The sequence below is a fragment of the Pituophis catenifer genome, unplaced genomic scaffold (assembly GCF_029215685.1).
Source record: "Pituophis catenifer annectens isolate HBS135680 unplaced genomic scaffold, rPitCat1.0.hap2 SCAF_4, whole genome shotgun sequence".
Lineage (NCBI taxonomy): Eukaryota > Metazoa > Chordata > Lepidosauria > Squamata > Colubridae > Pituophis > Pituophis catenifer.
The window spans coordinates 19,525,175-19,597,263 of record NW_027256884.1 but is presented as its reverse complement, the minus strand read 5'-3'; the positions used below and the strand labels follow the sequence as shown (position 1 = coordinate 19,597,263).

General features: G+C 39.8%; 1 protein-coding gene across 3 annotated transcripts; it reads right to left on the bottom strand.

Annotated features, from left to right (window-relative positions):
• Positions 1-36,060: 36,060 nt before the first annotated feature.
• On the bottom strand, positions 36,061-48,657 carry DHPS (deoxyhypusine synthase). 3 transcript variants are annotated; one of them, XM_070942873.1, is made up of 10 exons: positions 48,473-48,657; positions 46,430-46,660; positions 44,240-44,404; positions 43,266-43,387; positions 42,946-43,042; positions 41,916-42,002; positions 40,528-40,633; positions 38,392-38,495; positions 36,980-37,105; positions 36,061-36,808 (listed from the first exon to the last, which is right to left on the bottom strand). In XM_070942873.1, the coding sequence occupies exons 2-10, from the start codon at positions 46,631-46,633 to the stop codon at positions 36,713-36,715; spliced, it is 1,107 nt and encodes a 368-aa protein (XP_070798974.1). In that variant the 5' UTR covers positions 46,634-46,660; positions 48,473-48,657; the 3' UTR covers positions 36,061-36,712. The 3 variants fall into 3 exon arrangements, with proteins under 3 accessions (XP_070798974.1, XP_070798975.1, XP_070798976.1); XM_070942874.1 differs by lacking the exons at positions 36,061-36,808; positions 36,980-37,105 and adding an exon at positions 37,122-37,441; XM_070942875.1 differs by lacking the exons at positions 36,061-36,808; positions 36,980-37,105; positions 38,392-38,495 and adding an exon at positions 40,038-40,135.
• Between the last annotated feature and the right edge of the window lie 23,432 nt (positions 48,658-72,089).

Below are 72,089 nucleotides of genomic sequence, written 5' to 3'. Positions count from 1 at the left end.
GGAGGCCCTCTCTGTGGGAGCGCACCAGTCAGTGGGAGGTCGTTGGTGGGAATGGAGATTTTGCAGTATCCTTCCCCTGCCTCGCCCACCAAGCCACGCCCATCAAGCCATACCATGACCACCAAGCCATGCCCACAGAACCGGTAGTAAAATAATTTGAATTCCACCACTGAATTATAACTTAGAAGGCAGCTCTGGTGTATCTATTATTTTAAGTTGAACAACAACAACAACAAAACTAATAAGAAAAAAGCAATTTTATTTTTTAGAAAAGCTTGTCCAATATTATTGACTTTATACTTTTTATATTCCTAACAGCATTTTAAGAAATCTCCAGGTTCTAACAATGCCATGCGGCCCAGTAACACATCACTAATGAAACTAGGCAAGGAATCTCAGTAGTAAAACTGACTTGAAAACATTTGTTCTAAGGCTTAACCCATCTTTGTCCAAACAGGAAAATCAATGATAAAGAAATTCTATTGTTTTACTTTGACTGTTTGATTAAGAAATATACACCTTTCCTAGTTATCACTGAACAAACAAAGGATTTATATATTCTTGTTAGCTAAACTAACATATTTCTCTGGTTTACAGCAATGGTGTGTTTCAGACAAATGGTTTTATGGTATCTAAGTCTAGGAAGCTTTTAAAATATTAAATTGTATTTACAAATTATTTATTTCCAATTAAACAGGGGAAATAATACATGATGACAATGATAACAATTCAATTGTGTCCAACTCTTGTAAATTCTATGGATTAACTCTTTTCAAACATGTACACGAGAAGTAGATTTCAGCAGGTTCTGACCAGTTCTGGAGAACCGGTACTGGAAATTTTGAGTAGCTCAGAGAACCGGTAAATACCACCTCTGACTGGCCCCACCCCCATCTATTCTCTGCTTCCCGAGTCCCAGCTGGATTTTGCAGTAACCTTCCCCTCAAGTGGGGTGGGAATGGAGATTTTACAGTATCCTTCCCAAGCCATGCCACATATCCTTCCCAAGACATGCCACACCCACCAAGCCATGCCCACAGAACCAGTAGTAAAAAAAATTGAATCCCACCACTGGTGTACAGCTTCTTTCAATTATTTTATGCTCTAGCTTGGGTTGGTGGTATCTAGACACTATGTTTTTGGGTGGCTTTGTTTATTTTACTCTGACTATTCTGAGTACAACTGCCTTTTCCAGTGAACCAGTAAGTAAGTAAGAAGGAATTCTATGTTTTTGCCTTCTGATTTTATACTCTCCAGTACTTGCTTGTTTGTCACCCTTGCTGTCAAAGAAATGTGCAGGGGCCTTCTCCAACACCACAATATAAATACATTAATTTTCCTCCTATTATAATGATATAGTCTGTCAAGCATTCTCTGCATATAACTTAAGATTCTCAATCACATTAACACATTCAGCAGTCGACCTTCAACTCCATATTCAGTAAAAACTTTCCATAATTAAAGCTTATTTGTTTGGTCATGTACTTTTCTCTGACTTGGTAAATGTTAACAAATGTACAATAAATGTTCATACATGCATTCAATAAATTACTGCATGGTCTGCTGAAGAGCAAATCTCAGATGTCTCACCTCTGCTGTGGATAAAGCCACATTGTATTTTCCAAAAGTTGCTTATGTCATAGTTCACATTTTCCCACACACACTTAACAAATTTTATATATGCCCTTGTGTCGTTTCCTTTTCCTTTTAAATTTGTTGCATTTTTCCAGGTACCAGACATCCCATTTTCAGAGGTTGTTAAACATGTTGCACAAGCAAACTGCATCCCTATTTTAGCATTTTATATCTGCACCAGTGGTGAGTTTCAAATTTTTTTACTACCGGTTCCGTGGGCATGGCTTGGTGGGCGTGGCAAGGGAAAGATATTGTAAAATCTCCATTCCCACCACATTCCAGGGGAAGGTTACTGCAAAATCCCCATTTCCTCCCAATCAGCTGGGTCTTGGGAGGCAGAGAATAGATGGGAGTGGGGCCAGTCAGAATAATTACTACCGGTTCTCCGAACTACTCAAAATTTCCGCTACCGGTTCCCCAGAACTGGTCAGAACCTGCTGAAACCCACCTCTAAAGGTGTACATTATATTCCAACTGTCCTGGGATGTTTTTAGGCAAAAGCTATGGCACAACTATTATACTATATACAACTATTAGCCTAACATCAAGCAAGAGGGGACTGTCCAAATTCTTAAGATGAGTCAGGCAAGCCCCTAGATATGTATCTGACACAGCTTTAAGGCTAGAATTAGGAATTAGAAGGATAGAAGCCAGGATCTGGATTGTTATTTTTAATTATTGGCTAAAACTACTCTTTAACTCAACAGGCTTGACATCCCTCATTAACAGAGGTAACTTCCAATCTACCTGGAGGAAATCCATTAGAGGAAAAACTGGCAGCCTACCACTTCTCTAATGAGGTGATACAAAGAACGGGATATGACAGAGCAAAAAAAGATCACTGAAGGATAGGCTCCTTAATACAGGATAACATTAGTTTAACTACATAAGTGTTGAAAATTGCCTTTTTACCAAAAAGGCAGATGATTATTCTCCATCTGTAATAAACCTCAGACATTACAGAGCATTTCCTCTGGCCAGATTCAATGCATATCCTTCAGCGGTTATTGAAGGTCATTATCAAAAAAATTCCTTTCCACAAATGCCCTGTGATTCTCATACCATAGATGTTCCAGCATATTCTCCTATACTGTAATTACTGTTTGAACCTTTGTGAGGTATTAACCAGACCCTCACAAAGGATTTTCCAGTGACAGACAACTAATAATATATCTCTTATCTTTTAGCACAGTGATGGCGAACCTTTTATTCACCGAGTGCCAAACAGGTATCTGCTTTGCTTATGCACAGCTCCCCCCGTGCACTGCATGCGCAACTACACCATCTGCACATGCGCACGGCTTTTGCGCCCCTCTGTGTGCTGCACGCACAATTGCATCATCTGTGCATGTGCACAGCTTTTGTACACACAATGCATACAGATGAACACCATCTGTGCATGTGTGTGATGCGCGTAGGTACTCGCACACACTTGCACAAATGTGTTCTGCCCCAGCTCCAGATTCCTGAGGATATTGACACACACCAACCAACTTAATAAATTATCAAATTTATTAAGTAGCAAGAATAAACCAAAGTCCAGCAAAGGTTGGCAACCAGCCCAGAAAACAAGATACGATAAGACTTTTCCAAAAATGCTCTGATGATAATTACAAGTTGTTTCCAGCAAGAAACTTACTAATGGTGTGTGACTTAAATAGGCTAAGGGAGTGGCCAATTATCCTTAAGCCTTACTCTCGAGGAGACCTCTTCCTCCTGAGTAGCCACTCCTGCCTTTTGGCAGCCCTGCATGCTCGAGCATTGAGAAGAGGCTCCTCCACTTCGCTCTCTCCACTTGAAGGAGCCTCTGGAGGTTCTGAAGACCCTGGCTGAGTCTCTGCCTCTGGCACCACATCCTCTTCAGCCTCCTCGCTGTCCGACGCGAGCACCGGCTACACCGGCTGCTGGCGCGACACCACACCAGCCTCCTCCTCCTCGGGATCAGCCACTATCCGCGCAGGCCGCTGGTGGGCCACAAAAAAATGTGCACACATGCAAAGGAAAGCTCCGAAGACCAGCTAGGGTGTACACGCATGCGCAGCTGCAGGTGAATTGGGCAACAGCTCGCATGCCCGGAAAGATGGCTATGCGTGCCACCTCAGGCACATGTGCCATAGGTTCGTCATCACAGTTTTAGCAGACCATAAAAGTCCAATCGCATACGATGTTGGCAAATTCTGCCTTGCAGCTCTAAGAGCGAGACGACAAATCCTGACTAATAAAATTGCCTTTCTTTGATACTTTTCAGACTTCTTTCCCTCCCCTTCCTTTCTTCTTCCTTAATTTATATACAATAGTCCTCAACTTATGAGCAGTCACTTAAAAGCCAGTCAAAGTTACGATGACCCCCCTCCACACACACACACACACAAACACACACACCAAAAAAAAGCTCCTTATTACCTGGTTTCAAAATTATGTCTGCTGCAGAGCCCCTGTAGTCACATCCACAAATTTTAGGAAGATTTGCTCTTACACTCACCCCCCCCCCCCAACTCCCCCATCCCACACTGATGGGTGTATGAGATAACTAGGCCTCAGGGATTGGTCAAATGTGTCATCAGTCTTGATTCCTTACATGCCCTCAACAGATTAAGTCCATCCCACTTTGAACTGTGTTAACTCTTATCTACCACCAATTTGCTTTGACCGTTAGTAGTTCAGATTCTTGTAGAGAACTTGCAATAAACCTATATCAGTGATGGCGAACCTTTTTGACACCGAGTGCCAAAAAAGGTGCATATGCATTTGGGCCGCAACCTGGAAGAGGAGCTGCCCAGGGGGCATGCGTGCGTCAGAAAATGAACTTCCGGCAAACTAGTCTTCCGGGTTTCTGGCGCACATGCGCATGCAATGATCAGCTGGCTGGCACATATGCTCAAGCAGGAAAACAGAAGACTGGCTCTTCATTTCTGGCACTGCTGCACACAAAAAGGCCAGCTGATCATCGTGTACATATGCATGCCAGAATCCCAGAAAAGGAATGGGCGATGCTGTGCTTGCCAGGCGACATGGCCCTGCGTGCCACTTCAGGCACATGTGCCATAGGTTTGCCATCATGGACCTATATATTCATTTTCACTGCCTGGACTCCTGATTTCCTGCATTTGATGATGGGACTCCATAGGCTTTTGGTCTGCTTTCCCAGCCCACCAGATCCCTGCAGATCTTGAGCATGTTTCTGACCACACCTGGTCTCACATTCTCCTCCTCACCCCTTGCTACTGATCATTCACTTACCTTTTGTAGACCTTTAGAGTTCCAGAGCTTCTGTTGGGAAAGGAAGCATCCACCTCTTGGCTTTCCAGGCCATGTGGCTACATGTTAGAGGTAGGTGCCATTTTTCAGAGTTGCCACAATGAATTGTATCTGCTCTGAGAATGGCACGTGCTTTTGAGACCATGTCATGTGGCCTACAGGGATGTCAAGAGTGGAATGGCCAGCTCCTCTTCCCCAATGCAAACTTTAACCCTGAGTACTAGGAAAGGTGAAGGGGGAATAATAGGAAATGGATAGGAGGATGTGGATGGCACTTACCTTCTGAAGATCTCTGGAACTCCTGAGATTCACAGAAAGTAAGTGAATGATCGGTAACAGGGGAATGGGGAGTAAAGGGGTGGGACCTGGTGGGGCAGGCAAGCAGACCCTAGGCTTGCAGAAACTCTGAGCGGCGAGAAACAAAGCTGGTGAGATTAGACCTGCACTAGGCCTTCCAAGGCCATGGCAACACCTGAGACGCCCCATGCTACATTGAACAACTGCATCAGGGACATCAGAGGTGGAGGGGTTTAATGACTGTTATGACCTGCAGCCATAATGGGCAATCACCATTGCAGTTGTAAGTTGAGGACTACCTTTATTTTAATTGCCAAATTTAATGTATAATTTATGTACTTTATAAGCAGGTACATGTGTACACTACACAACTCACATGCATACATACCTATGCACATATACATACATATAGTGATTTTGAACTGGTCATTCTCACTTAGCCCACAACAACAATCCTGAGCAACAAACCAGACAGTCAATTCCTATCACAACCAATGGTAGAGCTGGGAAAGAAAGTAGATCCCACACTTGCAAGGAAAACACTAGGAAGGAAAAAAAAAGTGTACACAAATTCTTCAAAGGCCTATGTATTTGTTTATGTTTAATTATTTTCACTCTTCTTTACCTATCTGTTTCCAAAACATTTTTAAAAAAATTTCCATCTAATGCTCTCTGAATCTCCTCTCCTTCTTTTAATCCTAATCGTTCTTTGCTTTCTTTGACTACATTCTTAAGTACCTTTGTTCTCTATCTATATCATACAAGATACTGCTCTGATCCTCATTTTTGCACAAATTATTCACTTCAGCGCATCTGCCTCCTCTACAGCTTCTTTCACTTCATCAGTCCACCAAGTATTCTTTGCCTTACGTGCTATTAGCATTAATTCAATGACACTTAACATAATAGTATTCAATCTGTTTCAAGCAGTTTCCACCTCTTCTTTCCTTTTATCCTTTTCCCATGCATTATGTTGTGAGACTAATCTTATTTTTATACAAAAGTCATATTTTTTCTCTTTCTGCAATCATTCTACTTTCATTCTTGTTTCTTTTATGTCTCCCCGTTTTTTCCATGTGTGTTTTTCCAAAGTTCACTGCCAAGCCCCTCACTTCAATCACACTTTCAGAAGCTCTAATCATTAATTCTTCAATCTTTCTTTATGATCAATCAAATAAGCCTCATCTTTAGATTTAGATTTATTCCTTTGCCATTGGGTGCATGAATAGGAAGTCCTGAATTAACATTCGGAACAAACAGACATGTTTTTCTGAGCAGAGGCTCATCAAATTGTCACCATTTTCATTCATTCTTGGGCCTCTGAATGGCCCAATCAACTTTTTCCCATCTATCAATTCATGTATCCCTTCTCATGGTTCCCTCAGCTGAATTCCAATCCTCACGACTTAAAAAAGGATCCCTCATTGGACAACATTATGGTTTGTTCATATGTTGCTTTTTTCCCCCTTATTTTTAAATCATGGGTTGACCATTCAACCAATCACTCTCTGAGTGACATCAAATAACATATCTGTATTTGTGCCACTGTTAAATAAGACATGAATTTTGAGCAAGGGAGTTAATTGAGGGGATTCATGAGGGAGCTTCCAAGTTTTGTAAGAAAATGACACAAGAAAGGAAATGAGAAGTCAGATGTGGGAGCTTCTGGAAACAAAGTCTGCTGGGAAAGTTTTTCTCTACCAGGTAGCCTCAGAAATTTAAGCCATGAATATTTTCAGTTACATTTCTATTTACATGCATTAAACCAGGGGCTGTCTAGTTTCAGACCTTTGCATTTTCTAGGTCAATCGGGCTACTGGTCAATCAACTCATTCAAAAAAAAAAAAAAAAAAAGGAGGAAAGGGTTTCCATCAACATGAAAAAAACAAACCAGAAGGTTGAAACAATAGGAACTGGATAATCTTATTCCTGCTGGAAAGCAGCAGAATAATTGGAGACATACTTTGCTGTTGCAAGATCACATAGACTAACTACAAACAACGGCATGACAATGTAACAACATTGCTGGGTTGGAATATCTACATTTGCCTGGAAGCAAGAACTGGCGGGATAACAAAATAGACAAATGCATATAAAATGAAAAGGCTAGTGCTCTGGGATGGTAGAATTCAAACACCTGCCACACAATACCCCAATTATTGATAAGAAAAACAGAAAAGTCTGGATTTTGATTATTGTAATACCTAGAGAAACCAGAAGAGAAGAAAAAGAACTAGAGAAAAATCACAAAATACAAAGCCCTGCAAATAGAAATCGAATGACTGTGGCAAAAGAAAGCAAAGATAGTACCAATAGAAACACATACACTCTTAGGTGCAATCCCAAAACATCTGAAGCAGCACTTGAACATTTTACTTCGAACAGCTTACCTTCTGCAACAACAACAACAACAACAATTGCAGAAAAGAAAAAAGTTAGGTTCGTTGATATTGCAATACCAGGTGATGCACGAATTGAAGAGAAACAACTAGAAAAAATAACAAAATACCATGATCTACATATTGAAGTTGAGCGATTGTGGAGGAAGAAATCAGTGATTGTACCAATAATAATAGGAACCCTTGGAGCAATATCCAAATAGTTACCTAGATAAATGAAAATTTTGAACTTATCAAACCTGAATATTCTAGAACTGAATATTTTGACTTTGCAAAAAACAAACAAACAAAAAAAAAAAACACCTTACTCAGAACTGCCTATATACTCAGACTATAAATAGCTCTTAGGTCCTTGTCTAGGACTTGAACAGTTAAGTTTTTACCAGTCCCTGACTGCGAATCAAAGTGAAGGTTAAATCAATAATAATAATAATAATGCAATTTTTTTTACATAATGACCAGTGGATTGATTTCAAGTTGCTAAATCAATCCACTGGTCATTATGTAAAAAATACGACATACCTGTATCCGAAAAGTCATGGGAACATAAAGTGGAAAAAAGTTATTGAAACTGAGATGGTGAAGATCTTGTGGGACTTTCGAATACAGACAGATCGTCATTTGGAACACAACATGCCAGATATCATGATTGTCGAGGACCGAAGCATACTGTTTATTGATATCGCTGTACTAGGAGATGCCAGAGTTGAAGAAAAAGAACTAGAAAAAATCTTGAAATATTGCGATCTAGGCATTGAAACTGCACAGTTATGGGTGAAACATGTAACAGTGATACACATTGTCATTGGGGCACTTGGTACCATGTCCAAGAATTTTACAAAACACATCAATAAATTGCAGCTTCCTGCAATAACATCAGCGGAACTGCAAAAAAACTGTACTACTCGGAACATCATATATTTTAAGACGATACTTGGTTGATAACTGACTACGATGATTAACAACAATTTCTACCTGCATAAAAAAAAAGTTGCCTAACTTAAACCTATTCCATTCATGCTTCTGTAGAAAAAAGTAGCTTTGAAAGAATAAACATTGAATTGATTAGAAGGTAGATTGAGATGAAAAAAAATATATATACCTAAAACTTGCTTCATAAATTTGGAAGAAACATTAATGGGAGAAGTGGGGGGGGGGGGGAGAATGAAGTTGTTTGCAGAGTTGTAGAAAATTAAATGTTTACATTTTGGATGTGGAATAGTTAGGATAATTAACACCTTGATTAGCTTGATTATAAACTTGTAAACATAATAGTGTTGAAATAATTTTATTTAAAAAACAATAGCAGATGCTTGGCAAAATAACTAAGCAATACTTTCCTTTTTTGTTGTTTTGTAATTGTGATTAGAAGAAGCTACACAGCATTTAGATTAATATCACAAATACCTAGCATACTCCTAACATATACACAGAAGAAACTATCAGTTTTAGAGAAGCTGAAAATGGCTACACACACATCATGAAGGTTTCTTGGTTCTAGTCAAAGCATTCTCAAAAAACTCCTTCACACATTTATTTATTTTGGTTTTCACTGCCAGCATTGGGAATCATGGTTTGGAAAAAGAGAAGTCGGTATAAAACAGAGTTTACAGTATATGGCTGTGATGAAGAGAAAACTAATTAATTTTGTCTAAAGACATATCTTTACTAAGATCCATAAGGAATATTAGTGCATATGTGTGTGTGTGTGTACGCACACACATGCATATGCACACATACACATATATGTATATAGGCCTTCTTTTACCATAGTTTTTTCTGAAAATGTTTTTAAAGATGTGAAAAGATTTTAAAGATGTTAAAAACTCTACATCTTCCCCCAGCAGAGGAGGAGGAGGAGGAGGAGGAGGAAGAGGAGGAGGAGGAGGAGGAGGAGGAGGAGGAGGAGGAGGAGGAAGAGGAGGAGAAGAAGAAGAAGAAGAAGAAGAAGAAGAAGAAGAAGAAGAAGAAGAAGAAGAAGAAGAAGAAGAAGAAGAAGAAGAAGAAAAAGAAGAAGAAGAAGAAGAAGAAGAAGAAGAAGAAGAAGAAGAAGAAGAAGAAGAAGAAGAAGAAGAAGAAGAAGAAGAAGAAGAAGAAGAAGAAGAAGAAGAAGAAGAAGAAGACAGTATTAATTAATAAGAATAGCTGTATTCTTGAATACAGCTCATCTGTCTGGAACCCGCACTGCATATCGGACATAAATACAATCGAGAGAGTCCAGAGATATTTTATGAGAAGAGTCCTCCATTCCTCTAACCACAATAAAATACCTTATGTCACCAGACTCCAAATTTTGGGCTTAGACAATTTAGAACTATGCCGACTTCAGTTTGACTTAAGCATACTACATAAAATTATCTGCCACAATATCCTTCCTGTCAATGACTAATTCCGCTTCGATCACAACAATACACAAGAAAATAATAGATACAAACTCAAGGTAAATCGTTCCAAACTCGATTGCAGAAAATATGACTTCAGTAACAGAGTGGTCAATGCCTGGAATGCACTACCTGACTGTAGTTTCTTCCCCAAACCCCCAAACTTTAACCTTAAGCTGTCTACTGTTGACCTCAACCCATTCCTGTAAGGACGTGCATAAGTAGTGGGTTGCCCCCGGTTCACACCGGTTCTATAGAAGTAGTAAAACTGGTCGGAGGCTCCACCCACTGACTCCAATGTCACTAAAACGCTTCTGCGCATGCGCAGAAGAGCACGCACGCGCGGCCCTGTTGCAAACCGGTAGTAAAGGTAAGTAGAACCCACCCCTGGCATGCATAAGTGCACCAGCATGCTTACCATCCCTGTCCTAATATTCCTTTTTACTTACTCTTTTCATGTATTCAAATTATGTTTATACTTTTACCTGTTATCTTATATATGCTTGACAAATAAACTTATGATTATGATGATGATGATGATGATGATGATGAAGAAGATTAAGATTTGTTTATTATTTCAGCTTCTAATTATCTTATTTCCAACAATGTTTCTGAGTTCCAAAATGGATTCCCACCCCCCAAACTGGAGATGTCCTTGTGTCTTGTTATAGGTGCTGCAAACAAGAGCTTTGTTTAGTAGCACTTAGAAAAACCTCGTTATTCTGCCTCCAGGCACTGCCAAAACGTTTACCTGCTTAGCTTTACAAGATGGCTGCATTGTATGCCTTCTGAATATGAAATGATAAGCCGACTTGTCTCACTGCAGGAGATGTAATGGTTTGTCATTGTATGCAGTACAGTTTCTACTCTTGTCTTATTTTGTATTAAAAGAAAACAACATAATCATATGCATATGGTACCCATGCCTTGCAAGGGAAACAGAAGGGGGAGTCATGCTATTATTTAGGACAAAAAGAAATTAAAATCATGTTGTGAAATGATAAAATACTTAAAGCTCATGGTGGAGTGGGGGTGGAAGGGGGGGCATTCTTCTACAATTTGGCCCCTATTGAAAGCAGACTGAAGCCTGCAGGAGCTCATCAGACTACCTGACACTTTGAGATGGAAGAGCATTATTTAAACGCAGGAAACAAAAGTAGATAATAAATTAAAAAGAAGAGAGGGGGAAAAAAATAAAGGTAGCATGGTGAGGCTGTTCATTATCAGAATTAACACAGGCAGACTCTTAATTTAAAAGAGCATGTTGATAGCCATTAACACAAGCAATTATGGAAAGCTGTTTTCCTGCTCTCTTAACTAGAAGTTTCATACGGAGTCACCACAGTGGAGCATGATGGTTCGATTCTCATTACACATTTTATTCTGAGGAACCAACTGGAGGTACAGCTTGCCTGGTGCTGAAATTTGATGGTCCATAAACAGCTCTGCAGATTTTTTATCGACTACTCATTTTTACCTACCCAGTTTTCACTCATAAAATTGGCTTTTACAGCCGTATTATATGCGATGGTAACAGGCTGTGCTTCTGAAGAGAGGCCCTCGATGGTAGAATGAGAGACTTTTGAATAGGGCACAAGGGAAGTGATCAATTACCCCATGCTGTCTGTTTTTCCCTGTCACTGTTTGTCTGTTGCCGGAGGACATGTTCCCTCAAGCTGGGCTGTGAAAGTGTAAGTGAGCAATTTGGAAAAAGTCGCTACAGAGAATGGCACTACAAAACTGCATGCCAAAGTGGAACAAGTTATCTTCAGTTATCTTTGTGGTTTTAAATGTGGCCCTTCCCCACACATTTACACAAAGAAGACACTTTGCCCTAACTTAGAGATTCTTGGTATTTCATGTGGGACCCGCAGATAGGAAAAATGTGGCTGAAATATAGATCAGGATTGAAGAGGTGTGTGCAAGTTCATTATCCCTATTGGACATCACGTTTTTGGGATTAGAGCAATATTACTGTCAGCACTTCGAGACGACCTCGAAACTTGACAATTACATAAGTACAAACCATTTCTGCTCATTAGAATTAGAGTATTAACAAACTGATATAGTAGTAAGCATAATAAGTAAGGAGTAGTATATACAATATGTAAGGAATAAGGGAACTACAAATATAAAAATGTATTAGTAAAATGGTCTTAAATATACAATATATGTTAAATAATATATTGATATAATAGTATGTATAATAAGTTAGAAGTAGTATATAAAATATGTAAAGAATAAGGGAACCACAAATATAAATATGTGAATATTTATTTATTTATTTATTTATTTATTTATTTATTTATTTATTTATTGTTAAATTTGTATACCGCCCTTCTCCCTGAGGACTCAGGGCGATGAACAGCCAAGTAAAAACATAAACTACAAATATTAAAATACAATTAAAAATATATATACAAATTTGGCCCCATGATTAAAAACAATAACAAACAATTAAAAACATTTTAAAAAATGTTAGGCCAGCCCGGCTTGCTGGAAAAAGAAGGTTTTAAGGGCACGGCGGAAGGCACCAAGGTCTTGGATTCTCCTTATCTCTGGGGGCAGCTGATTCCAGAGGGTAGGTGCCCCCACAGAGAAGGCCCTCCCCCTGTGGATCACCAGCCTACATTGTTTGGCTGATGGCACGCTGAGGAGGCCCTCTCTGTGGGAGCACACAGGTCGATGGGAGGCCATCGGTAGCAGCAGGCGGTCTTGAAGATAACTAGGTCCTATGCCATGGAGCGCTTTAAAGGTACTAACCAACACTTTGAAGCGCACCCGGAAGAATATGTAGGGGAGGAAAATATAAACTGTGGATATATACCACATATATATGGAACTGTTGTAAAATGGAAATTTTGTTCTTGTTTTTAAAGAAAAAATAATAATAATAAATATTTTTTTTAAAAAAAGCAAAAAATAATAATTAGAGTATTAAATTTATGTTTGGGTGTTCGTGTGTGTGTGTATGTGTGTGTGTGTGATTTGTTGCATGGTCAGCCTTGAGTTCAGACTGGACTTGGCATTTTTTTTATCCACTTGCCGAGTCCTTCCTAAGGACTTGGGATAGGCAGATGTTGATGTCTGATGATGTTTATCAAATTTTAAAACAGCCCATCTCCATCACAAAAGGATTCTGGGCAGTGCCCAAATAAAATACTAAAAACATAAATTGGTATATAAAATTTAAAAGAGACAAGTGGCATTAAAAAATTAAAAGGCCAAGAAGAGGGATTTCTGGGTGCTAAACAGACCCATGGCTGCATGCTCCTCTATGCGTCGCAGGCACGTCCACAAAGCTATGTTTTCACAACTTTCCGGAAAGCCAGAATGGGGGTCTACTTCACATCTGGGAACAGAGTGTTACACAAGATGGGGGCAATGCAGAGGTGGTATTCAGGCAGTTTGGGCCGGTTTAGGCAAACCGGTAGCTCCAACGATCAGCTGGCCCTGCCCACCCACCCCTGCACTATCCTGTCCTTTATTTCCTGCTCTCTAAGTCATCTCAATCATGTGGCACAGCTGATTCCCTCCCCCTCGCTGTTCTATTTACCGTTGCTGAGGTGGAAGGTAAGCAGCTGAGCTTCTAAATGCTCCATTTTCAGTGTGAAGCGCGCGCTCACCAAACTGGTTGTTAAATTGGCAGCATCCCACCACTGAGGCAATGGCAGAAAAGGCTCCCTTCTTGTACCCCACCTGTCAGAACTCTTTGACTGACCAAGTCTGCAATATACCTTATGTTGTGGTCCACCAGCAGCCTGCAGAGCTGGCAGCAGAGTCGGAGAGCGATGAGGCTGAGGAAGAACATGGGCCAGTCCTGGAGGCTGGGGAAGGCCCGGATGAGGGCTCTGCGTCAGAGGCAGAGATGGGGCCAGGGCCATTGGGAAGTGATGTGCGGACTTTGGAGCCTCTAGAGGCTGACAGTAGAGGGGCAGAGGAACAGGAGGAGCCTGTTCCTAGTGCACATATGAGAAGAGCTGCCAGAAGGCAGGAGCAGATAAAGCAGAGAGGACAACTCAGGAGTAGGCCAAGAGATGATTGGCCCCTCCCATAAGGCTTAAAAAACCAGCAACGGCTCTTGGCTTCTTTGCCGGAAAACTACATTGAGAGAATTGCTTCTTGTTTCACTGTATTCATTTCTTGTCGGCGTCTTCTGATTCTGAACTTTTGCCAAGAAAAGCCTTTGGCAGTTTGCCTAATTATCTCAAGGTCGGTGATAAACTGAGGAATGGTGTTTTGAAGAATTTGCTTTAATTTAGTTTGGACTACGCTGAGAATGAGTTAATTCTCAGCTGTTCTAATAAAGTCTGTTTGTTTTCGAACTGTTTGTATTTAATACTAACTACTTGGGCCTGGGTCACAACATCTTAACCTGCCTGACCAAGTGGGATGGGCTGATGTTGTGATGTAATGGGACAAAGACAGTTCTATAGGTAATTTGGCCCCATTTTATGTAAGACTTTGAAAGGTCATAATTGAATTGGACCCAGAAGCAAACTGGCACCCAATGCAGTTCACTCAGCAAAGATGCTATGTGCGCTGTTCTTTGGATGCCCAAAATTGCCCAGATGGCCACATTTGTGCCGGCTGAAGCTTCCAGATACTTTTCAAGGGAAGCTGCATGTAGGGCACATTGCAAGAGTTCATATACATCAGGACCAGAAGTGGTTATCACTGAGAAAAAAAGATGCAGTTAGTTTGGATTAAAAATGTATTTACTGATTTTATTTATTTATTCTGGCAAGCACGTATTAGATAACATATATAAGTATAGACATGATTTGAATACATGAAATGGATATAAATAAAAGGGAACATTAGGACAGGGATGGTAGGCATGCTGGTGCGCTTATGCACCCCCTTACAGACCTCTTAGGAATGGGATGAGGTCAACAGTAGACAGTCTAAGGTTAAAATTTTGGGGGTTTGGGGATGAAACCACAGAGTCAGGTAGTGCATTCCAGGCATTAACCACTCTGTTGCTGAAGTTGTATTTTCTGCAGTTGAGTTTAGAGCAGTTTACTTTAAGTTTGTATCTATTATTTGCTCGTGTATCGTTGTGGTTGAAGCTGAAGTAGTCATTGACAGGTAGGACATTGTAGCAAATAATTTTATGAATTACACTTAGGTCATACCAAAGGCGGCGTAGTTCTAAGTTGTCTAAGCCCAAAATTTCAAGTCTGGTGGCATAAGGTATTCTGTTGCGAGCAGAGGAGTGGAGGACTCTTCTCGTGAAATATCTCTGGACATGCTCAATTGTATTAATGTCCGATATGTAGTGCAGGTTCCAGACAGATAAGCTGTATTCGAGAATTGGTCTAGCAAATGTTTTGTATGTTCTGGTTAGTAGTGTAATATTACCAGAGAAGAAGCTACGCAAGATTAGGTTTACAGTTCTTAATGCCTTTTTGGCGATGCTGTTACAGTGGGTTTTGTAGGTAAGTAGTATCAAGGAAAAAGGTTGGAGATTTGGTGAGTGATCTCACCAATTTTTTTTTTCATTTAATGTGGAAGAAGAATATTTAAATGTGTCTTATTTTAGCTTCAAGTACATAGATAATGAAACACACACACACACACATAAAAACCACTATACCAAAATACTAAACTATGGATAGTTGAAGTAATGATTGCAAATTAAGAAAGCAATTAAAATTCTGTATTTTAAGAATTTCAGGAACTTCAATACATTTGCCAGTTTCCTGTCACATATGGATGTACATATGGCTAAGAAATTATATCTCTGTTAATGTTATTATGCTTTAACTGATTCACTATGCTTATTTTTAATCTGTGATGAAGCATCCAGAATATTGGGGATAAAAATGCTATTATAAAATAAATAGAATCTGATTGTAGTAGTTCTCCATGCAATACTACTGAAACCCAAGAAATGAATGAATGTGCATATTATTCAAAGTCAATTGCAGTTATAATTACTGAAAATTAGACTTGGCAAATTCAGTAGGGCATCGTGAAGAAAAGCAAGCTACTTGAAAAGTTTGTTTTCATTTATTTACATTAATTGTAAAAATCTTGCTGATGCATTGCTGCATTGATAATATAACAAGAGTGTAGCTGGCTAAAAAAATGCATGAGAATTTTTTTAAAAAAGAAGCTGAAATGAAAGAATTTGTAATAACAGCAGAAACGGTGGAGAAAGGGCAAGGAAGATCCAGATTGGGTCAGTACCAGATGAAGATGAATCACATGGTTTTTGGTTGAAATATCAGACTGACGATACCCACTAATTGCCAAGCAAGTTAACAACATACTGCAAGGAGGTAAAATTGAAGATTGGTTAACATCTGGCCAAATTTTTCTGACAATGAAAGATCCAACAAAAGGGCAGCCCCAGGCAACTACAGGCCAATTACCTCAGGGGTGAAATGCTCCCGGTTCGGACCGGCTCGGGCAAGTAGGTAGCGATGGCGGCGGGCAGTTCGGAGAACTGGTAGCAAAAATCCCTGCCCCGACCCCCCATGCCCAGCTGAGCCGTGCGATCATCAGAGCCTTTTTTTTCTTTAAAATGGCTCTGAGGAACCAAGCTCTGACGATCCCAGCTGAGTTGCCTGCTAATCAGGCAACTCAGCTTGGATTGCCAGAGCCATGTAAAAGAAAAAAAACTTTTTTCCTTTTAAATGGCTCTGACGATCTGCTAATTGGTAGCAAAAATCCCTCCCCCCCCCCCCCAGCTTGTTTACCTTAGCTGCTGGTGGCAATGCCTGCAATCCATTGCATCAGCAAGCAACTGAATCTCCCTGCCTGCAATCAAGCAGGCAGGGAGTTGTGGACTTCAACTCCCAGAATTCCTCAGCCAGCAAAGTAAAGCTGGCTGAGGAATTCTGGGAGTTGAAGTCTACAAGTCTTAAAGTTGCCAAGGTTGAAGACCCCTGTTCTATTTGGTAAGTTTTTTTTCCCCTTTGGGAGCTTTGAAAAAATAGTTAATTGGGGTTTTTTTTAGTTGTTCTTTTTTTAGACCTAGCCATTAAAAGTTTAGGAAGTTTTAAATTTAGCTGCTTTTATATAAAAATAAAAATAAAATAAAATAAAATAATATTTGTGCAGCTTTCTGAGATTTAGTGTGTTTCTGTAGTGTTTCACTCTAACTACACAAACACACAAAATCTTACAAAGCTGTATGTGGAATTTTGTGTGTGTAAAGTGTGAAAGTTGGTTTTTTGGGCTTTTTGTGGCTGTGTGAGGTTCCTGCTTGTTGCAGGGGCCATTTTGGATCTAGCACAGCTGCTTTTACATTGTGAGTGAGCCAGTTGTGTTGTGTTGTGTTGTGTTGTGTTGTGTGTGTGTAAAGTGTGGAAGTTGTTTTTTTGGGGGGGGCTTTTTGTGGCTGTGTGAGGTTCCTGCTTGTTGCAGAGGCCATTTTGGGTCTAGCACAGTTGCTTTTATAATGTGGATGATCCAGTTGTGTTGTGTTGTGTTTTGTAGGTTAAAAAAGGGCAAAGAAGTGACATTGACTTGGCCACGCCCACCTGACCAACAAACCATGCCCTCCCAGTCACCTTACCACCAAGCCACGCCCACAGAACCAGTAGCAAAAAATTTTAGATTTCACCCCTGAATTACCTGCTTAACAACAACTATCAAATTGCTAACTGGTGTGGTAGCTGATGCAGTCCAACAGCAATTGGTTGAAAACAAGCTCTTTCCACCTAAGTTTAAGAAAAAAAACACTGCCCAAACAGCAGAAGAAAAAAAGAACAGCTCCTAATTGACAAGGTGATTTTGGAAAACTGCAAGAGAAGAAAGACCAGATCAAATGTAGTTTTGAATGATTACAGGAAAGCATTTGATCCCAATTTCTGGTAGGGAAAATGACAGTTTAAATGGCCTGAAAGGGAGATGGTTGCTTTCTACTAGATTTAAGAACAAAACTTAAAATCAACCTATCTGTTCTCCAGATTGTTCCTCGCAAGCAAGCAACAGAAACGGAGGTTTTCCTGATTGGTAGGTTGAGTGAAAGAGAGGTGGGTTCACAGCTGTATCACAGCCTAATTTTAAGAGGGACATTACCTTTAACGCTCATATGACAACATCAACTGCCCCAGGTGCTTGGGAAAGACTCAATAGATAAAAATGCAAATCCACTCTAGACATCAGTCTGACTTTGCAACCAACCATAATAATTGTAATCTCACATTTATGAGTGGGGTAACAGTTGTTATTCAGCATTGAATAATTATAATTTATTATATTCAATTATTTAGTACAGCATATTCATGTAGTTTTTCTGGCAGCTACAGAAAAATGGTTTGCGATTGTTTCAAGTCTGAAATGCTGTTTTGTTGGTGGCTCTCATCCATCTCAATTGTGAAGCCATACCTGCCCCAAACCAGGGTGAAATGCTACCAGTTCTGGGTGGTTCGTCCAAACCGGTAGTGAAAATGCTACTGGTTCGCTGGAACCAATAGTAAAAAAAAAAATTAAAAAAAGTTTTTTAAAAAGTTCCCACGATCACGTGGCACAGCTGATCGTATGAACTTTTTTTTTTTACTTTTTTAAAGCATTTTTTTTACTAGGTAATAAAAAAACGTTCCGACAATCAGCTGTGACAATCAGCTGTGCCGTGTGATGGTCGGAACTTTTTTAAAAAAATTTAAAGCATCTTTTTACTATCTGTTGCCCGAACCGGTATTTTTGTGTAAAGTGTGAGTTTGTTTTTGAGCTCTCTGTGACTCTGTGAGGTTCCTTCTTGCTGCAGGGCCATTTTGTGTGAAGTCCAGCTGCTTTTTCATTGTGTGTGAGTCAGTTGTGTAGCTTTTGTGTTATTTTTGTGTAAAGTGTGATAGATGTTTTTCCCGGTCACATGTCCACCAAGCCATGCCCACCAAGCCACCCCTACAAAACTGGTAGAGAAAATTTTTGAATTTCACCACTGCTTAAGACCCCCTAGAATTCACAATTAAAAATACATTACCTTTCTTCTCTTCAGTAATTGAAAACACTTTAATGTTGAAAACTATCTACACTTAACAAGACCAGATATTATACTCCTTTTTAGCAGATGTGTTTAATCTAACCACCTTTGCTTCTGTGCTTTGTAAATGTTTCTCCCTTCCTCAGCACTTCTAATTCTTGAGGTGCTTAATAGAGGTATTTGTAGTCAACTATGAAAAATGGAAAATGTAAAGTTGGTGACTGAAGACTTGGCACAATAAGTCTGTTTTATCTTTCTTTCTTTCTTTCTTTCTTTCTTTCTTTCTTTCTTTCTTTCTTTCTTTCTTTCTTTCTTTTTCTTCCTTCCTTCCTTCCTTCCTTCCTTCCTTCTTTTTTTTTTTTTTTTGAAGATGGAGAGAGTTTCCTCTACACTGCAGGCCTGTCAAACTGGCAGCCCACGGACCGAATGCGTCATGCCCACCCCGGCTCCACAAAGGCAAAAAACATTGTGACATGTCACAATAAATCATGTGACGTGATCGAGTTTGACACCAGTGCCCTACAGGAAGCAAATGACAATATGCAGTGCAGATCCATATTGAAGTAAATTACATTTATTTTGGTGGCAATGGAGTACAGGACTGTATCCTAAACCCACTAATTGCACTCTTAACATGTCACAAATTCCGACTGCAGAATGCTTTGTGTATTGTTCCTTTTAGTTTTTAAAGGTAATTGCTTTAGCTGAGCCACAGAATAAGGCTGAATGCTTGAGCTGATTCTAAAATTGCTGCTTCAGATCAATTTATGTTCTTATGTTCATTATTATTTATAACTCAAAATCATTAAACGTCCTTACTTCGAATATATTTAATGTAGTACAATGAAATGATATGATGCCTTATGTAGAATCTTGGAAATGTCCTACTTTACAACAGGAACTGAATAACAATTTCAAAAGTTATATTCGCCATATTCAGGATTTAATACCTCTGCTTGGCAGTGGAGATGTGATGATTTTTTTTTTAATTACACATCTTTCAGCAACCAATTTCAGTTCATTGTGATTCAGATAAACCAAAAATAATAACTATATTATGGTCACTCATATTTAATATATGCCCATGCACGCCCAATGCTCTCCTATTAGTGCCTGCTGAGTTTTAAGCTTAACTATTTGCGATATTTAGCCCTAGTGGGTTATCTTTATCTTTTAGCATAAAGCAGGCAGATAAAGAACAAATATGTGTTCCTTAAAGCATAATTGTATTTGCCTTAGCTTTTGTTACTGCTGATTACAGACTGCTTTGTGAATGAACAATTATTGGTGACAATAACTACCCTACAAAATTCCTAGAATGAAACATGTATCTGTAATATAAACAGAGTTTTCTCTGTCTTGATTACTTTGAATTAAAATTTGGGATTTGATAAATGCCTTTTATGTTTCTTTAACAATTCCTCACTATGGATTTCCTGAACAGACAATTATGGGATGAATTTATAAGTATGTGGAATAATAGCAGCTGTGCATAAACAGTGTGCTGACTAAGGATGAGGCATTTTGGAGTTTCATGGTATTCTATGGGCCAAGACGGACACAATGCCAAAAAACCTACTCCTTTATTTCAAATATTTATGTCCCATTTTTCAGCCTTAGTTTCGAAGGCAGCTTTGTTAAATCCATGCAAGAAACAGTACTGATACAATTAAAACCATAATAATAAATAAAGCCAAAGTCATAAAAATTAAAAGGAGGCTTTGTTTTTGTGCAATACACAACATAAATAAATGTGTCCTTTAAAGGCCTAAGTCCTTAAAAAGTCCTACAATAGATATCTTTAAAATCACATATTGAGTAAAATAGTTTCTTTCAGTATTTTTTACACTCTCATTCCCTATAGCGGTGAATCTCTGTCTTTATACATTTCATGAGCGTTGTAATAATTTCTTGCAAATATTCAAAACTCGTAAAGCAAAAACTAAGATTCTTTTGCAGGTGGCACAACGATGCCTCTAGACATGATTAGGAAACCAGGATGCCTAATCAGTTGGTAGCACTAACTGCTTTCCTGTTTAATAGGCAATGAACGAGGATCACATCCACCACCAGAGCTGTCCTTGTTCTGAGAAAGGATTTTTATTTTCACCTTCAGGAAAGAGAGCAGAACTGGTTTAAAACAGAAACACTATTTTGAAATAAAAGCAGATTCACAGAATTAAATATTAACAGGTTAACAGAGGTGGAAGGGATCTTGTAGGTCATCTAGTCCAATCCACCCACCCAAGCACGAGACCCTACACCATTTTGTTGGAAGAAATCTCCTTCTAGGTTCTGCTCCAAGTGGGGAAAAAGACACTGGAAACATGGAGACTGCTTGGAAAGATGGTTTAATGGTGGACAGGATCACATGGCTTGAGTTCCTGAACAGAAAAGAGAGGAATACAGCAAGTCCACAGGTTTTTATGCTCTTTCTGGCTTTACATTTCTTGGGGCCTCGAAAGAGTATCCTGATTGGTTGTCAAACTCCCAGGGGGTGGGGGTCTTAGCTAGTCTTGCTGGCTGATGGTCACATGTGCTTCCCAGGTCACAGTTGGTGAGTTTCTGCTGCTATTGTGTAGAGGGCTAATCCTATCTTTGTTGGATCTTTGGCAATTCCTACCATGGCTCTGCCTGAAAGAGGTAGATCTTTGTTATGCAGAATACATTGGCCCAAGCCTTAATGGCCCATTGACAAAGGGTGGGGGCAGGAAGATGGGAGCTGCTTCAAAACATGCTTATCCATTTCTCATCCAGGGAAATATAATATTCTGCCTTTTTCATATTTCCTAAAATATTTCACTCTTCCAGGAAAGGGGTGAGTGCTAACTTCCTATAATTTTTGACAGATGTCAGTCCAATTTCTTCTTGAAAGCTTCCCATGATGAAACTCCCACAACTTCCAAAGGCAACTTCTGTTCCATTGGTTGATTGTTCTCACTGTCAGAAAATTTCTCCTTATTTCCAGGTTGAATCTCTCCTTCTTCAGTTTCCATCCATTATTCCTTGTCTGGCCTTCAGGTGCTTTGGAAAACAGGTTGATCCCCTCCTCTCTGTGACAGCCCCTCAAATATTGGAACAATGCTATCATGTCTGCCCTGGTCCTTCTCTTCACTAGACTAGTATGCCCAGTTCCTGTAACCATTCTTCATATGTTTTAGCCTCCAGTCCCCTTATCATCTTTTTTGCTCTTCTCTGCACTCTTTCTAGAGTCTCAACATCTTTTTTATAGTGTGGTGACCAAAACTGGACGCAGTATTCTAGGTGTGGTCTTACTAAGATTTTATAGAGTGGTATTAGTACCTCACTTGATCTTGATTGAATCTCCTCTGGTTTGTTTTGTGTCTGTGCCAGTGGTGAAATGCAGCCGGTTCTATCCGGCTCGGGCGAACCGGTAGCACCAGTGGCGGGAGGCTTTGCCCAGCCACCTGGACGTCATCACATCTGTTTTTGACCCTCTGCTCATGCACAGAAGGCTCTGCACATGCGTGGAGGAGGCACACGTGAGCTCACATTTGCGAAGTGGTAGCGAAGGTAAGTGGATTTCACCCCTGGTCTGTGCATGTGTGTGTGTGTATGTTTAAGTGCTTAGCCTTATTGCCATGCGCTCAAAAGCCCGATTAGGCTTATTATCAGGGGATGTCTTATTTTTGGGGAAATAGGGTTACACACACACACACACACATTCCATTTCCTATACCTTTTCTAGCCCAAATACTTGCCTTCAGCTTTGCTTTAAAGTTAGATAGACAGATTCTGTTTGCTTACAGCTACAGTGAAGACTGTCTGGTAAATGCCGTTGTCCATGTCTTTATTAATAGTACATTATTGCAATAGGCATCCATGGGGAAAAAGAGCAAGGGCAGACATAATGAAAGACACATGAGCAACAAGATTCAATAAACGTAGTAATGAGTGATGAATTAGATGCAGTTTTCCAAACACTGTATTCCCATAACTGCCGGTAGGTTCAGAGAGATATGGAGCGAGGAGCGGACATAAGGAAAAGCATGTGGTGATCTCATCATGCAAATGCCACAATATATGTATTTGCATGAAATATCAGGGGACAACCACATAAGGACAGACTTTGGGATGACATCACTGCAAGAGTGTCAGAAGGTTGGCATCAAGAGAGTTTGCTGCAGATGTCACTGATTATTACATCTGTGGTTATTTAGCAGAGATGGGCAGACTGAATGTTGTCATTAGGATGGAAGCTACTGATTTTCTGTTGTTATATATCCAAATAGATGCAGAATGTACATCTTGGCAAGCACAGTATGCCTCTCCATAAGTCATGTTCTGACATCAAGAGAAAAATATAAATTTTGGCATATACGGTGCACTACAGAGGCATATGCGAACCAAATATCACCGTTTGATTCCTGGAGAGCCAAAGATACTCAATGACTTCCTATGTGTTATGATGCCTGAGTGGGGTTAATGCTTCTCTCCATTAGTCAAACCCCTTGTGGACAATTGTCTGGAAGTCCCGTTCCAGACAATATATTTTCAGAACAAGTCATACAGACCATAACAGGTTCAGAAAAGGACAACTACATAACCAAGGGATTAGAAACTGAGTTCTTCGAGAAGAGACTGAGAGAAATTGGTGTTTTCATCTTCGAGAAGACGGCGGGGGAAAGAGCAATAACACTCTCGAAAGCACAAAAGTGTAACTTACGAGAAAGCAGTGATGTGTTTTCTGTCAGCCCTGAATGTGGAATACAGAATATCAGTCATAAACCAAAGTAAGACAGATTACGGCTAAATACTAGGAAATCTAGTTAACAGCCGTTTATGAGGAATATTTTAATTTTGATTAAAGCAGGGAGCTTGATTTAAAGCTTCTCCATTTCTTTAAAATGGATGTTTTACCAAACACACACTTAATTAAAGCACAATTCTATGTTTTACAAGATGCAAAGATAATATATCTCATAAGCAGCTCTTACCTTGATCAGTGTCTTAGAAGGTGTATTCAAATCTGGACGATTTAGAGCAGTGGTGAAATCCATTTTTTTTTTTTTTGCTACCGGCTCTTTGGGCATAGCTTGGTGGGTGTGGTGTGGCATGGTGGGCATGGTTTGGTGGGCATGGCAGGGGAAGGATACTGCAAAATCTCCATTCCCACCCCACTTCAGGGAAGGATACTGAAAAATCCCCATTCCCTCCCCACTCCTGGGGGAAGGATATTGCAAAATCTCCATTCCCACCCCACTCTAGGGCTAGCCAGAGATGGTACTGGCCAGTTCTCCGAACTATTCAAAATTTACGCTACTGGTTCTCCAGAACCTGTCAGAACCTGCTGAATTTCACCCCTGGTATGAATGTTTCCACAGGCTTCTGCCTCATGTTACATCATTGAAATGCTATTTCAATGCTTGCATGTTCTTTCATGATCCTAGTTCATGAGGAAGGCAACACATAGATGGTTGTTTATGTGGAGCTATTATGCATGTACAGATGTTATCCTATAGACATTAATGTTCAATACCTGAAAGTCTTATGGAACATCACTTAAGCAAAGTTGACTAAAGATACAAGATTATCTAAAGCATTCATATGATAAGCATTCTACATTTGGGAATATCTGTGATTAGGGTTATTATAATGCTATAACAATGAGAAATGGCAATGATTGCCATAGCTTTTTTGAACTATCTGTCACTTGAATACCAGAGATATACTGGATTTCAGTTCCCTGAATTACCATTCAGAAATGTTCTTGGGAAAGTTGAACCTGTAGTACAGTGGACTAAAGCACTGTTATTAACATCTGCTGCTTGCAATTACTGCAAGTTCAAATCTCACCAGGCTCAAGGTTGACTCAGCCTTCCATCCTTTCAAAGATAGGTAAAATGAGGACCTAGATTGTGGGGGCAACAAGCTGACTTTGTATAAATATAGAAAAGTATGAAGGCTATTGCTTAACGCATTGTAAGCCGCCTTGCATCTCCGGAGAAGGGCGGCATATAAATTAAAGGAAAAAAAAACTTATGCATGTAGCAAAGAGGAAGAGCAGGCTACATTTAGTAAACTGCTTGAATCCTACAGAAAATCTCAGTTGGCAGAAGAAACTAGAAAATTAAGGTACAAGATCTAGGGAAGTTATGGTGGAAAGGAAGGTTAAGAAGTTATAATAAACTAAAAATAACAGTGTGAGGATTAGAACTTCAGAAAAAACACATTAAAGAGAAATATAAGCATTTAAGAAGAATTTTGCTAGATCATACTGAATCTCATCTAATCCATTGTTCCCACAGAGCTTCAGAAATCAGAAGCTTATTCCAAGCTTCATATGAACAAGAATAACAAGTCCAATCTGTGGCTTATGCCTAGTTTTAATGCTGTTATCCTGAGTGTAACACAAACAACAGTAGCTGAGAGGATTACTGCAAATATTCCAGCTTTTTTTTGCCCCATATTGGTATTTACATAATTACCAGTTGTATTGCTTCTAAAATCACCAGTCCTCTGGGAAAACAGAATAGAGTGAGCATTTCTGATAATGGAACAGCTGTGCTTATGTGGGACCAGGCCTAGAGGCACGCTACTCATAGGATAACTACCAGCAGGATTCAATGAACTGAAATAATGACTAATGAATTATATGTGATTTTGCAAATGTTGGTATTAGCGTAGCACGGCAGCATGTTTATAAGGGTGCTCAGTGCAATGGGAATGGCTTTATCACCAGCCAGGCGCGCAATCCCTTCCATAGTAGGCAGGAGTAAATGGCTGCAGGCTTAGTTTCTGAGAATAACGGTGAAGCCCAAAAAATAGTGAAGAGGGAGGGACACTGAACAGTTTCTATACTGTGTCTTTCCATTAATCAGTCCTGGCTGTTAACAGTATGTGTTTCACTGCCTTAAGGTATTTTATTCCAAGAAAGGACACTGTTGGTAAACACAAACCAGTTTAGATGAAGTAATAGAAGGGGAGCTCATGGAGTGGTGCTGTGGCCTAGAGGTGGAGCTCTCACCTCACAATCAGGAGGCTGTGAGTTCAATCCTAGGTAGAGGCAGATATTTCTCTCTCTGGGCACACTGAGAATATATCTGTTGAATAAAACTCCGCATTCGTGACAGGGAAGGCATCCGGCCATTAAAACACTCTGCTAGCTGCATTCAGTTGCCCAGACTCCATTCCGCAAGGGATTATGGGGTTGTTAAAAGAATATGATGATGAATAGAAGGGAGCTCATTAAATCTGCAGATGACACAAAACTGGCAGGAATAGCCAACACCCCAAGAGATAGGCTGATAAGATCCAGATGGATATTGACAGACTTGAACACTGGGCCCTATCTAACAAAATGAATTTCAATGTAGAGAAAAATAAGGTTTTACACTTAGGCAAGAATAGATACAGATTAGATGAAATTTGACTCAACAGCAGTAACTGTGAGAGAGATCTTGGAGTCCTAGAGGTCAATCAATTAAATAAATATGAGCCAGCAGTGGGCAGCAACAACAGCCAAAAAACCCAATGCAATCCTAAATTGCATTAACAGAGGGATACAATCAAGATCAAGCGATGTAGGGATTTTGATTCTATCCCTCTGTTACTACCACTGTTAATATGAATTTATAAAGCCTTAGTATGACCACACTTGGAATACTGCATCCAGTTTTGATCACCATGTTATAAAAAAGATGTTGAGATGCTGGAAAGAGTGACTGGTAGTAAGTCAAGGATTACCTGTACTTCATCTAATCCAGGGGTCCCCAAAATTGGCAGCTTTAAGCCTTGTGGACTTCAACTCCCAGAATTCTCCAGCCAGCTGGCTGGAGAATTCTGGGAGTTGAAGTCCACAAGGCTTAAAGCTGCAGAGTTTGAAGACCTCTGATCTAATCCAATCTCATCTCAGGAAACCTATCAGACAACACCCTATATACCTGGGTTATATTGCAGAGAAATTCTATTTAGGTCATCAGCATATAGTATCCAACTTCAAATCATGATTAAATCAAGAGTTTGTCCAATTCAATATACTGAAAACAATCCATCTACTTTGCTATCTATTGTGCTTGGTCCCAGGTTCGTTCTGACCCAGGCATCAGTCCAGTTTGGCCAAATTTAGAAGGAATAATTTGAAATTGAATCATGATGAACAAGTCCTTTGGTCTCCACTAGTCCGCTGTAAGCATTAGTAATTCTGAACTCCTCTTTCTGTTAATATCTACTAAGGATTTAATAGAATCAAATTTTTCAATATTGAAATAATCAGGATTCAAGCTTGATTTCAAGATGAAAATATACATCTATACATAAAAGTCTACTTCCTGTATTCTTGATTTCTTTCTAATTTATTTGTGTACAATAATAATTTTATTAGTAACATTTATTCCTATCAAGATCTCTTCTCCAAATATCAGCACTGTCTTAAAACATCCATCATAGTCTAATGTCTTATCATTCAAATTGTCTATGGATAATACTTCATAGCACCATTATAAATTAGGAATGTGAAGCCCACTTTTATAAGTATATGAGCCATGGTGGCACAGTGGTTAGAATGCAGTTTTGCAGGCTACTTCTGCTGACTGCTGGCTGCCTGCAATTTGGCAGTTTGAATTTCACCAGGCTCAAGGTTGGCTTAGCCTTCCATCCTTCTGAGGTGGGTAAAATGAGGACCCAGATTGTTGAGGGCAATATGCTGACATTGTAAACCGCTTAGAGAGGGCTGTAAAGCACTGTGAAGAGGTATATAAGTCTAAGTGCTATTGCTATTGCTATTTGCAATGTGATAGTTTTACTTTATATGGACTAGAACATGCTGTTAAGCTCTTAACATTTTATCCTGAATCTCACATGTTCAAGATAAAATAAAATAAAAATGAGATATCTCTTTTAATTAAAGAAATTTTAATTAATTAAGATAGTTCCAACTGAGTCGATCCACCTACATTGTGTTTTGATGCCTAATTCAATTGATATAATTTAGGAAATATTTAACTAATCAGTTTATCAATACAACACATTTCACAAATTAACAGGTTTGTGTGATTTCACATAAATGTAAAATAGAGTAATTCCAGTTTACCTTTACATGCTTTTAACTAGATAGTTTTAGCCAGTTTAAGCTCTGCTTCTGGAAGTTTTGTATCACCCTTTTGATCTGCACGGAGTTATATTATTTATTCCCCTTATGAATAGAAAATATGGGTAAGAAAATTCTGCATAGATTTTGCTTCCTTAAAGTAAGGCATCAGATTACTATTATCAAAGTACAAGAGTGCTTGATGACACAATCAAGAATCCCCATAATTCATGTTGATCATTCTATTTAGAAGATATAATGATATGCAGCACTGAAATAAATTACAGTAAATTGTCTGCTTACAGCTCCGTATTTATTTAAAATAGAGTGATCATTGTGCTAATAAACTAGCTCTGTATTATTGTGTCTTAGTTTACAAGGAATTCTTATGATCCTGTAATTTCTATCATTAGTCTGTTAATAACCTTTTTGGTATTATTTCTCATCGTTTTAATAAACAAAGTGTTCTGAATGCTTTCATTGGTAAATCAAAGTGAAACGCAAATAAAATGGCAAACACAATTATTTTTGCTTAGTACAAAAAAAGAGATCTTGCAATTCCAGAGCATATAAGCAGAACTGCTTAAGGGTTAGACCAATAGTGGTTTAATTTAACTCCAAAATTAAACCTGAAAATGGTAAAATACCAACAGTACTTTAAGTATATAATATAAATTAAAATGTAGAACATTCTCTAATGTAATGAGAAGTATATATGCTAATGGCAATGTCTCAGCTAAGTATAGCTGCAGCAAAAGAAATGAGTTACACTAAATATTTGTGGTGGTTGTGGTTGTGGTTGGGGGGGGTGATATATGTTATGGTCAGGGGTGGGTTTTAAAATTGTTTACTACCTGTTCTGTGGGCATGGCTTATTTTGTGGGCGTGGTTTGATGGTCATGTGACAATTCTTTAGGATTTAGCAGAGGTACTGGTCTACCAGGCTTTTAACTGCTTGCAGAGCTGTACCGGTCTACCCATTTGTTCTTGGAGCGTTCTGGTCTACCCATTTGTTTTTGGAGGCACCAGTCTACCACCACACTGCCTTTTAACACTGATCAGCTGTAGGGCGGCCCTTTGAAGCCCCGTGGCAAGAGTTTAAACAGTTTTTTTTCCTTCTAGTCAATCAGCTGGGACTTGGGAGGCAGCGAATAGATTGGGGGCGGGGCCAAATAAAAGGTAAGAATAACATGGGGGGAGGTGGGAGGGCCCACTCCCGAACAAAGAGAACCGGTTCGGTGACATCATATCGTCACTGCTACCGGCTCGGCCGAACCGGGCTGAACCGGGAGGAACCCACCACTGGTTATGGTACCTGGGAAAAATTACAGTAGTGGTAATCCCAAGAAGCTGTGAAGTATTTTAATCAGCACAAAAGGACTGGAATTTTTTTTTTTTTTTTTATAACAGTGGTATTAGAAATTTTAAAAAATCTTTATATATAAAATACATAAATAGAAACAGATGCATTTTTTATGTTGTAGAAATCTAAGTCCCTGCCATGGGTCCCTGTAGGATAATAGAATATCCTATAGTTAGGTTTTGCTGTTTTTGGTTTGGTTTCTGGAAAAAAAATAGAAAGATGAAAATGACAGAAGCTGAACAGAAATGAAGAAATGGGGAAAAAATGGGTTAGGCATAAGTAAACATTTATCTTTCTGCAAACAAAGATAACAAATAAATCTAGTTATCACTGCTATTAGCACATTTCAGAACAACACCCACAATGATATTAAAGTTATTCCAGATAATCATTTTTATTCTCATTGATCAATGTTAATTGTTATGAACTTCCATAAAAAAAAAAAAACAGTTAATAGCAAACTTACCATCAGACAATGATCAGATCCACACACAATGTGAAGCCATGATAGCTAGTTTTACAGTTGATGTTAAACCAAACGGAAGAAGGAAAAATAATCTGGCACTGTAATCAGTCCATTAATTTTAAAGCAATATTTTATTTTGAGACCATTAGGTAAGAATATAACCAAGCATAAAGTAACAATCTGCAGTTTTAATTTATTACAAAATTAATTCCTTGTTTGACATATTCCTATCTCGCACATCCCGCCCAGAGTTATCTTGAGGTAAGATGGGTGGCCTATAAATTAAAAAAAAAAGCCATTATCTTATTGTTCAATGTAGCTTTGTGCAATAATCGGATCTTCCATATACAGTAGAAATATTGTTTGAAAAGATTAAATTTATCAGTACAGAATAGATTTGGAAGACTTCACTGGAATAGTATTTGGTAGAGCAATGAGTGTGAAATCAAGATGAGAAATCTGTAGAATTCAACAGGCTGCTTCAGCAATAGTGTAAGGTGTAAAATATTGATTATCAACTTTTTGGGATTTGAAAAGTTAATGATTGACACTCTTATGAAAAGTCTGCCAAGGTAATTGTGGCGAACTCCAAAATATCTGTCAGCTCCACTAAGTAGACCAGACTACAATCAACTTCACAGAAGGTCTAGAAACTGTACTTTATTGAGACTTCTTTACAGGTAGTCCTCAACTTACAATCACAATTGGGATCAAAATTTCCATTGCTAAGCAAAATATTTGTTAAGTGAGTCACACCTGATGACATTTCTTCCATGGTTGTTAAATGAATCACTGGAGTTAAGTGAATCATGTAATTATAAAATGAATCCAGCTTCACTTGTCAGAAATCAGCTGACTTGATTGCAAATGGCAGTCATATGACCTGGGATACTGCACCCAACATAAATACATGCTGATTGCCCAGAACCCAGGATTTTGACCATATGATCATGGGGATGCTGCAATAATTGTAAGTGCAAGGACTGGTTATAAGTCACTTTTTCCAATGTCTTTGTAACTTGGAATGGTTGCTAAATGAATGCTTATAAGGTGAAGACTACCTACAACAGGGGTGTCATACTTAAGGTCCGGAGGCTGGATCTGGCCCACAGGATGCTTAAATCTGGCCTGCAGGGCCACCCTGGAAATAGCAAAGGACTGGCCCACAGTGCCTCTGCCAGAAAAAACTGGGCTTGTGAGGACCTCACGCGGCTCTCCCAAGCTCAGTTTTTGCTGGCAGAGGGCGGCAGAGGCCGTTGCAGCCGAAAACGGAGCTCAAGAGCCCATTTTCATTGGCAGAGCTCTCAGGCCACCACAGGTGCCCCCCAACACAAGTGACATCATGCTGGCCATGCCCACCCTGGCCTCCCTAAGGTCAAACACAACCCTGATGCAGCCCTCAATGAAATCGAGTTTGACACCCTTGACCTACAATAACCAAATCTTATAAATCAGATTGTGCTTTACCTCTCCTTTATCTTATAACTCAGAACATCAGGAAGAAGCCTTGATGAGCTTCTTCAGAATTCTATTTTGCTTTCCAAGAGTTAAACAATGTTTTATCCCTCTCTGTTTATGAAACAATTTTGACATATTTCTGATCAGGTCATCTCCCTTTCTCTTACTGTATAATACCTATTGCACTGGTTAGTGGGCCTCCAAACAAAATAGCAACTCTCTGCTGTTTTTGGTTTTCTGAAAATCCTTCTGGATTATATATAGTACAGAGCCAGATGATTTCTTGAAAATAAGCATATACTTGAGATTAGTGCTTTGTTAGTTTCTCAATTAAATTTGTTTTTAATTAGAATAATTTCTTAAGGAATCCACTGAGCCATGAAATCTGTCTCATGCAGATGGAAGGTTCACGCATCGGCCTCTGAAAGTACCAATTGGGAAATCAAAGTTGGCTATTCAGATTAGATGCCCTATTTTCCAACAGTGATGATCATCATAGCATTGGTCTCAAGAATAACATCTCGAACAAATTTCAGAGGTTAAGCTGATTGTAGTGATTGTAACCGATGTGTATACCATTGTTTATTGTCGATCCAAAGGTTTGTATTAATCTCTGAAAAAAACGGTATGAGTTGTATCAGCTTAACTGTTCTGACCTAGGCTTCCCCAGCAGCACGAAGCCAAGTTCTCATCCCGATAAACCCCTTTTATTTAATTTACACTGAATTCCTCTCCAGCAAAGTCTTTCCTCTCCCACAATTTTTCAAGATAGTTCACAATTACCAATTGTACCAATTACAATTATCAGGCTTGTAGAGTGATTGTGAGATGAGAGCTCTACCTCTACCTCTAAACCACTGCACCACCAGTGGTGGGTTGATCCCGGTTCTGTCCAGTTCTATAGAACCAGTAGTAAAACCTGCGGGAGGCTCTGCCCATCCGTCCCAACGTCATCAAGCGAGATCTGCGCATGCACAGAAGCTTCTGTGCATGCGCAGAAGCGAGTGCCCCGTTGCAAACCGGTAGTAAAGGTAAGTAGAACCTACCCCTGTGCACCTCTCATATATTTTGCTTTTTACTATTCTTCTTGGCTCTAATCCACTGTAGGAGGAGAACTGGCAAACAATTAGTTAAATGACCTCTGTTACTTTGTCATAGTTCTTACTAACTGATAGATCCCCCAAGCAACTCTGGGTGATATACAATCTTTATCATGGAGATTTAGATGAAGATAGTGAAATTACCTGCACAAGAGGTGGACAAGAGGCATGAACTAATATGGATGTGCAGTGCTTTAGTTCTGGTGCAGAATAGATGCTTCAAAATGTACAGAGTACGGGTGCAGTATCTGTGTTTAATTTAGTATAGCAGGCATTTCTATGTACCAAATTAAATTTAACCTTCTGAGTGACTGGCTGCATAGCTTTGGTGGCAGATTGTGACATAATGACTTCTACTAACATATCAGTATAAATATTCCTCATTTCTTCCATTGGTAATGAAATGTTGCCAGTTAAAAGCGAGGGATCTCATCTCTCCCACTCCTCCTTTTCCTCCTTAGAAATTACAGACATCTATTATAGCTTTTAATTACTTCCCCACCATTCCAAGTTATCATGACATTTGTTAATGTGCTCATTATATTCTGATTTCTATGTGTACGAATCAGTGGTGAAATCCAATTTTTTTTTACTACCAGTTCTGTGGGCGTGGTGTGGCTTGGTGGGTGTGGCAGGGGAAGGGTACTGCAAAATCTCCATTCCCACCCCACTCTGGGGCCAGCCAGAGGTGGTATTTGCTGGTTCTCCGAACTGCTCAAAATTTCCGCTACCGGTTCTTCAGAACCTGTCAGAACCTGCTGGATTTCACCCCTGGTACAAATACAAAACCTGGAAAAAATACAGTTTCTATATTTACTACAGGCAGACTCTTTCATGGTACAGACCTAGAAAGATGACTGTGTGTGTGTGTGTGTGTGTGTGTGTGTGTGTGTGTGTTGTTTGTTTCTAAGAAACCTCTTGGATTCTACTGAAGGCATAGGACTTCCAGGAGGAATGAGAGAATTAACATCTGCACTGTTTCATATATTTTTTTTAAAAAAGACACAGTCTACTTTCAGAAGACAGCTCATTTAATTTTCTCATGAAGCTTTATCAACCCACACTTGTTTCACACGTGTCTGATTTGGAGTCATTTATTTTCTGAATGGAATATTTTTGTGAATCAGGAGATGTATTATTCATGTGCTATTTCAATAGCGACAAAACAATGCTGTGATAGATGTTTGTGAGATAAAAGTAAATACATGTGCTTAGAATTCTGAAAGAAAGGAAACAGCTTTCTTTTTAGAACCATTATAAACTGAAACTGCTCACACTTTGAAATAGGCTGGTTGTTTTTTTCCCCAAAGACAAAAGACTTCAGACGCCAAGGTTTAAGAAGGTTCTCACTTCTACATTTTCAAGAAAGCAAGGACAAGTGAGCAGTGGTGGGATTCAAATACGGTAATTTAACAACCAGTTCTCTGCACTAATGACTGGCGGGGTGGGCGTGGCCATGGTGGATGTGGCCAGGGTGTATGACAGGCAGTACTCGGCCTCCTGCATCCCCATGGGAGCAAAACTGGGCCATGGTGGGGGGGGGGGGGTGCTGCACACCCCATGCCCTGTTATGGGCCTAGTAGGCTTCCCTGCAGCCTTCTGGGAGCAAAAACAGTCCGCGTAGGGGTGCACCGCACTCCCGCATCCTGTTTTGGGTTCAGTAGGCCTCCCTGCAGCCCCCTGGGAGCAAAAATGGACCATGGGGAGGCCGTGCCGCACCCCCCATGCCCCGTTTTGGGCCTAGTACTCCTCCCTGCACTTACCTGGGAGCCAAAATGGGGCGCATGGGGACTTCTGGAAGGGGTGAGAGGGGTGGGGCCAGCCAGCAATTTAACAACCAGTTCAGCCAAAGTGGTACGAACCAGTTGAATCCCACCATACCAAGTGAGGGAAAAATACCCTCACATAATCACCTGTACCAGCGGTGAAGGATTAAAAGGATCAGATACGAATGAAGAATAGAATCATATTTATACTAAACTGCAAACTAAAGGAAAGGATAAAGAGATGAAGACAAGGTACGGTGCATTAATGAGGATATGTAAGAACATAATTGCTGACACAAATGTGTAAATAGCAAGTGTAGGACAAGAAAGGAGCTTATGGAGTGCAGAAAATTATCTTCTGCATCCATAAAGAGGAACCAAGGGGATGAGATTAATGCAGCGTCGAGCTGCTTAAAAATGAAGTTGATGAGACAGTGGTAAGTTGTCATGAGACAACTGCATGAAAAGACGAGGAATATTTTCATAACATATTATGGAACAATGTATAAGGTAAGACCTGTATTATTTATTGCCAATGTAATATTTATCACATCAATATTACTATCTCCATCATCTGTTACAGATGAAATGTTTCCCACCCCTGAATCTCTAATAGCACCAGAGTCCTGTTCCTTTCCTTTCCTGTCCTTTCACTTTGGCCACCTAATGAGAAGGAAGGACTCACTGGAGAAGAGCCTAATGCTGGGAAAGATTGAGGACGAAAGAAGAAGGGGATGACAGAGAACAAGGTGGCTGGATGGAGTCACTGAATCAATAGGCGTGAGCTTAAATGGACTCCAGAGGATGGTAGAGGACAGGAAGGACTGGAGGAACATTGTCCATGGGGTCGCGATGGGTCGGACACGACTTCGCAACTAACAACCTGTCTTTTCCTTTCCCTTTCCCGTAAACTGATAACTTGTATGATTGTTTCTTTGATGACAATTGGGATTCTTGTTTAGCTTTCAGAAAAGACAGCTATGGGAGGATATGACAGCCCTTTTCAAGTACCTGAAAAGGCATAACTGAGATCAAGGTAGAAATTTGTTCCCTAGCAAAAGTGGAGGACATGAAAGAATGGATGTATGTTATAGGATGTATGTTATAGGAAGGCAAATTCTGCTGGGAGATTTAAAAAAAAAATCCTAGCAGTAAGAGCAATTGATTACAGAAGCCAATCACCCACAGAGACTGTGGCCTTCCCTTCACTCGATATTATCAGATTAACAGAGTTGGAAGGGACCTTGCAGATCATCTAGTCCAACCCGCTGTCCAAGCAGGAGACCCTACATCTGGCCTCTATCTAGGATCGAACTCACAACCTCCTGATTGTGAGGCAAGAGCTCCACCTCTAGGCCCCAGCAGCTCCTTATATACTTAATATATACTTAATATACTTAAGCAGAGACTTGACATTTGTTTATATATAAAATATGGGATTATGATAGGAAGAAGAGATAAATTACTGCATTTTAAGAAGTGATAAATTACTAAAACTGTTTATATTTGTTGAGATGAAAGAAGTCATTTCTTTATACATTTCTTTCTGTTTACTGTATTTTCTTTCTTTTTTCTTTTTTTTCCCTGCACCTTATTTTTTTAAGTTTGTATTAGTTTTTTATTGTTGTAGTTGTAATATTTAATAAAACTATTAGAAATAAAATTATTTTGATTACTCAAACCCAATATTAAATGATTTTCTCTTCCAGACCCATTAAAAATTATTTTGGGAGCAACTTTAAGTGGTGCGCTACTGAAGGCATGGAACTCCAGGTTATACTGTAAATCTGAATTCTTTGACAAAAAGCCTAATAATTCAAGGTCATTATTTAACTTCCATTTCCCCATACTATGTAAACCAAAACTGTGTCATCTCCGAAAGCCCACAAATACAGAATATTAAATATATTATTCAATAATTTTTTAATCAACTCATAACTTTGCCCCAGAAATAATAATAATAATAATAATAATAATAATAATAATAATAATAATGAAACGGCTGTTCTTATATGCACAAAAAGTCACAAAATGTCAGTCATTTGGATGGCAAAAAGGCACCCAAAAATAAGAAACAATCATATGTTTAAACTATTACAAAATCATGGCTCTTTGCCAAATCCACATAAAACGCCTTGAATAAATATCAGGGGCTGACTGAGAAGACAGGAAAGACCAGATCACAGAGATATGGCCTGGTTCAGTCATTAAAAGACATACACACAAACACATAAATCAAATTCCAGAACCCCTAGGTGTTCCACCATTGCATAAAAATCCTTTGGAAGAACTGAGCACACCATTGAGGGTCTTCACACCTTCTCAACTCCATCATATTTTGCAGTAGAAGATCCATCATTGCCAAGTAGTAATGGCTGACAGAATGATTGCTTCCCAATTTAGGTATAATATGCAGACAATTGGGATAACCACTTCTGTCCAGTGTGGGGATTGTAGAAGTTGCTGCCTGAATGGTCAATAGGTCCTGCTCTCCATTCATCCAGGGAGATCTTCGTGGCAATTTCAACATAGGTGTTAGACTGATGTGAAGCAGGCAGTTCTGAACAGAAAAAAAAAAAAGCCTCATGCAGCAGTTCCCAATTCAGTCATTTTTCTTTTCTTGAACGAAAGCATTTGGTTTCTGAGCGAAAGTCTCTGCAACCAGCAATGGGAAAACCAGGGAAGCATCAGCATAGACCTGGTAAGAGAAAAACATGGTAGCTGAGATGATTGGTCCCTCTCCAAATCATTCATCTGCTTTTTTTCTAAAATACATTGCCTGTCAGGATGGTTATGATGGTAGCCCTGGAATGCATGCCCCATCTGTGCCAGCGTGTGATCTCTCAGTCCCTTTTTGTCCCACACATACCTTGACAGGCTTGGCATCCATACGGATCTTTCCCCAGGACACTGCCTCGTCAGGCCGAGCTCCTGAATCTGAACCATCAAACTCCTGTGCGGTGTTGACATATACGGAGAAGTCAGCTCCATTTCTCTAGAAACCAAAAAAAACTTGGTGACCTCTAAGGCTCAGCGGACTGATTACATCCTTGATTAGACATACCAGGACTACGATGAGCAGATCTATAGTTGTCATTAAGGCCAGCATTGCCCTGATGTAGCTAATGATTTCCAAAATGCAAGGGTATTAAGTGCTTCAGAGCAACTTCAACAAACGATTATTAGACCCCAAAATTATTTAGCATAATCTTCTCCACTCCGGCAGAAGAACATCAAAATTCCTTGTAGAAGTGCTTCCAAGCCCTACTAAATAGGGAAGTGTGAACTCCTGTGCGGTGTTGACATATACGGAGAAGTCAGCTCCATTTCTCTAGAAACCAAAAAAAACTTGGTGACCTCTAAGGCTCAGCGGACTGATTACATCCTTGATTAGACATACCAGGACTACGATGAGCAGATCTATAGTTGTCATTAAGGCCAGCATTGCCCTGATGTAGCTAATGATTTCCAAAATGCAAGGGTATTAAGTGTTTCAGAGCAACTTCAACAAACGATTATTAGACCCCAAAATTATTTAGCATAATCTTCTCCACTCCGGCAGAAGAACATGAAAACTCCTTGTAGAAGTGCTTCCAAGCCCTACTAAATAGGGAAGTGTGAAGAAGAATGACCAAGGACTGGTCTTGTATTCAGCATGCAGAGAACAAACTCATGGCATGGGGTTCTTCCTGATTGGGAAGAATTACCACGACCTCAACTGGAAATTCCAGTTCTGTGGCGATGACCTGTGAGTTGAACAACTCAAAGATATACCTGCAACCATTTTAATTCTATGCGGAACTCTCCAATGTAAAAATGCACTCTTTTCTGGTATAATGGATCACTAGATTGCCTTTAAATATTTATATTTATATTTAAAAATATATAAGAGATGTGGTGGCGCAGTCCTGCAGGCTACTTCTGTTGATCACCAGCTGCCAGCAGTTTGGCAGTTCGGATCTCACCGGCTCAAGGTTGACTCAGCCTTCTATCCTTCCGAGGTGGGTAAAATAAGGACCCAGATTGTTGGGGGCAATAGGCTGACTCTGTAAACTGCTTAGAGAGGGCTGTAAAGCACTGTGAAGCGGTATATAAGTCTAAGTGTTATTGCTATTTTGTTTTATTGTTGTAAGCCATTTGGTTAAAATTATAGGAATTGAGTAATAGCACCAAGATATCTCTATATTCATTTTGCTTAAACAAATGTTTCATCTCACACCATAGTCTCTCCCTCCCAAATCAACTTTGACTTTGTGGCTACTACCCACCACTCTCCCTCACCATCAGATTTGCATTGGCAATGTGATGCTTAATAAGGCCTCCACCCAAGATGATCATTCCTGTCTTCCGGGCAAAGATGGCCTGGCTGTTAATAAGTTTCAGGTCTGTAACAGAGATGATAATAACAGTTACGATGGAAGTGTTGCAAACAAACATTGTACATCTCAACAATAAACCTACAGCTGCTGAGCTTTCAACATACATCATTTGCTAACCTCAACTTCAATGCAAGAACCGCACTGGAAATTTACCGTATTTTTCGGAGTATAAGACCCACCTTTTTCCCCCCTAAAAGGGGGTGAAAATTTAAGTGTGTCTTATACACCAAATGTAGCCCCGCTGGCCCCCACCCTTTGGCCTCTGCCTCGCAGCAGTTACCTCCTTGCAAGCAAACAGCAAGAAAAAACAGCTCCTTTCAGCTTCAGCACATTCTAATTAGCACAAGTTGATTGGATCGGCCTCCCGACTCTCAGCTGATTTGCTCTCAGCTGTTTTGCACAGGGCTCTGCTGCTTGCTGAAAAGAGGTAAATTGCTGGAGCAGATTTTTTTTTTTTTCCTTGTGCTAATCAAGCTATGCTGAAAACGAAAATGAAAGTAAAGCAGGCTGTTTGTTGTTTGCTGCAATGAGACAAAATTGCTCAGAGGCAGAGGCAGAGGGAGATTTCTTTTTTTTCTTTTCCTCACCAAAAAAGGTAGGTGCGTCTTATACTCCGGTGCATCTTATACTCTGAAAAATACGGTATATTGTTGGCATGTCATTCCAGCCAGATTGGAGTGTGTGCATGTACAGGTATATGTACGTGTACATATACATACATACACACACATTTTTTACCCATGCACCCTGGAGTGGGCAGGGGGCTTATTTTGGGGGTAGGGCTTATATTGGGCGCACATGTAAAAATCAAGCTAGGACTTACTTTCGGGGTAGGTCGTATTTTTGGGAAAACATGGTACACACATACACACACATGGTAAACTTTTCCCCTGTCCAGTCTTGTCGAACTCTAGGGCACAGTGCTCATCTCCATTTCTTCCCATGGGAAAGCCAGTGTTGTGTAAATACATTTTCCTTGCTCACGTGGCCAGCATGGCTATATGCCAAAGGCGCATAAAACGCTGTTACCTTCCCACCGAAGTGGTACCTATTTATCTACTCGCATTTGCATGCCTTCAAATGGATAAGATTGGCAGCAGCTGGAACAGAAGCTCATTCCGTCACCCGGCACTTAGAAAGCTGTCAGCTTTCTGTACATATTTAGAGGAGATAAATACCATTACTAAACAAAGAACCGAATGCTCCTCAGAGTTAGTTTTGCCGCATCTATTTACACGAGCTAATCTCAAGTTTGAAAATTATGATGTTTTTAGCTATTTTATTTTACCACCTAAATTGTAGTTTCTCAGCATTGGAAAATTCTTTGATTATATAACAATTGAAAGGGCTTTTTCAAGGCCTCTTCAACTGCTACATCAGAAAAAAAAATCACAAAGTTAAAATAATAAAATATCAGAGGCAGAAACCAAATTTGGATGGATTTTATCATTTGCCTTAAGAGCAATAGAGTGTAATATCAATATTTTACATCTTGTATATGATAAATTTCTACATGTACGGTATTGTCTCTTTACTTGCTTTTCAGTACTTTTTTATTTTCTAAAGTTCTCTTCCATGCATCTTGGATCTTCATGTTAATTTAGTTACTTGATGTTTGTTAATCAGAATTCAATAAATTTTTATAACTGAAAAAAAAAGGCATATAGCATCAGCTTGTAACTCTTGAGCTGCCTTTTTGACCTAGTTGTTGTAAATAGAATACAGATAATTGAGGGGCCAACTTATGTTGCAAATTAGAGCCTGAGTGGAGTAGGAGGCTAATGCCTCCTAAAGCAGCATTTAACATCCAGCTGCCTGCAATTACTGCGAGTTCAATTCTCACCAGGCTCAAGGTCGACTCAGCCTTCCATCCTTTCTAAGGTAGGTAAATTGAGGACCCAGTTTGTGGGGGCAATAAACTGACTTTGTATAAATATACAAAAGTATGAAGGCTATTGCTTAACGCATTGTAAGCCGCCCTGAGTCTCCGGAGAAGGGCGGCATATAAATCAAATTAAAAAAAAAAATCTTCATTCACCTTCTACGATGTCCATCACAAGACCTGGTTTCTTATAGGAATGGAAGAAAATCATGTCTCCGAGGGATCCATCTGTTATTGCTGGGCTCAATACAGGAATGTTATTCTGTTGAGAAAATATAAGTAGCATGGCTCACAGAAGCTAGAGATGCACTTCCTGCATTTGTTTTATGTATTAAATATTTATTTATTTTTGTTTGGAGCCCAGTTTTAAAGGAAAATCTAATACTGGGGGAAAGAACAAGCTATCCACTGGGAAATGAGTGGGAGAACAATATTTGCAATACCAAGGATCATGTGCAAGATCATCTAAATACAGATAGCCCTCGGCCTATGGCCACAATTTGAGGCCAAAATTTCTGTTGCTAAGCAAGAAAGTTGTGAAGTGAGTTCTGTCCCATTTTATGACCTTTCTTGGCACACTTGCTAAGTGAACCTGTTAAGTTAGTAACACGGTTGTTAAGTGAATTTGATTTCCCTCTTGACTTTATTTGTCCAAAGCAGGGGTGAAATGCTCCCGGTTCGGACCAGATCGCCCGATCCGGTAGCTATGGAGGTGGGTGGTTCGGAGAACCGGTAGCAAAAATCCCTGCCCCCCCACCATTGCCCAGCTGAGCCGCGCGATCATCAGAGGCTGTTTTTTTAACTTTTAAAAGCATTTTTTCTACAACCTCTTTGGCCAAAAAAATGCTTTTAAAAGTAAAAAAAAAAGCCTCTGATGATCGCGCGGCTCAGCTGGGATCATCAGAGGCTTTTAAAAGCATTTTTTCTACAATCTCTTCAGCCAAAGAGGTTATAGAAAAAAATGTTTTTAAAAGGAAAAAAAGCCTCTGCCGATCAGATAAGTCAGCTGAGATCGTCAAAGGCTTTAAAAAAAAAAAGCTTCTGTGATCAGGCAAGTCAGCTGGGATCGTCAGAGGCTTTAAAAGCATTTTTTTTACAACCTCTTCAGCCGAAAAAAAGAAAAAAGTTGGCCACGCCCACTCAGTCATATTACCCCTCCCCAAGCCACGCCCACAGAACCGATAGTAACAAATTTTACATTTCACCACTGGTCCAAAGGTCACAAAAGGTGATCACATGATGCCAGGCACTGCAACTATCATAAATACATGCCAGTTGCTAAGTGTTTGAAATATTACCATGGGGATGCTGCAATGGTTATGGGAAAAACTGTCATCATTCACTTCTTTTCAGTGTTGTTGTAACTTCAAATGGTCACTAAAAGAATGGTTGTAAGTCGAATATTACTTGTATAAAACAGGCCTTAAAGATTATATCGGAGATTAGCAAAAAGAAGACACTCCCATTAGGTAACAACAAAGAAGATTACTTATGCACAAAGAAGTGAAACGACAAATTAAATAGAAATTCCTTTCTCAGTCTACCTTTTGTGCCCAATAACAAACTGAATCTGGATTGTTGATTTCTTTGCCAAGCCGAGCAATGAGCTTTGACGGAGTCCATTTCATACCCTGAAAGGCAGGGAAGAATCAAAGAACGGTTAGACAACACAGATGGGCATGGGAAAAACTTAAGCACAAGGATGTCTTCAAATATAAAAATAACTGAACCTAATAATGCCTTGGTAAGGCCACACTTGGAATACTGCATTCAGCTTTGGTCGCCACAATGTAAAAAAGATGTTGAGACTCTAGAAAGAGTGCAGAGAAGAGCAACAAATATGATTAGGCGACTGGAGGCTAAAACATATGAAGAACGATTGCAGGAACTGGGTATCTCTAGATTAATGAAAAGGAGGACTAGGAGTGACATGATAGCAGTGTTCCAATATCTCAGGGGCTGCCACAAAGAAGAGGGAGTCAAGCTATTCTCCAAAGCACCTGAGGGTAGGACAAGAAGCAATGGGTGGAAACTAATCAAGGAGAGAAGCAACTTAGAACTAAGGAGAAATTTCCTGACAGTTAGAACAATTAATCAGTGGAACAACTTGCCTCCAGAAGTTGTGAATGCTCCAACACTATACATTTTTAAGAAGATGTTGAATAACTATATGTCTGAAGTGGTGTAGGGTTTCCTGCCTAAGCAGGGGGTTGGACTAGAAGACATCCAAAGTGCCTTCCAACTCTATTATTTTCTATTCTAGTCTATTCTATTCTATTCTGTTCTGTTCTGTTCTGTTCTGTTCTGTTCTGTTCTGTTCTGTTCTGTTCTGTTCTGTTCTGTTCTGCTCTGCTCAACTCAACAAAAACATAACTTTGGATCATAGAGAGGATTTAATATTATTAGGTCTTGGTTTTAATGTTACATTGGCCTTTCACCCCTTAGAATATTATATTTTTTTCCTCCCTGGTACATGAAAGAACCATCCAACATTAGCATACACATTTTGCAATATCATACAGAAAAACAACAACTCAAATGTAGACTTTTCACCCTTAACGTTCCAGCTCTCACCTCTGTGTCTTGTTCAGTCACCATCTGGTCCAGGATTGGCATTAGCCAGTCCTCAAACTTGCAGTAATTGTCATTGGGCACCAAGAGATTCCCAATCCTGGAGGAGGGGGAAAGGAAATAGCTATTGACCTCTACTTTGCATTGCTTTTCTACACGCCACAAATTAGATTACCTTCTCACAACTACATGTGAGATAATATAGATTATATAAGAGAAAACCTGAAAGTAATTATCAAGGCATAATACCAGTCCCAAAAATAATCAAAGATACTGATTTCTGATGGGGTCAGATTATCCTTCAGCACGACCAAAGGAACCACCTGTTAATTCCACTCTGTCGTAGTTCTTTCCCTTGCAAGCTAAAGTCTCCGATGTAAGTGGCTGCCAAGCATTTGATCAGATCTTCCTCCACGCCGCCAGCTGTGGTCACCAAAACATCAACCTATAAAATCAAAAGTAACACTCAACAAAGATCCAAAGGATCAAAGCTTGTTTGCAATTAACATCCTAGAAATTAAGGATTGTACACTCATGTAGATTTTTAACTAAGGATATTTACCCCTGTAGTAGGGCTGAATTGCTTTTAAACTTCTAATCTTTCTTATTACCTTCTCCTATTGATACCTTATGATTTATCACTTTGTTGTTTCTATGTACACTGAGAGCTTATGTTTGTATGTACACTGTACGTTTATATGTACACTGAGAGCTTATCCACTGGAGGCAAATTCCTTGTGTGTCTAATCACACTTGACCAATAAAAACTATATTCTATTATGTTCTAATTCTATACTGTTCTATTTCTATTCTGTTCTGTTCTATTTCTATTCTGTTCTGTTCTATTTCTATTCTGTTCTGTTCTATTTCTGTTCTGCTCTATTTCTGTTCTGTTCTATGTCTATTCTGTTCTAATTCTATTCTGTTCTGTTCTGTTCTAATTCTATTCTGGATCTAGTTCTGTTCTGGTTCTAGTTCTGTTTTGGTTCTGTGCTGTTCTGTTCTGCTCTACTCTACTCCTCTGTGAAAGACAACTTTGGTTAAGTTTTGCCATCAATCACACAACATCAATGGCTGATTATCTCTTTTCAGAGTGATTGAAAAAGTATTTCCCATGACTTCTTTCTTTGCAGGCCTTGTATGTCCATCTAAATGTCAGAGAACCATGTGGTGTAATAAATTCCCCCATAATTCTTCTTTCTGAAACACCCACTTCCTTTTCCAACCACATAAAGATACAATTTTTTTATTCACTTAGAAATAAAAGTCAGAAATATATTTCTCAGTCAAGTCATACCATGTTATGTTGCACCAGATAGCGGATGGACTCACGAACACCTGAGCTGATGAGGTTGGAAGTGAAGCCCAAGAAAATTGTACAGCCAGTCAGCCGGCGAGAACAGGGATTCAAATCGGCATGATTTCCTTCATCTTCCCCTAATGGTGTCAACTTTGCTTCTATCTGCAACAGAACCCAATCATTTGAATCAAATTCAACCCAGGTGAAACACTGCATTTCAGAGCTCATAGCAGGGAAGAAGGCCAAATAAAACAAACAAATCTTGTTTACACAAACAACAAATCTTTTAAGCCACTTATAATTGCAGAAGAAATGGGACACAGTCATAAGGAATAGATGTCAGCGTTCCAGAAAACCCCCAACTCCAAGTAAAACTCTGAAGCAAGGATTTTTCAAAGTTCTATTTACTAGACTAAGTAAACTGGCACATTTGGGAAAACCCGAATCTGAGAGGTCCGGGTTTTCCCTCAGTAAACCATCCCCTCACTCCTCAGTCGATCACATGCTCCAATCACCATCCATCCCATCTCGAGACATCACTCCGTCCACTCCTTCTCCAGATGCAGGATCAGCCTGACCTTGACCGACAGGAAGAATGCTATTATGTCTAAAGACAACCCCTCTACTAAATCCCCCCTCCTACTTTCCCACACAGGAGAAGGTGGCAGCATGGAAGATTCCGGCCTAATATGGCTTCCAAAGCTGACAATAAGTACATTTGATTAAAAATGTTTAGTTTACTTTCAGATTAGATAACCTGAAATGAAGGAGATGAGAAGGAGAGGGGATTGTTTTGAAATTAAAGATAGCAAAGATAAAACAACCACAACCAGGAGTTATTGATGCTTTGCAAGAGATGTCTTTGCAATGGAGACTGTTATTTAAGGCCAGGTAAAAAGATCTGTATACAGACTTGCAATGTGTGATCAGGCTTGTGAAAACAATGATCCTGTTCATGGCTTGAACCAATCCTAGATAGACAAAAAGCAGAATTTACCAAAATAATAAAAAAAAGATTTTTGGGGCAGTCACCGCTTTGAAATGATTCCATCCAAAATCTACTTCATTCCCTCAGCCTCATCATATTACAGGTTGCCCATCAAAATCCAGACCATTATGGATATTAATCAGTAGAATTCTATGCCGTAATGATGAGATGATAAGATTAAAGTTCATCGTAGCATAACAATAACTAATCTTTCCTAATTCTACAGACTCATTTCCCAGAATTCGGCAGTCTAGTCATTGGGGAAATAAACAATATTGGCTTTTTATAGCCATTTTGTGAAACAATGTGGCGTGCAGAGTATTAGCAAAAAGCTACATGTACTCAAGTCCAAATTCCTGTCATCCAATTGCATCGTAACATAAGCAAGAATAGAGTATTGTGAGAATGTGAGCAAATAAAAGATACACAGGATAGGCAAGAATGTATATTCATGAAAGTGGAGATATAGTTAGGTGATACAGTCATTAAGCACATTCAAGGATGGAATCCAGTATCTTCCCTTCTACAGCAGTGTGCGGCAGCAACCAAAAAAGCAAACACAATCCTAAATTGCATTAACAGAGGGATACAGTTAAGATCAAGTGAGGTACTAATATCACTCTATAAAGCCTTAGTAAGACCACACCTAGAGTACTGCATCCAGTTTTGGTCACCACACTATAAAAAAGATGTTGAGACTCTAGAAAAAGTGCAGAGAAGAGCAACCAGGATGATTAGGGGACTGGAGGCTAAAACATACAATGAACGGTTGCAGGAACTGGGCCTGGCTAGTCTAGTGAAGACAAGAACCAGGGGAAACATGATAGCAGTGTTCCAATATTTGAGGGAGGGGCTGCCACAGAGAGGAAGGGGTCAACTGTTTTCCAAGACACCTGAAGGCCAGACAAAGAATAATGGATGGAAACTGAAGGAGGAGAGTTTCAACCTAGAAATAAGGAGAAATTTCTGACAGTGAGAACAATCAACCAATGGAACAGAAGTTGCCTTTGGAAGTTGTGGGAGCTTCATCACTGGAAGCTTTCAAGAAGAGACTGGACTGCCATCTGTCAGAAATGGCGTAGAATCTCCTGCTTGGGTGGGGATTTGGACTAGATGACCTACAAAGTCTCTTCCAACTCTGTTAATCTAATCTAATCTACTGTCCCTTCATCCCATCAGGAATCATTCTGGCCACTTACCATTCGATTGATCTCATTCACAGCCTGTCCAAAACTGGTAGCTTGGAAACCAGTGTTGAGATAAGACTGGAGCAAGGCATGATAGTCTAATCCATGGTCAAAATCATAGCCACGTACAGTTGAGCTCCCTTTGGGAAGTTCTGCGCTGGGCTTTAGTACAGCAGCCACTGCTCCAGCAGGTAGGGCACTAGTCATATTCTCCATCAGGCGGGCACTGAAGCAATTTGCAGCCTGGGAAAATAAAGTCACAAATAAGATTTGAATTTAAGAGAGTTTCTGTCCTGTAACTATCATTTCAGAACCCTAGATCTACACTTCTTAGATTTCTAGGCCCCTGCAGGTCAAGTTTTCCATGTAAGAAAAAAAATAAGTTTGAGTCATTTCCCATTCATTGCCTTATTTTCTGGATGGCCAATTCCATACAAATAGTGATGAACTTGCATTAACAGTTCCTCACAGTGAACGATTTCTCTTCCAAGCAATTCTGGATAATGACATGCATATTGCATAATCCCCATTTCCCTTCATTAATTATTTTGCCTCAGTAGACACCAGGAGTCTGCTAGATTGGTATGTATCTAAAATTAACTGTGAAATGATAGACAAATTTAGATTCCAACTTTTTCCCAGAGACAGAAAGATATTCCTGAGAAACATCACAATCATATAAAAAGGGAAATGAAATAAAAAAAACTCTTAGATTATAGACTGGTTTATCTAAAGTGATTTTTTAAAATGCTACTTTAAGCAGTGCACTGCAACACAAAGAACATCAACTAATCAATCATAACAGCCCTGGGAGGAATTCTGAGGACTGCTGGGACTTGGAGTTGAACACCTGAGACTCCTTACCTTTGCTCTATCACTCCAGATTCTCCTAGGAGATGCAACTTTGCAAATATTCGTCTTCAAATATACCCTCACATCCTGGACATAAACTGTTTCAACTCCTACCCCCAAAATGACGCTATAGAGCACTGCAGACCAGAACAACTAGACACAAGAATAGTTTTTTCCCAAATGCCATCACTCTGCTAAACAAATAATTCCCTCAATGCTGTCAAACTATTCACTAAGTCTGCATTACTATTACTATTAATCTTCTCATCGTTCCTATCACCCATCTCCTCCCACTTACGACTGTATGACTGTAACTTATTGCTGTATCCTTACGATTTATATTGATTGTTTCCTAATAGGATTTGATTACTTATTTGTTCCGTATGACTATCATTAAGTGTTGTACCATGCGATTCTTGACGAATGTATCTTTTCTTTTATGTACACTGAGAGCATATGCACCAAAGACAAATTCCTTATGTGTCCAATCACACTTGGCCAATAAAGAATTGTTCTGTTCTGTTCTGTTCTGTTCTATTATTTCTATTCTATCCTATCCTATCCTTATCCCTATTTCATTCTCTATTCTATTCTATTTATCCTATCCTATCCTATCCTTATCCCTATTTCATTCTCTATTCTATTCTATTCTATTCTATTCTATTCTATTCTATTCTATTGCATTCCTATTTCATTCTCTATTCTATTCTATTCTATTCTATTCTATTCTATTCTATTCTATTCTAATCCCTATTTCATATTCTATTCTATTCTATTCTATTCTATTCTATTCTATTCTATTCTATTCTATTCTATTCTATTCTATTCTACTCCTAATTCTAATTCTAATTCTAATTCTAATTCTAATTCTATTCATGCAAACACACTTGTGTGCATGCACTGGGAGGTGACCCAGATACAGAAGAGTGCCGTGCCCCCAGGGTCCCACCCTGCTTTTGTTCTGCCTCTACAGAAGAGCTGAAGACTTCGACACGGGGATTTTGCTTGCAGGCACTGAGCATCCGAGCAGGATCAGCATCAGAGCAGGACCCACCATAAAAAGCCATGCAATGCAATGCTTTCGGCGGGCAATCAATGCACGGGTGGGAAATCCTTGGCATCCCCCCCCCACCCCTTCAAAAAAAAAAACCCAACCCCAATTCTTGTTAATATCAAAGCGTCCGGATCTCTCCCGCCTCTTACCTGGAGACTTTCCACGAGAGCCCTACGAGCTCTGCCACCTCCGGAGCCAACGTGCGCCCGCCTTCCCTTCTCCCTTGGACGTCGGCCGGGCTAGAGCAGAGCCGGCCAACCTCCTCGGGCAAAGTTAACGGAGAACCGTCCCTGAGCGTCAGCCGGCAGCGGAGTTGGGCAGAAGGATCGCTTCGCCGGTTCCACTCGCTCCGCTTAGCGGGGAAAAGGGCTGAACTTCCGCCAGGAGGCGTTCCCCTTTCTCCCTTCTCTGAAGAGCTGGAGCAGGAAGTCGGCTTCAAGGACGGGCGGAAGCCGGAAGGAGGTTGGCACGTGGTGCTGTGCCCAGGATAGTCCTAGAGCGGGAACGCGTGTTTTTTGTTATTTTTTTTTTTTTTAACCAAAAGGTCGTCGGGGAGCGCCCTGAAAGCTCTCTGGCTACCAGATTATAAATCCCATTGCTCCCAACCAGCCTGGGAATAGGGGCTGGGTTCCAGGTCGCAGTGTTTCTCAAACTTAGCAACTTGAAGATGAATGTGTCTATGGCAGGGGTGGGCAAATGTAGCCCTTTTACAACCTGTGGACTTCAACTCCCAGAATTCCTGAGACAGCCAAGCTGGCTCAGGAATTCTGGGAGTTGGAGTCCACAGGTCATAAAGGAGCCATATTTGCCCACCCCTGGTCTATGGAGATTCTCAGTCATCCAGGTCATGGTTTGTCCCAAAGGTGCTTTTTTCAAGAGGCAACAGGACTTTCTTATTTTTCTTTGGGACACTTTTGGAATAACCATGACCTAGATCAGGGGTCTCCAACCTTGGCAACTTTAAGACTTGTGGACTTCAACTCCCAGAATTTGCTGACTGAGGAATTGTGGGAGTTAAAGTCCACAAGTCTTAAAGTTGCCAAGGTTGGAGACCACTGACCTAGATGACTGAGAATCTCTACAGACTCTTAGCTATACAATTTGGGATGGACACCCTTGGAATGGTGTGGGAGTAGGAGTGGATTTCCAGAGGAAAAAATTGCAGAGTACAATAGCCAGGAGCACTCCTCAGGTGACCCTGGGGATGCAGATAAACCTCCCAAGTGCTTCAATGACCCTCTAAAAGGATGCAAAGGACCAGCTGTCTGCAAGGAATATAAATCCTTCTGTTCCCCACTATCCTGTCAGAGCTGAAGAAGCTTCTTGGATGAGAAGTGAAACGTCTTCAAAGAAAAAACAAGAAAGTCCAGTTGCCTCCTGAAAAAAAGCACTTTTGGCACAACCATGACCTGGATGACTGAGAATCTCTACAGACAAGTTGCACAATTAAATTTCCAAGTCATCCTGCCAATTTCATTATTATTATTATTTTGATGGAGTGGGAGACAGAATATCAACAACAGAAGCGAGGAAACAGATAAGCATTTGCTCTGTAGGACTATCCCAGGTCAATTGAGAGAACCATGGTGAATGGTTTCCATGCAACCATCTAAACATGGCATTTGAATTTACACGAATGGCATCTCTCCTTTCCTGTTTCTTTTCTAAAGGATCTTTCTGGCTCTTGCCTTTGGGCCAAACTATTGCTGATCAGGGAAAAAGAGGATGGTATTATAGACAATGCTATTCAAGAGGGAATCCTCTCAGAATATGTGGTCTGGGAATGAGGGAACAGGTGCCTTACAGGTAGTTTTTGATTTATAATCACAATTGGAACCAGACTTTCTTCCATAAGTTCTTTTTTTTTATTATTGAAAAGTTTTACAAAAAAAAAAAATTTCTTCCCCCCATATTCCCCCCACCCTTTCCCTCCCCACATCCCACCCTCCCCCCCAGACTTCCCAGAGCAAAATACAAGGTGTTTCATTTAACAATCATAAACTAGATTAACCTACTTATCCTCAGAGTACTAACTTCCCCCTGAAACCTTAACTCCACTATAGATAACATAATACTTCTACTACTTAACGTTCATTCATAAGCTATTTGATATTTTCTTGTCTGATACTTATTTTGAATATAGTCAATCCATCTTCTCCATTCCGATACATATCTTTCTTCTGTATAGTCCTTCAAGTACGCTGAGACTTTCGCCATTTCTGCTAGGTTCGTTACTTTCAATATCCACTCTTCAATAGCAGGCAAAGAGTCCTTCCAATATTGCACGACCAACAGTCTAGCTGCTGATATTAGATTCAAAATCAATTTAGTCTCTGATACTGTACAGTCTGTAGTTATACCCAATAGGAACAATTGAGGAGTAAATTTCAACCTTCTTTTCAGAATATTCTGCATCACCCACCAAAATTTTATCCAGTTCTTGTGGTCATAAGTTGAACCGGACCCAATTTTGTGACATTTTTATAGCAGTTGTTAAATGAATCAAATGGTTGTGAAGTGAGTCATGCATTTGTTAAGCAAATCCGGCTTTTCTATGGGTGGGTTTTGCTGGAAATCAGCAAAAAAAAAAAAAAGTCACAAATCACAATCACGTGATTACAGAATGCCGCATTTGGTCATAAATGTGAGCCAGTTGCAGAGTACCCAAATTGCAATCACATGACTGCAGGGATAATGCAATGATTGTCTGACTTAACTTTGAACCATCATTAAATGAAAAATCTTTTAAGTTAAGGGAAACTGTCCTGTTACAGAAAGAGGCAAAGGTCATCAGAAGAACAAAGGCTGCAGAAGTTGATGCACTTACAGATGGGTGGGATATTCTTTTGAGTCTGCCTAACGCAGAGCCAGTTACTGCAAGAAATATTTAAGTTATTAGAGATAAGCAATTTAATTTTTAGAGATCTTGACCACATTGGCAATGGTGTGATTTAACATTTAATTATTTCAGAGCATTTGCAGATTGGCCCAGTTTGGCTAATTCTGGGTAGTCTCCATGAATTGAAACAACAACGTTCAATGAATTAACCATAAAAATTAAATCTGCACGTCTAAGCACTTTAAAATCACCTTGAAATACTTTCGTGAAGGCAAATGATTGTGTGTGTGTGTGTGTGTGTGTGTGTGTGTGTTTGTGTTGGATAACCAATTAAATCTCTAGTCTCGCTTAGCTTCAGAGAGGAGTGATTTTGGGCAGACTCTCTGAAGATGTTTGAACAGAACAGGCAAAGTTACACTTGCTACAGTAGTCCTTACGTTAAAATTCAATGTTCCAGCCAGCAAGTTAGCATCTCTCAGCATCATATAGTACTGAGGACTGTTGCAAGGGGAAAAAAAACCTCTATATATTCCTTTAGTATTTTTTTTATAGTTTATAATATAAAATACAAAAGGAAATAGTGGGAAAGTAAGGAAGGGGAAGAGAAGGAAAGGGAAAAGTGTAGGGGAAAGGGAAAAAAGAAAGAAAAGGCATTGACTTCTGTCTCTGTTGCGGTAGAATAAGATAAGATAATAGCATTAAACCTCAACTTTTTACTTTTACATAGTAATATAAACTAGCCATTTCTATAACAGCAAATTTATTAATCGGTAAAACCTAAAATCAAAATTTCATTTTTTTCTACTTCAAGCACAAAGTCCAAAAGTGGTTCCAAGTTCCAAGTTCCAAGTAAAAACAAAATTGTGTTTTTTTCTTTAATAAAAGAGGTCAATTTAGCCATCTCTGCTAACTCCCATCAACTTTGGCAGCCATTTGCCCATTGTGGGAATCTCAAGTGTCCTTCCATTTTTTGCACATAAAGTAATCTTGCTGCCCTCAACATACATAACATCAAATATTTCTTTAGCATTTTTTTAAAAAAAATTATCAAGTATTACAACAATTTTTCCCATCCCTCCTCCCCCCATCCCTCCTCCCCCTACCCCCCATCCCTCCTCCACCCATTCCCCATCCCTCATCCCCCGTCTCCCTCCAACCCCCCTCCCCCCATTCCCCACCCTGGACTTCCCAGAGCAAATACAGGGTATAATATTTATCAAACATAAACTAAAATATGCTAACTTTCTGTAGTCTCCAAACTCCCTCTTGCTCTTTAACTCCCCTTTCAACTAACAAAACATAATTCAAAAAGAAAATTTTGGTTTCATTCATAGGCTATTTGAAACTTTTTAGTCCGATATTTGTTTTGAATATAGTCAATCCATCTTCTCCATTCCGATATATATCTTTCATTTGAATGGTCCTTCAAGTATGCCGAAATTTTTGCCATCTCTGCTAAATTCACTACTTTTAATGTCCATTCTTCAATAGAAGGTAAGTCTTCCTTCTTCCAATACTGCGCCACCAAAAGTCTGGCTGCTGTTATTAAATTTAAAATCAATTTAGAAATATTTCTTTAGCATTTTGAGGGAGGACGTAATAAAAGTGAAAATACGATAGTTAAGAAATATAATGGAAAGGGGGAATAAGAGTAATTGGACACAATATCAAACATTGCATTGTGCATTGTAGACATTGCAGCAAGCAATGACTGAGTATCCTATTTCAATACTTGTCTCAAGAGGGCCTGGAAGCTGAACAATTGTCTCAAAGGTGCTTTCAAGAGGCAACTGGACTTTCTTGTTTTTTCTTTGAAGACATTCGCTTCTCATCCAAGAAGCTTCTTCATCTCTGACAGGATAGTGGGGGAATGGAAGGATTTATATATTCCTTGCAGACAGCTGGTCCTTTGCATCCTTTTAGAGGGTCCTTGAAGCACTTGGGAGGTTTATATGCATCCTCAGGGTCACCCGAGGAATGCTCCTGGTTATTGTACTCTGCAATTTTTTCCTCTGGAAATCCATTCCTATTCCCACACCATTCCAAGGGTGTCCATCCCAAATTGTATAGCTAAGAGTCTGTAGAGATTCTCAGTCATCCAGGTCATGGTTGCCCCAAAGGTACTTTTTCAGGAGGCAACTGGACTTTTTCTTTGAAGATGTTTTGCTTCTCATCCAAGAAGCTTCTTCAGCTCTGACAGGATAGTGGACCTGGATGACTGAGGATCTCTACAGACATTTAGCTATACAATTTGAGATGAACACCCTTGGAATGGTGTGGGAGTAGGAATGGATTTCCAGAGAAAAATTGCGGACTACAGGAACCAAGAGCACTACTCAGGTGACCCTGATGATGCAGATAAACCTCCAAGTTCTTCAGTGACCCTGTAAAAGGATGCAAATGACCAATTGTCTGCAAGGAATATAAATCCTTCCATTCCCCACTGTCCTGAAGAAGCTTCTTGGATGAGAAGCGAAACATCATCAAAGAAAAAACAAGGAAGTCCAGTTGCCTCCTGAAAAAACATCTTTGGGACAACCATAATCTAGGTGACTGAGAATGTCTACAGACAAGATGCATAATTAAATTTCCAAGTCATCCTGCCATTCTCTCCCTCCCTCCCTCCCTCCCTCCCTCCCTCCCTCTCTCTCTCTCTCTCTCTCTCTCTCTCTCTCTCTCTCTCTCTCTTTTCGATGGAGTGGGTGACAGAATATCAACAACAGAAGTGAGGAAAAAGATAAGCATTTGCTCTGAAGGACTATCCCAGGTCAATTGAGAGGACCATAGTGTCTGGTTTCCATGCAACTATCTAAACATGGCATTTGAATTTACACGAACGGTGTTGAATATTGGTGTCATTGCCAAAAATAGATTCTGGAGACTGAAACATTTCCTAAATACAGTAACTTTTTCTCTTTGTTAACACATGGGTCCCTCACACAAATAGCTCAGATGTGTCAATGCGAGGTAGTAAAGTCATTCCGTAGGCATTATGCCTACACAGAAATAAATCTATGAGCTGCCTCGTTGTACAGCTGGTAACTTAATGCGTGGAGGTGGAGGTTGCAAATTAAAGTGAAGAATATAAAATTACGGTGTCTAAAATAAGACACTTGTTTGTTTATTTAAGCTAATGATCCAGCCTGCAAATCTCTCATGGCACTTTATTCCTGATTCTGCTCAGCTTCTTTATCCTGCACGCATTGTGAGACACATTTAAGTGTTTTAGCAGAGCCTTTTATGGTTGAGAAATAAAAGAAAGGTTTGGGAAAACAATTCTACCTCCTTTGTATCTTTGATCATGTGTTTATGTCTCAGGAGTTCCTTTTATCTCTGGCCAGCTTACAGATTCTTCACACTGAATGTATATTGTTACATATTCAAGGGGAGTTTATGTGCTATAAGCACAAATCTTCTTTCTTTTTCCCCTAACCAGAAAAGGAGATTTATCCTACATGATCACATTTCTGCATTCATTATAGGCAAAGGAGGGCAGTGGGGAATCTTTCTCAGCCAACTTCCAGTTTTTATATGATACATAAAAACTATAAAAAGTTAAACTATTTGAAATGTAAAATGTGTGTATCCTTTCCCAAACATAAGATTTAGCAGACTTATAAGAGTGATTGTGGGTAAAAAAAATTGTACAAAATAATTTCTGGAAATAAACATATTGATGATCTCGGATAGGAGCATAGAGAATAGTAATTTATGGAGGAATAATCCTCAAAGCTCAGAACTAATCAAGCCACTATAATAAGTGGTTGCTAGTTGGCAATGAAGGCAGTTTATGGTGGATATAAAAATACAAGAACAAGAACAATTACAGTGTTTCCCCAAAAATAAGACTGAATCTTATCTTAATTTTTGCTCCAAAAGATGCATTAGGGCTTATTTTCTGGTTAGGTCTTATTTTTGGGGAAATACAGTACTAAATGCATCCATCTGGCTGACAATCTTAACTGGGGCTTATTTTGAGGGTAGGGCCTATATTACGAGCATCCTAAAAATCATGCTAGGACTTATTTTCCAGTTGGGTCTTATTTTGGGGAAAACAGGGTATGTTGGTGTTCTTCTAAGGTCAATGGTTCACCTTAATGAGAAGATTAATAGTAATGCAGTAACTAGTTTGATAGTGTTGAGGGAATTATTTGTTTAGCAGAGTGATGGCGTTCATGGAAAAAACCTGTTCTTGTGTCTAGTTGTTCTGGTGTGCAGTGCTCTATAGCGTCGTTTTGAGGGTAGGAGTTGAAACAATTTATGTCCAGGATGCGAGGGGTCTGTAAATATTTTCACAGCCCTCTTTTTGACTCCTGCAGTATAGACGTCCTATATGTATGGATCTTCTATCTGATGCACTGCAGCCACCAAACCAAACAGTGATGCAGTTTGTTAAAACGCTCTCAATCGTGCCTCTGTAAAAAGTGGCCAGGACAGAAGGAGAAAGATGTGCTCTCATCATCAGACACAGGAAATGTAGATGCTGGTTTGCATGCTTCGCTAAGGATGATGTGTGGCGAGACCAATTCAGATGGTTAGTTGTCTGTACCCCCAGATATTTAATACTGTTCACCACCTCTACAGCTGCATCCTTAATACTGAATGGGGTATGACTATGCTGGCTCTTTCTAAAATCTACAATGATCTCCTTTGTTTTATTAACATTTACAACCAGGTTACTTTTATTGCACCAGTCCACCAGAACCTTCATCTCTTCCCTATAAGTATCTTTATTGTTGTCCTGGATAAAACCCACCACTGCCGTGTCATCCGCAGATTTCACAACATCATTCGTAGCAGATTTCACAGGCTCCAGTCTTAAAGTACAAGGGATTCAGACCTGATATGTATCAGCAACTATATGTAGCTCCTTAATGGGACCCATAGAATCTTGGGTGCAGCTTGACAGATGATTCCATGCTCAGCAACTTGGGAGCAATTGTGCCATTGTGTACATAGGTAGGATTGCTGTTTCAGGATGCCTAAATCTTTACTGGCTCTAATGAGAACCTACTGTGAATAGGATCACAATGGACACAAGACTTTATCCTCTTTTTAGGTCATCTTGTAAATTCATATACTTTGATTAGTATAATGTCTCTTTCATTCCACTTCCATTACAGTTTGTACTCCACGGTGAAATAACCATAAAACTTTATTTCAGAACCATATAACTCATTTACCATCTTATAGATTTTAATAGCACTAAACAAATCAGAGTTAAATTAAACCCAACCCACAGAAGTCTACAAAGTTAATTTTGAGATTAGGACCTATACAGGATGTAGTGTTTACAAAGAGAATTTCTTATACATGGAGTGATAGCCTCCCGAACCCATCAAATCATAACATTGGAAAGGACCTTGGAGATCTTCTAATCCAACTCCTTGCCCAAACCAGGAGTCTTCATAGCATTTTGGACAAATGGTTGTCCATAACTTTCTTGAAAACCTGCATCAATGGAGCAAGCTCGCTGGTTCTCACTGTTAGGAAACCTTCCTTATTTCCTGGTTGGACCTCCCTCTGATGTGCTTCAATACATTGTCCTGCACTCAGGAACTGAGAATAAATTGATGCCCTCTTTCCTGTGGCAACCCTTCAAGTATTGGATGATAGCTATCAGGTCTCCCCCTCAACTTTCTCTTCATTAAGCTCAACATCCCTAGTTCCTTTAGCTATTTTTCATAGGATTTAGGATAAGGATTTATCCCTTATCATCTTTGTTGTTCTTCTCTACACCCTTTCTAAGGCCGTGATGGCGAACCTATGGCACGTATGCTGCAGGTGGCACATGGAGCCCCCTCTGCTGGCATGCGAGCCGTCGCCCAGTTCAACTCCATCACACATGTGTGTGTGCCTCCCACCAGCCAGCTGATTTTTGGGTCTCTGGCATGGGTGCATGTGGGTGATATGCATACATGCGTGGGGGTGGGGGGTTGCATGTGCATGCATGGGGAATGGGGAAGCACAGGGGGAGCGGTGCACCCTCCGTGCCAAAACAGGGTGCGGGGGTACAGTACTCTCCCTGTGGCCCATTTTTGGTCCCAGGAAGCTTCAGGGAGGCCTGCCAGGCCAAAAACAGACCACGGGGGTCACAAATGCATGCATTGGGGGTGGTGGGAGTGCAGAGATCATGCATGCATGCACAGCGGGTACGTCATGGGGGGCATTGTGTTATGGGTGTGGGCACACACATGCGACCACCCTGTGCTCCCCCCGTTTTTGCCACGCAACAGCAAAAAGGTTAGCCATCACTGTTCTACGGACTCACCATCTTTTTTGTATTGTGGTGAACTGGATCCAGTATTCCAAATGTGGTCTCATAAGTGCACTTGATCTTGTATTATCTCTCACTTCAGTCAGCTCAGGACTGCATTTGCATTTTTGGTAGTTGCTGCACACTGTCAACTCATACTTAAGCAGTGGTCCACCAGGATACCTACATCTCTTACTGGCATTACTATTGAATCAGATATTGCCTATTGTGTCCCTGTGCATGTGGTTTTTTTCCTCCCTTAATGCAGAATCTTAGTTTTTCTCACTACTGAACTACATCTTGTTGGATAATGTCCAATGATCAAGTCTGTCAAGATTGTTCTGAATCTTGAGACTATTTTGTTAGTAATTTCTCTCAACTATGTGTCATCTGCAAATTTTATCAGTGACCTCTTAATTCCCTCTTATAGGTCATTTTTTGGAGATATGGAAGAATACTGGGCCCAAGACAGAAACTCAGTTCTCCCTACCTCAGAGAAGATAGCACATGGACAAAATTGAAAATGTAAAAGTTCACAGTGAGCCAAAACCTAATGTAGAAAACATGTGAATCGTGTTTTGATTTAAATGTTCTTCTCTAAGTCCTTCAAGCTATTGTTTTCCATTCAGTACAGCTTACTGAGAATCTTCAAAGTGAACATGGGTCTATGTTTAAGAACAAAGGATACATTTAGCCACTTTGCTTTAAGTGTAAACAACTATAAACGACAAATATTTAGTGAGCCAAGAGACACAAAACCTTTAATAGATTGACTATATGTAGCTGGAGGGGAAAAAACAGTGACCAGAATGTAGCACAATACCAGAAGTCTATATCAACCATCACTGCTTTGTCAATTGTTATTTTTCTGCATTTTTTTCATTATCCAGTTTTAAGGGTTTTTTTGTCTTATCATTTTTTATTCAAAATCAGTAGATAAATCTGAGGATATGAATAGAATAGAATAGAATAGAATAGAATGGAATGGAATGGAATGGAATGGAATGGAATGGAGTGGAGTGGAGTGGAGTGGAGTGGAGTGGAGTGGAATGGAATGGAATGGAATGGAATGGAATGGAATGGAATAGAATAGAATAGAATAGAATAGGATAGGATAGGATAGGATAGGATAGGATAGGATAGGATAGGATAGAATAGAATAGAATAGAATAGAATAGAATAGAATAGAATAGAATAGAATTCTTTATTGGCCAAGTGTGATTGGACACACAAGGAATTTGTCTTTGGTGCATAAGACCTCGGTAGCACAGTGGTTAGAGTACAGTACTGCAGGCTACATCTGCTGCCTGTTGGCTGCCTGTAATTTGGCAGTTCAAATCTCACCAGGCTCAAGGTTGACTCAGCCTTCCATCCTTTCAAGGTGGGTAAAATGAGGACCCAGATTGTTGGGGGCAATATGCTGACTCTGTAAACCACTTAGAGAGGGCTGCAAAGCACTTTAAAGCAGTATATAAGTGTAAATGCTATTGCTATAAATTCTCAGTGTGCATAAAAGATATGTGATAAATCATGATCAGTGGTGGGTTCCTCCCGGTTCGGTCCGGTTCGGCCGAGCCGGTAGTGGTGACGATATGACGTCACCGAACCGGTTCTCCCCCCCTCCCCCCACCCCCCCCACCCACGTTATTTTTACCTTTTATTTGGTCCCACCCCCAATCTATTGCTGCCTCCTGAATCCCAGCTGATGACTAGAGGGAAAAAACTGTTTAAACTCTTGCCGCAGGGCTTCAAAGGGCCGCCCTACAGCTGATCAGTGTTAAAAGCAAACAAATGAGCCGGGTCGTAAGTGCGAGGACTGGTCATAAGTGCGAGGACCTTCCAGAAATGACTCTGACCAGCTAGCCACGCCCACCTAGTCACATGACCTCCAAGCCACACCCACAAAATAAGCCACGCCCACAGAACCGGTAGTAAAAAAATTTAGAACCCACCCCTGATCATGATCATAGTCATTGTACATTCATCATGAATCATAAGACACAACACTTAGTGATAGTCGTAGGGTATTGAGATATTCTTTAGGTTACACACACACACACACACACACACACACACACACACACACACATGAAATTGTGAGCCTCTGTATCTCTTATTTTCTGGCCTTTCATATTGTAATCAGAATTAGAAACCAGTGCTTATCTATTTTAAGGATAGTAAAAATTATTCCTCCTCTTGCTACCCAATTTCTTTGCAATCAGGAGGGCACATGTTCAGCTGTACCAAGATTAATTTGCTTCCATCGCCTGTTGCATTGTAATTATAGCAGATGCAGCCAACCAAATCACTAGCAAGGTCAACTTATATGGGTTGATACACTAATCTGCTATAACTTGTAGCATTTACTTGAGCGAATAATGAACACCATTATGATGTCATTGCCTCTTTACATCTCAAGTGGAAACATGCAACTTGATTGAATGCTGGAAAGGGACTGTGGATAATGTGAAAAAGTCATGAATCTCATTACTCAGATGCTACTTTTACTGGTATTGCTACCTATGCAGGGTGTAATAAGATTACTGTTTTCCAATTATGACTTGATTTAATTCTAAGCCATTTGGGCTTACCAGGTGGCATGAAATAAAAGTTTGCTGTAGTTCCAAAATTACTAAAACTAGTTCTAGTCTTGCTTGCTATCTGAAGGACAATGAAACTATTTAACAGTTAGGAAAATTATATTTAACATTTCAAAAGAACGTAGAGACTTTCCTAGCACTACTTCAGGCACCAGACACAGTTTTGAGGCACACAGAGCGTTAAAGGGAACACTTGATTGTGCTAGTCCCAACAGCTAGATAGCAGGAAACCACAATTGTAAATCAGAACTTAACTGGGCAAGGCAAAGGGGAGCAGTCCAAAGTCAACCCAAAGATTTATGATGCCAAATCAAGAGAGAGATAAATCTTGGTTAGTTAACAAGTGGGTTCTCAAGTAATTCCAAAATCCATGGTACACAAGCCAGATGCTGAAGTTGCTTTTAGCAAGGGAGTAGGGATGTGATAGTTCAGTGGCTAAGACACTGAGCTTGTTGATTGAAATTTGGCAATTTAGAATCCCTAGTGCTGGGTAATGGGGTGAGCTCCCATTACTTGTTCCAGCTTCTGCCAACATAGCAGTTCGAAAGCACGTAAAAAATGCAAGTAGAAAAATAGGCACCACCTTTGGTGGGAAGGTAACAGCGTTCCGTGCACCTTTGGCATTTAGTCATGCCAGCCACATGACCACAGAGACGTCTTTGGACAGTGCTGGCTCTTTGGATTTGAAACAGAGATGTGCACCGCTCCCTAGAGTCGGGAACAACTAGCTCATATGTCAGTTAACAGAGGTCCATGATGTATCAGAGGGTCAATCCCACCATTGAAATCTGGATCAGAAATGAGACCACAATTAGAAACAACCACAAGAATATATTTAATAGTGATAATGGCTGTATATGCCAAGATATCATTTATAGAGGCCAGTAATCCATGCTTAGCAATGTTTAAATTTGTCTTGTAACTTAAATCTGGCTATTACTGAGACATCAAGAATTCACAATTAGCTGGTTTTCTCAACAATAAGCTCAGGTTAAGTAAAAGAGGAGCCAGATGGTATGATTGGCTTAACTCAAATAGACTATCTTTTCATAATAACTGTTCCAGATGTTGTAATTCTGGCAGGCACTCCTGGCATTGTGAGTGACTAGATTTCCAAGGACACAAAAGGCATCCTGCCATTTGATGGTATCAAAAATGTATTAAATTTATCATTTTTAGCAAAAGAAGTTTTTTTGCACGAATGAGATGGTAGTTGAGAACAAGGAATGCTGGTGCAATCCTCTTTAATAGGAGCATGATAATAGCTGAAAGGACCATAAGCCATTGCCAATCAGAGGAACACAACATTTAATCTAATTTTCTGAAGGTATTACAATGGGAATTTCCTAGTACAAATTCATGATAAATTGAGGCAACAAATAGATTTTGAGCAGCTGCAGTCATCGATAGGACATAAGAACTTTCAAAATTTCCTGGAGTATATTACCTACCTGCCAGAGTATTTTGGTAGTAAATGGCCTTTCCATGTGAATTGAAGACAGAGATATCCAATAGATTCCTTTGGTCCGAAGAACCAAAAAGATTTAGTCACACAAGAAGATGTTGGTGATATGGCTATGAACATCTCCTTCCCATCTTCAACTGATACCTAGACATTTCTTTGAGTTCAGGGACATTCCACCAGAGTAAAGGGCTCTATGTAAAAAAAAAAAAAATCTAACTTCTTTTGCAATCTAGAAGGACATTTAGCCATTAAAACTAAATCATCTCCATAAGTCAGAGAGCTGATCTGTACTCCATCAAAATCAAAGCCAACATCTTGCACTGACTTCTACAGAAGATAATTGATACCATAACAAAGAGGAGAGGAGATAGAGGGTCACTCTGCTTAATGTCCCATCTACATTTGCAAGAGTGTCAACCAATTTATAGTGGAATTAGATGCACTGTTAAATGCAGAGTAAGTAATACTTAGAATAAGCCCAAGGTAATCAGTGTAAGACCTTTGTCGTTTTAAATGTTTATATAGTATATTAGCTTTAGGAACTATCCATGTCCCTGGTACTCAGTGATGTCAGGAAGGGATTAATAGAAACTGTCTGAAATTCTATTATTACATGGGGGCATGAACTGAAGAAACAAACAAGGATGATAATAATATAACATTGGATAACATTTAAAACCCTTTCCTCTTTTAAAGGGACATCTCTAACAAAATGTGCTTGATCTGTACATAATTCCTCAGTCTCTTCCAATTATAAAATCATTGTCTTGATATTATTGAGTGTCATCTGAGTCCCTGGATTAGTCAACCCTATAGAGTTAATGATTATTCATGTTAGTCATGTGGTGTTGTTGCTTGCCAATAACATACTGTACCGTATTTTTTGGAGTATAAGACGCACCTTAGTTTTTGGGGAGGAAAATAAGAAAAAAAGCTGATTGGCAGGTGGATCATCCTCCTGGAATACCCCCAATCATCTGTTCCCAGAGGTGAATTTTAGCAACAGGTTCCTTGATTGTGAGCTCTGTGCCTTGCTTTTTTTTTTTTTTTTTTTGCTTTTTTTTCTGCCTCTGAAACTTCTGAACCTCTGTTTCAGAAAAAAACTTTTTTTCCTGCTTCTGAAAGCCTCTGAAACAGAGCTTCAGAAAAAAACCCTCTGAAGCTCTGTTTGGGGGCTTCTTTTCTGAAGCTCTGTTTGGGGGCTTCTTTTCTGAAGCTTTGTTTCTGATGCTTTTTTCAGCTTCTGAAACCTCAGTTTGAGAAGCTGGGCAGGGCTACATTTGGAGTATAAAATGCACCCAGATTTTCACTCTCTTTTTTTTGGGGGGGGAAGGTGTGTCTTATACTCCGAAAAATACAGTATCTATGTTTGTAAACACTTATATTCTCTTCCGAAAGTTACAGTAGACTATTCATATTGCCTCTAGCCACCAAGCAGAAAAACTAATGTGAGGAAAATTGCAAAAGTTTAAGTAATAAGCCCACAAGAAGTATTCTATCAATATTTATTTTATTTCATTTTTAATTGTTCTTTCCCCTTTAATTCAGGAGCTCATACTGTACATATAATGTTTCCTTCTCCTAATTATCCCAGAACTTATAAAATAGGTTGGACTGAGAAGGAGATTGATCCAAAGTCATAACTGAATTTCCATGGCTGATAATGGATTTGAACCTAGGCCTTCATGATCTCATTGAGTATATGTGATACTCAAATCCATGCACTTTGGAAAAGAGATACAAATGCCCCTGAAAAGGCACACATTTACAACTATACATAGAAAAGTTATTATTCCTTTTTTTTTTTTTTACTGTCGTCTAGTAGGTAGCTGGCTTCTTGCAGGTCAGACATCATTAGCCCTACCTATTCTTGCATAATATTTGGAACATTTTATCTCCACATTTTAATAATGTTGAGTAGATAGATATAGAGTATTTGGTACTATCTAAGATAGGGATGAGTTGAAGTAAAGAACACATAGTATCTTTGAGTGCAATTGTACTATGGGTTCTGACCTAGGCTTCCCAAGACCATGAAGCAGACTCCTTGTCCTGACAAAAACCCCTTTTTATTAAGTTATTGTTAATTCTTCTTATTCACATCCAGCAAAGCCTTTCAAGGGAGAATTTACAGTCACAGACCTTATCTGACTTGGAGAGCTGCCAGGCCGATATCTTCAAAACTGGGCAAGGTGTCTTGGAGAGTCACGAACCAATTAAGTGAACTAATTGTCTCCTGCAAACTCCACTCCCCTTTCGCTCCTCTTTTATTCCCTCTGGGAGGGGCCATTCATCGTCCACCTGTGGCCTTACTCCCAAGTCGACCCTTGTTCTTTAGCTGTTCCCTTCGTCTGGCAACTCTGCGCATGCGCACACTGGGAACAGGCTCCAGCTGTTCATCTGCCTCACTGATATCTGACTCCGAAGGCAATTGATAACTGGCCTATGGCCCTGGTTCCCTCTCTGCCTCCGATGCAGAGCCCTCATCAGAGCCTTCTCCAGACTCCAGGATTGGCCTATATTCCTCCCCAACCTCCTCACTTTCCGAATCTGCTGCCAGCTCCATTGGCTGCTGATGGGTCACAACACTATGAAGCTGTCTAACTGCTATGATTTTCACTTGTCATGTAAAGATGTTTATTGTGCACTTTAACTTTTCCACATAAGAGGAACTCTGTTTGAAATAGGGACTTCTCTGTTTTTGAATGTAGGCACCGTTGATACAAATGCTGGCCAGGAAGAGGAAGGCTTTGCCTCACGTCTTTGTCCCTCCTTTGTGAACTTGTGCATGACTTGGTCACATTCTTTTGCATACAAAGGATTTTATTTGACCCATTATACCTCTCTACCAGTATATAAGCTCTTAATTCCAAAGTAATTGACTTTATTCCCAAGTACAATTCCTCAACTATTGTCAGGAAATAGAAAGTTCCATCCAGAATGGAACCACCTTGGCACTATTTATTAATAGAATGCCCACATCCACATTCATTGTGTCTTGGATGTTAACATCCCTGTGATAAATCATAGGAAAGAACAATGCCAACACTCCAACCTTGAATGTAATGATGTTTTCTGTGTCTTTCATAAAGTTGTGTGACCCATGTGAATTTATTTTGTTGACGTTTCTAAAATTCTCAACTACTGGAACTGAAATTATTTTTAATATATCGGTAAATCACCGAAATAGCTAAGTACCTGGAAATATCATTTCACTTTCCGCTTTGTGTTTAAGACGTTATTTTGTGCAATATATATAATCAGCTTTCTCCATAAGGAAATAGCTTTCTAATGGCTAGATGACATTTTATAACTGTGATTCGTGCCCTAAAAGCTATTTTTATATCAAAATAAGAGCTTGCAAACTGTGTTCCTCCTTTTCCTTCCTTGTCCTCCTCTTCTTATTTATTTATTTATTTATTTATTTATTTATTTATTTATTTATTTATTTATTTATCAAATTTCTTCTGAGAGAGATCAAGCAAGAGCCGGTTGTATGCTCAATATTGGCTATGGATCCATGATCTCATGATGCCCCCATGCTGCCATTGTTTCAACTGCACATTTGACCCATTTATTCTCCCACATCCCGCCCATTAGATAAATAAAGGTTGTTTCTCACATGTAATTCACTCTTCCCTCTCTCACTAAAAGAACACCTTGATAAGCATCACATCAGCCATCAACAGAGTCCTAAAAGCTTTTAAATTTCTTCAGCCAACTGAATAATTTTATCTGCTGCACTTCTGTGGCTGTTTCACGGCACATTTGTCAGAAGTCCACTCTGCGAGTTTCCATTTAACTTGTTTTTATCAACTTCTCAATTTATCTGGCCATTTTGATCTATAATCCATGCAAATCAAATCAATGGATGTGACTGGAACCCTTTATTTCTAAAAACAAAAAAAGTATCTAGAAAGTGCTTCTTTGGAGATGGGGGTTTTGATTTTGTGACCAATATCCTGAGCTATGATCCCCTAAAGGATTGAGTCAATCCTCTCTTGTTATCTAACTTGGAGTTATTTGTCAACCAATATGCAGGTGACACGTTACCTAATAACAACAAATAGAGACAAAATATATACCTCTGGTAAGGTCAAGCAGCATCTGAAAAGAGTAAGATTTAACTGCTTACAAAAATCAAAACAGCTTTTTTCAAACATTTTTGCATACTTCAACCAATGAAGTTTTGGGGGATTCTAAAATAACTCCCAGGTTTGATAAATTCAGAGGTGAGTTTCAGCAGGTTCTGACCAATTCTGGAGAACTGGTAGCGGAAATTTTGAGTAGTTTGGAGAACCGGTAAATACCACTTCTGACTGGCCCCGCCTCTATCCTCTGCCTCTCGAGTCCCAGCTGATTGGGAGGAAATGGGGATTTTGCAGTAACCTTCCTCTGGAGTGGGGTGGGAATGGAGATTTTACAGTATCCTTCCCCTGGAGTGGGGAAGGGAATCTTCCCCTGGAGTGGGGAGGGAATGGAGATTTTACAGTATCCTTCCCCGGCCATGCCCACCAAGCCACGCCCACCAATCCATGCCACGCCCACCAAGCCACACCCACAGAACCGATAGTAAAATATTTGGATACCCACCACTGGATAAATTGTAACAACTTTAAAGTTGCTTTAGGCTAGAAAGATGTGCTCCAGATCAAAAAAGAGTATGTAAGAAAGATTCAATCTTTTTCTGGAGGATCTAACATTCCTCAGTTGTAGGTGCACCTAGATTTGACTAGACTGCTAGATGATAGAACAGCTACAAGCATCTTTGTCCAGGACAGATGTCTTCCTTCTTGAGCATATTAGTCTTCCCTGAAGGAGCATCCATATTAGTTATATCATGATTACATGCCTGGAAAAACACTACATGCTGATTTGCCTGCTAAAGTTAGTCTAATACAAGGGTACCCAACACCCCAGGCCATGGCCCATTACTGCGCTGTGGCCAATTCAGAACCGGGCCACGTGAGAGGTGAAATGGCATGCAAGCATACGTGCAGCTCAGCTCATGTGTGCAGTGGGCCAGTGTGCATGCACATGCATACAGCTCAACTTGCAATCCAGCTCAGTGTTGAAATCCAATTTTTTTTTACTACCGGTTCTGTGGGTGTGGCTTGGTGGGCATGGGTGTGGCAGGGGAAGGATACTGTAAAATCTCCATTCGCACCCCACTCTGGGGCCAGCCAGAGATGGTATTTACCGGTTCTCCGAACTGCTCAAAATTTCCGCTACCGGTTCTCCAGAACCTGTCAGAACCTGCTGAATTTCACCCCTGGTCCAGCTGCATGTGCATGCATGTGCGCGCCAGCCCGCCACTTGTACAAGTTGAGCTGCATGCATGTGTGTGCACTGGCCTGCCACTCACACAGCCCAGTTCCCCTCTCCTGTCCCCCAGCCTGGCTGCCAAGCTGCAAAGGTTGGGGACCCCGGTCTAACAGGAAGAAATAAAGATTTTTATGGACACATACAGTAGCTGTGGGATTGAAGTTAAAGCTGTGAAGAATTGGTGTTAGCTGCCAAGTTTGGATTTAATGTCTAAAAGGTTTGGTCTTCCCATTTAGTTCAGTTGATGCATTCTCTAAGCACCCTCTAAAGTTGAAGCATTGTTAATCGGCACTGGAAACAAGTCATTGTCAAAGGCATTTATGACATGAGGGTAGGTCTTTTCTGGATGATAAAGGCAACTTATTCTACTTTACTCAAAGGTGCTCTATTGTAACATGTGCTTGTCTCTGTCTTTCTTTTTCTGTGTATATAAATGTGTGCATGTATGTGTGAAAGTGAGATAGATACTGAATACATCTCACCCAAAAAAATGAATGAATGAATGAATGAATGAATGAATGAATGAATGAATGAATGAATGAATGAATATGAGACAATAGTAAAAGTAGAATAACTTCTGGATGGAATGAAGAAATCCTGGATGGTGAACGAAAAAAGGAGGGATATATCTCAATGAATGAATGAATGAATGAATGAATGAATGAATGAATGAATGAAGATAATGAGGTAATAAGCAGAAGGAATAACTCTTGGAAGGAAGGAAGGAAAAAATTGCACAGTGAGACAACCAACATATAAATTTAATAAATAAAGAAATGGTCAGATAAAAGAAATCACAGTCTAGAGCAGATCAGTAATTGAAGTAAACATCTCAGACAAGACCCTCCAAGTTCTCATAAGATAAACAGAGAGGGAGAATAAGCACATGCAGTCTTGTAAGGTTCTGTTATTATAACCTTGTAATAAAAGTAGCATTAACATGTGCAACTTTGGTTTCCAAGTCTGGTTTACATTGGAATGCTGACAGATTGATAAATGATAGGTCTTTCAGATTCAGACTTCCCCATCCTGGGCTTTTGTAGTTGGGGTGGGCTTCAAAATTTTGAGCAAGGGGTTCTCTGCCTGGTTGCTGGGTGGGCATGGCCATGGTGGGCGTGGCCTAGTTGGCCTCCTGCACCCTCCTGCACCCTCCTGTGGGGGTGTGTGTGTGTTTTTGTCCTCCCCGGGCTATGGAGGCTTCTCTCGAGCGTCCAGGAGGGCGAAAACAGCCTCCCCAGGCTCCGGAGGCCCTCTGGAGGCTGGAAAAGGGCTTCCGGTAGGCTCGTTTTTTGCCCTCCCCAAGCCTCCATGCGCGCCCTGCACTTACCTGCATCTAAAACAGGCTGAGTGGGGACTCCTGGGAGGGGTGGGGCAGGGTGGGCAGGGCCAGCCAGGAGTGGGATTTGGGGCTTCTCCGAACTTCACAGAATCTTAGCTAGAGGTTCTCCTGAACCCCTGCGAACCCCCAGCAGCCCACCCCTGTTTATAGTGCTCTCCCATCTAACCACTAACCAAATTCGGTGGTAGGTTTTTTAAAGATCAGCTCAGAATTGACCAGAGTTTATACCTGTTCTTAATCAAATCATTTTATATGGCTCTGAATAGCATATAGTGATTTGAAAGATAAAAATATCAATAAATAACATTAAAGGTCAGTTCGATATATACAGATACAAGGAGAAATTTTCAGATAGATGCATTTTTCTTATGTGAAGAAACTCTCTGGTTATAAATTGTGGCTTATATGAATTATTGAATCCATCCCTCAAGGAAAAAAAATTTTTTTTCCCCTTAGCATTTGATCTTATATGTAATAAAAGTTTCCATCCCAGGTCATTTGATTAGATTCTCAGTTTGGACACCATGAAAAGAACACCTTATTTTGCTTCTAATTTTTTAAACATAAGTTTGTAACAGCAGGTTAACCTTGTAATTAAGCAACAGTTATTAAGCACAACAGAAACACTGTATAAATGAGCATAATAACGACTGCTAATTATAAACTGCTTTTAGTACTATCAATAAAAATGAATGGTGATGAAATACTTTGGTTTTAAACTGTGTATATCAGGATTTTTTTTAAAAAATGTCCAATTAGGTAATCAAAATAATATTTGTTTCAAAATAAGATTTCTGTTATGAATGTTATGGCACTGTGGATGTCCAAATACTAATTGTTATGTCTACAATTAGATTGTTAAGGCTATTAAAACTTAAACAGAACTGAATACTCTCTAATATAGTGGCCCTAATAATTATCTGATTTCCTTCCTTCCTTCCTTCCTTCCTTCCTTCCTTCCTTCCTTCCTTCCTTCCTTCCTTCCTTCCTTCCTTCTTTGGATGAATTTATGTAGCCATTTCTAAATAAAAGAGTCTACTTCGATATTCTCAAATAAAATTATGCCAAAAATTATCCTTGAAAACTTGCCACACTATCATATCAGATTGTGATTATTTTATCACACAGATGTAGACATGGGATGGTGTTTTATAAAAGGCATCATGCAAAAGAATTAAATCAGAAAGCTTGTAAATCAGATCAATCATAAGAAAATAAGAAAAGTTGTGTCATGATGGGGATTTATGTGAGGGACATAATTAGCCACAAACAAGTGAATGGATGGACAAATAGAAACATAGATATTGCATCAAAAAGTCATTTGCATTACACAACATAGTGTACATTCCTGTTGTGTCCCAGAACTCAGATGATTTATATGTTGAAGAAGAGGGTCCAGCAGAACCTATGGAATGTCAATCTTAGAAGACACAAGTCAAGAAACATCTGATGCTGAACAAACTCAGGAGCAACTGGAGCAGTCACATGATTTGGCCTACCAATCTCTGCAGCCCCCCACCCCCACCCCAACTAGAATGAAGAACAGAGCAATATCATTCTATTAGGCTTCCTGCCAAGGAAGGGAGTAAATTTCTTGATTGATGACAGCTGGCTGCAGCCTATTTTAAGAAACAGCTCTAATGTCAGGCTGACATAGTGAAATCCAATTGAGTTCCATTTTTTATTTGCTTATGCTAATAGACAAAATCTTGCTAGGCTAAAGCTATAACCTAATATACTCTTTATACCTGGGAGATTCTAGGGTGTGACTACTCTGAACCTCTTCCTTCCTCTCTTATCCAGTTCAGGACTGCACAGTCTCTTGTTTAGTGCGCCCCTCTGGAATGTGCTGCCTTCTCCATGAGAAGCCATTGTATTATTGCTGACATTCCCTCACACTCCTTCTCCAGAGGCACATTCCATCACATCTAATCCATGGTCCCTTTGCTGGAAGCAATCTGATCTTTGGCTCTTGTGTGATGTCCTTGTTCCTGTAAGAAACCTTGAACCTCTGACTGTTGGACTGACTGACCCAACTCTCAGTTTTTTGGACTGATTCTGGACTATTCTTCTGTGTGCTCCTATATGAAAGCAATTCATTCAGGCAAGCATCTGAGGCACTACTTTGGTTGCATGCTATTATCTTTTGACTTTGAGTAAACTGAGGTATACCATATCAACTGTGTGTGAATGTCAAGGTTCCGACTAATGAACCCAACCAATTCAGCATTCCGAGACTTGTAACTTTTATTGAGTACATCATTTCAGCACAAATGAATGTGGTTTCAGTATAATTAAAGAATAGATAACTCCCTTATTGTCACAGCTCACATTGTCCAATTAGGTGTTCTGGCATCTCTTTGGCAACTCCTCTTAATCTCTGCCCAGCAACTGGTGAGATGACTTTGGTTCCCATGGGGTGATCTGTTGTTGTTGTTGTTGTTGTCTGGGCTGACATTCTAGACCTCTCCCCCTTCCATATTGTGTGGCAAGCTGAGAAACCGAAAGATGGCTGTGGCAGGCCTGATCCATTTTGAAGTTGAGAGTGAATCTGCAATTGAAAATTGATGAGGGACACATTCCAAAATTAGAATTAAAACAAGAGTTTTCTCAGTGGTTGTTTCTATTTGGAGAAGAAAATAATCAATGAAATAAGGTGAACAAAATGATAGAAATTCAAAACAATTGTTTGGAACCCCAGGTGGGCAGTTCTGAAAGATTTCTGAGTTTGAAATAGATTTGTGTGAAGTTTGAAAAGGATGTTGACAAGATTTTATACTCTCTGATGTTGCTGTTCTTTTGAACCAGCATGGAAATTGACATCTGGACAAAACAGCAACAATGAATAAGTACCTGGCCCTCAGCTATTCAGTGGTTTAAAGAAATGGTGGTGTTAGGAAGATACAAATGATTATATCATAGATTAGCTGTTGATGATTATAATAAAACATGGTTATTTTCATATTTTATATACTTTATTTAAAGGTTTAGGTAGAATGCATACACAGTGTGTGTTTGTATGCGTATATGCACATGTGTGCCTCTTTGTGTATGTTGTGACCCAGGCCCATGTAATTAGTATTAAATACAAACAGTTCGAAAACAAACAGACTTTATTAGAACAGCTGAGAATTAACTCATTCTCAGCGTAGTCCAAACTAAATTAAAGCAAATTCTTCAAAATACCATTCCTCAGTTTATCACCAACCTTGGGATAATTAGGCAAACTGCTAAAGGCTTTTCTTGGCAAAAGTTCAGAAGCAGAAGACGCCGACAAGAAATGAATACAGTGAAACAAGAAGCAATTCTCTCAACATTATTTTCCAGCAAAAAGGCCAAGAGCCATTGCTGGTCTTTTAAGCCTTATGGGAGGGGCCAATCATCTCTTGGCCCTACTCCCAAGTCGTCCTCTCTGCTTTATCTGCTCCTGTCTTCTGGCAGCTCTTCTCATACATGCACTAGGAACAGGCTCCTCCTGTTCTTCTGCCTCTCTACTGTCAGCCTCTGGAGGCTCCGAAGTCCGCAGATCACTCCCCGATGGCCCTGGCTCCATCTCTGCCTCTGATGCAGAGCCCTCATCCGGGCCTTCCCCAGCCTCCAGGACTGGCCCATGTTCTTCTTCAGCCTCATCGCTGTCCGACTCCGCTGCTAGCTCCGCAGGCTGCTGGCGGACCACAACAGTGTATTCTGTTTGGTTTTGTTTCTTTCTCATTTTCCTTTTGTTTGTTTTCTTTTTTTATACATTTGTGGAGGTGGTTTCCTTTTTTTTATTTCACTGTATTCAATTAATAAAAGCAAAGCAAGAAAAAAAAATTAGAGAGGATATTTTGAGCCCAGATAGAATCATCTTGCGTTTGGAATGCTTCCAAAATTTTGCACCCCCTTAATTAACAATACCTGGTTTTGTTATTGTCAGCATTACCAGATTTTTTTTTTCATTTG

Excerpts from the sequence above, each read along its gene's own strand:
- DHPS (XM_070942873.1), bottom strand. The coding sequence starts at position 46,633 with ATGGAGAATATGACTAGTGCCCTACCTGCTGGAGCAGTGGCTGCTGTA. Across the intron at positions 44,405-46,429 it reads TGAATGAGATCAATCGAATG|ATAGAAGCAAAGTTGACACC; the intron begins GTAAGTGGCCAG and ends GTTCTGTTGCAG. Across the intron at positions 42,003-42,945 it reads TGACTGAACAAGACACAGAG|GGTATGAAATGGACTCCGTC; the intron begins GTGAGAGCTGGA and ends CCTGCCTTTCAG.